Raw genomic sequence first — 72,089 nt, forward strand, 5'->3', positions numbered from 1 at the left:
TGCTAGCTCTTTGAAACTTGACACAATAAAGTAGTTCCAAGTTCTATCTCTATGGTTTGTTTCCTATTGATGTAGCCATAAGCAGAGACCGGCGCAAATCACTTTCATGGAAAGGGGTTGCCAAGCTTCCCAAAATCTACGAGTTTTCTGAAATCTCAGCACACATTTTTTCAACCCAACTTGATGACACTTTCAGGTTGATCAGTACCGCATTCCCACTTGGCTCACCAAATTTTGTTCTTCTAGGTTAAAACGTTCGTTGGCAGTAACAGTTTTAATTTTTAGTTTTCACTCTGTTTTCTCCTATATGGATACATGTAGTTGGAACTCTAAATCAAACACCATTTGTGCTAGCTCTTTGAAACTTGACACAATAAAGTAGTTCCAAGATCTATCTCTATGGTTTGTTTCCTATTGATGTAGCCATAAGCAGAGACTTGCGCAGATCACTTTCATGTAAAGGGGTTGCCAAGCTTCCAAAAAACTACGAGTTTCCTGAAATCTCAGCACACATTTTTTCAATCAATCTTGATGACACTTACTCAGAATGATCAGTACCCCAATCCCACTTGGCTCACCATATTTCGTTCTTCTAGGTTAAACCGTTCGTTCCTAGTAACATTTTTAATTTTTAGGTTTCACTCTGTTTTCTCCTATATGGATACATGTAGTTGGAACTCTAAATCAAACACGGTTTGTGCTAGCTCTTTGAAACTTGACACAATAAAGTAGTTCCAAGTTCTATCTCTATGGTTTGTTTCCTATTGATGTAGCCCTAAGCAGAGACTGGCGCAAATCACTTTCATGGAAAGGGTTTGCCAACCTTCCAAAAAACAATGAGTTTCCTGAAATCTCAGCACACATTTTTTCACCCAATCTTGATGACACTTTCAGGTAATGATCAGTACCCCATTCCCACTTGGCTCACCAAATTTCGTTCTTCTAGGTTAAACCGTTCGTAGGCAGTAACAGTTTTAAATTTTTGGTTTCACTCTGCTTTCTCCTATATAGACACATGTAGTTGGAACTCTAAATCAAACATGGTTTGTACTAGCTCTTTGAAAATTGACACAATAAAGTAGTTCCAAGTTCTATCTCTATGGTTTGTTTCCTATTGATGTAGCCATAAGCAGAGACCGGTGCAAATCACTTTCATGGAAAGGGGTTTTCAAGTTTCCAAAATACTACGAGTTTCCTGAAATCTCAGCACACATTTTTTCACCCAATCTTGATGACACTTTCTGGTAATGATCAGTACCCCAATCCCAATTGGCTCACCAAATTTCATTCTTCTAGGTTAAACCGTTCGTTCGCAGTAACAGTTTTAATTTTTAGGTTTCACTCTGTTTTCTCCTATATGGACACATGTAGTTGGAACTCTAAATCAAACATGGTTTGTGCTAGCTCTTTGAAAATTGACACAATAAAGTAGTTCCAAGTTCTATCTCTATGGTGTGTTTCCTATTGATGTAGCCATAAGCAGAGACCGGTGCAAATCACTTTCATGGAAAGGGGTTTTCAAGCTTCCAAAATACTACGAGTTTCCTGAAATCTCAGCACACATTTTTTCACCCAATCTTGATGACACTTTCTGGTAATGATCAGTACCCCAGTCCCACTTGGCTCACCAAATTTCATTCTTCTAGGTTAAACCGTTCGTTCACAGTAACAGTTTTAATTTTTAGGTTTCACTCTGTTTTCTCCTACATGATTACATGTAGTTGGAACTCTAAATCAAACACGGTTTGTGCTAGCTCTTTGAAACTTGACACAATAAAGTAATTCCAAGATCTGTCTCTATGGTTTGTTACCTATTGATGTAGCCCTAAGCAGAGACCAGGGCAAATCACTTTCATGGAAAGGGGTTGCCAAGCTTCCAAAAAACTACGAGTTTCCTGAAATCTCAGCACACATTTTTTCACCCAATATTGATGACACTTTCAGATAAGTATCAGTACCCCAATCCCACTTGGCTTAACAAATTTCGTTCTTCTAGGTTAAACCGTTCGTTGGCAGTAATAGTTTTAATTTTTAGGTTTCACTCTGTTTTCTCCTATATGGATACATGTAGTTGGAACTCTAAATCAACCACTGTTTCTGCTAGCTCTTTGAAACTTAACAAAATAAAGTAGTTCCAAGTTCTCTCTCTATGGTTTGTTTCCTATTGATGTAGCTCTATGCAGAGACTGGCGCAAATCACTTTCATGGAAAGGGGTTGCCAATCTTCCAAAAAACTACGAGTTCCCTGAAATCTGAGCACACATTTTTTCACGCAAACTTGATGACACTTTCAGGTAATGATCCGTACGGCAATCCCACTTGGCTCACCAAATTTCGTTCTTCTAGGTTAAACAGTTCGTTCGCAGTAACAGTTTTAATTTTTAGGTTTCACTCTGTTTTCTCCTATATGTATACATGTAGTTGGAACTCTAAATCAAACACGATTTGTGCTAGCTCTTTGAAACTTGACACAATAAAGTAGTTCCAAGATCTATCTCTATGGTTTGTTTCCTATTGATGTAGCCCTAAGCAGAGACCAGCGCAAATCACTTTCATGGAAAAGGGTTGCCAAGCTTCCAAAATACTACGAGTTTCCTGAAACATCAGCACACATTTTTTCACCCAATCTTGATGACACTTTCTCGGAATGATCAGTACCCCAATACCACTTGGCTCACCAAATTTCGTTCTTTTCGGTTAAACCGTTCGTTGGCAGTAACAGTTTTAATTTTTAGGTTTCACTCTGTTTTCTCCTATATGGATACATGTAGTTGGAACTCTAAATCAAACACAATTTGTGCTAGCTCTTTGAAACTTGACACAATAAAGTAGTGCCAAGTTCTGTCTCTATGGTTTGTTTCCTATTGATGTAGCTCTAAGCAGAGACCAGTGCAAATCACTTTCATGGAAAGGGGTTGCCAAGCTTCCAAAAAACTACGAGTTTCCTGAAATCTCAGCACACATTTTTTCACCCAAACTTGATGACACTTTCTCGGAATGATCAGTACCCAATCCCACTTGGCACATCAAATTTCGTTCTTCTAGGTTACACCGTTCGTTGGCAGTAGCAGCTTTAATTTTTAGGTTTCACTCTGTTTTCTCCTATATGGATACATGTAGTTGGAACTCTAAATCAAACACGGTTTGTGCTAGCTCTTTGAAACTTGACACAATAAAGTAGTTCCAAGATATATCTCTATGGTTTGTTTCCTATTGATGTAGCCCTAAGCAGAGACCAGTGCAAATCACTTTCATGAAAAGGGTTTGCCAGTCTTCCAAAAAACTACGAGTTTCCCGAAATCTCAGCACACATTTTTTCACCCAATCTTGATGACACTTCCTCGGAATGATCAGTACCCCAATCCAACTTGGCTTACCAAATTTCGTTCTTCTAGGTTAAACCGTTCGTTGGCAGTAACAGTTTTAATTTTTAGGTTTCACTCTGTTTTCTCCTATATGGATACATGTAGTTGGAACTCTAAATGAACCACGGTTTGTGCTAGGTCTTTGAAACTTGACAAAATAAAGTAGTTCCAAGTTCTCTCTCTATGGTTTGTTTCCTATTGATATAGCCCTAAGCAGAGACCAGCGCAAATCACTTTCATGGAAAGGGGTTGACAAGCTTCCAAAAAACTACGACTTTCCTCAAATCTCAGCACACATTTTTTCACCCAATCTTGATGACACTTTCTCGGTATGATAAGTACCCCAATCCCACTTGGATCACCAAATTTCGTTCTTCTAGGTTAAACCGTTCGTTGGTAGTAACAGTTTTAATTTTTAGGTTTCACTCTGTTTTCTCCTATATGGATACTTGTAGTTGGAACTCTAAATCAAACACTGTTTGTGCTAGCTCTTTGAAACTTGACACAATAAAGTGGTTCCAAGTTCTGTCTCTATGGTTTGTTTCCTATTGATGTAGCCCTAAGCAGAGACCGATGCAAATCACTTTCATGGAAAGGGGTTGCCAAGCTTCCAAAAAACTACGAGTTTCCTGAAATCTCAGCACACATTTTTTCACCCAATCTTGATGAGACTTTCAGGTAATGATCAATACCCCATTCCCACTTGGCTCACCAAATTTTGTTCTCCTAGGTTACACCATTCGATGGCAATAACAGTTTAAATTTTTAGGCTTCACTCTGTTTTCTCCTATATGGATACATGTAGTTGGAACTCTAAATCAAACACAGTTTGTGCTAGCTCTTTGAAACTTGACACAATAAAGTAGTTCCAAGATGTATCTCTATGATTTGTTTCCTATTGATGTAGCCCTAAGTAGAGACTGGCGCAAATCACTTTCATGGAAAGGGGTTGCCAAGCTTCCAAAAAACTACGAGTTTCCTGAAATCTCAGCACACATTTTTTCACCCAATCTTGATGACACTTTCTCAGAATGATCAGTACCCCAATCCCTCTTGGCTCACCAAATTTCGTTCTTCTAGGTTAAACCATTCGTTGGCAGTAACAGTTTTAATTTTTAGGTTTCACTCTGTTTTCTCCTATATGGATACATGTAGTTGGAACTCTAAATCAAACACGGTTTGTGCTAGCTCTTTGAAACTTGACCCAATAAAGTAGTTCCAAGTTCTCTCTGTATGGTTTGTTTCCTATTGATGTATCTCCAAGTTGAGACTGGCGCAAATCACTTTCATGGAAAGGGATTGCCAAGCTTCCAGAAAACTACGAGTTTCCTGAAATCTCAGCACACACTTTTTCACCCAATCTTGATGACACTTTCAGGTAATGATCAGTACCGCAATCCCACTTGGCTCACCAAATTTCGATCTTCTAGGTTAAACCGTTTGTTGGCAGTAACAGTTTTAATTTTTAGGTTTCACTTTGTTTTCTCCTATATGGATAAATGTAGTTGGAATTCTAAATCAAACACGGTTTGTTCAAGCTCTTTGAAACTTGACACAATAAAGTAGTTCCAAGTTCTATCAGTATGGTTTGTTTAATATTGATGTAGCCCCAAGCAGAGACTGGCGCAAATCACTTTCATGGAAAGGGGTTGCCAAGCTTCCAAAAAACTACCAGTTTCCTGAAATCTCAGCACATATTTTTTCACCCAATCTTGATGACACTTTCAGGTAATGATCAGTACCCCAATCCCAATTGGCTCACCAAATTTCGTTCTTCTAGGTTAAACCGTTCGTTGGCAGTAACAGTTTTAATTTTTAGGTTTCACTCTATTTTCTCCTATATGGATACATGTAGTTGGAACTCTAAATCAAACACGGTTTGTGCTAGCTCTTTGAAACTTGACACAATAAAGTTGTTCCAAGATGTATCTCTATGGTTTGTTTCCGATTGATGTAGCCCTAAGCACAGACCGGCGCAAATCACTATCATGGAAGGGGGTTGCCAAGCTTCCAAAAAACTACGAGTTTCCTGAAATTTCAGCACACATTATTTCACCCTATCTTGATGACACTTTCAGGTAATGATCAGTACCGCAATCCCACTTGGCTCACCAAATTTCGTTCTTCTAGGTTAAACCATTCGTTGGCAGTAATAGTTTTAATTTTTAGGTTTCACTCTGTTTTCTCCTATATGGATACATGTAGTTGGAACTCTAAATCAAACACGGTTTGTGCTAGCTCTTTGAAACTTGATACAATAAAGTAGTTCCAAGTTCTATCTGTATGGTTTGTTTCCTATTGAAGTAGCCCTAAGCAGAGACTGGCGCAAATCACTTTCATGGAAAGGGGTTGCCACGCTTCCAAAAACTACGAATTTTTTGAAATCTCAGCACACATTTTTTCACACAATCTTGATGACACTTTCAGGTAATGATCAGTACCCCAACCAGTCTTGGCTCACCAAATTTCGTTCTTCTAGGTTAACCGTTCGTTGGCAGTAACAGTTTTAAATTTTAGGTTTCACTCTGTTTTCTCCTATATGGATACATGTAGTTGGAACTCTAAATCAAACACGGTTTGTGCTAGCTCTTTGAAACGTGACACAATAAAGTAGTTCCAAGATCTAACTCTATGGTTTGTTTCCTATTGATGTAGCCCTAAGCAGAGACCAGCGCAAATCACTTTCATGGAAAGGGGTTGCCAAGCTTCCACAAATCTACCAGTTTCCTGAAATCTCAGCACACATTTTTTCACCCTATCTTGATGACACTTTCTCGGAATAATCAGTACCCCATTCCCACTTGGCTCACCAAATTTCGTTCTTCTAGGTTAAACTTTTCGTTGGCAGTAACAGTTTTAATTTTTAGGTTTCACTCTGTTTTCTCTTATATGGATACATGTAGTTGGAACTCTAAATCAAACACGGTTTGTGCTAGCTCTTTGAAACTTGACACAATAAAGTAGTTCCAAGTTCTATCTCTATGGTTTGTTTCCTATTGATGTAGCCCTAAGCAGAGACCAGTGCAAATCACTTTCATGGAAAGGGGTTGCCAAGCTTCCAAAAAACTACGAGTTTCCTGAAATCTCAGCACACATTTTTTCACCCAATCTTGATGACACATTCTAGGAATGATCAGTACCCCATTCCCACTTGGCTCACCAAATTTCGTTCTTCTAGGTTAAACCGTTCGTTGGCAGTAACAATTTTAATTTTTAGGTTTCACTCTGTTTTCTCCTATATGGACATATGTAGTTGGAACTCTAAATCAAACACGGTTTGTGCTACCTCTTTGAAACTTGAAACAATAAAGTAGTTCCAAGTTCTCTCTCTATGGTTTGTTTCCTATTCATGTAGCCCTAAGTAGAGACTGGCGCAAATCACTTTCATGGAAAGGGGTTGCCAAACTTCCAAAAAACTACGAGTTTCCTGAAATCTCAGCACACATTTTTTCACCCAATCTTGATGACACGTTCAGGTAATGATCAGTACCGCAATCCCACTTGGCCTACCAAATCTCGCTCTTCTAGGTTAAACCGTTCGTTGGCAGTAACAGTTTTAATTTTTAGGTTTCACTCTGTTTTCTCCTATATGGATACGTGTAGTTGAAACTCTAAATCAAACACGGTTTGTGCTAGCTCTTTGAAACTTGACACAATAATGTAGTTCCAAGTTCTATCTCTATGGTTTCTTTCCTATTGATGTAGCCATAAGCAGAGACTGGTGCAAATCACTTTCATGGAAAGGGGTTGCCAAACTTCCAAAAAACTACGAGTTTTTTGAAATCTCAGCACACATTTTTTCACCCAATCTTGATGACACTTTCTTGGAATGATCAGTACCGCAATCCCACTTGGCTCACCAAATTTCGTTCTTCTAGGTTAAACCGTTCGTTGGCAGTAATAGTTTTAATTTTTAGGTTTCACTCTGTTTTCTCCTATATGGACACATGTAGTTGGAACTCTAAATCAAACACGGTTTGTGCTAGCTCTTTGAAACTTGACACAATAAAGTAGTTCCAAGTTATCTCTCTATGGTTTTTTTCCTATTGATGTAGAACTAGGCAAAGACTGGCACAAATCACTTTCTTGGAAAGGGGTTGCCAAGCTTCCAAAAAACTACGAGTTTCCTGAAATGTCAGCACACATTTTTTCAACTAATCTTGATGACACTTTCAGGTAATGATCAGTACCGCAATCCCACTTGGCTCACCAAATTTCGTTCTTCTAGGTTAAACCGTTCGTTGGCAGTAACAGTTTTAATTTTTAGGTTTCACTTTGTTTTCTCCTATATGGATAAATGTAGTTGGAATTCTAAATCAAACACGGTTTGTTCAAGCTCTTTGAAACTTGACACAATAAAGTAGTTCCAAGTTCTATCTGTATGGTTTGTTTAATATTGATATAGCCCCAAGCAGAGACTGGCGCAAATCACTTTCATGGAAAGGGGTTGCCAAGCTTCCAAAAAACTACGAGTTTTCCTGAAATCTCAGCACACATTTTTTCACCCAATCTTGATGACACTTTCATGTAATTATCAGTACGCCATTCCTAATTGGCTCACCAAATTTTGTTCTTCTTGGTTAAATCGTTCGTTGACAGTAACAGTTTTCAGTTTTATGTTTCACTCTGTTTTCTCCTATATGGACACATGTAGTTGGAACTCTAAATCAAACACGGTTTGTGCTAGCTCTTTGAAACTTGACACAATAAAGTAGTTCCAAGTTCTCTCTCTATGGTTTGTTTCCTATTGATGTAGCCCTATGCAAAGACTGGCGCAAATCACTTTCATGGAAAGGGGTTGCCAAGCTTCCAAAAAACTACGAGTTTCCTGAAATCTCAGCACACATTTTTTCAAGCAATCTTGATGACACTTTCTCGGAATGATCAGTACCCCAATCCCACTTGGCTAACCAAATTTCGTTCTTCTAGGTTAAACCGTTCGTTGGTAGTAACAGTTTTAATTTTTAGGTTTCACTCTGTTTTCTCCTATATAAACACATGTAGTTGGAACTCTAAATCAAACACCGTTTGTGCAAGCTCTTTGAAACCTGACACAATAAAGTAGTTCCAAGTTCTATCTCTATGGTTTGTTTCCTATTGATGTAGCCCTAAGCAGAGAGTGGGGCAAATCACTTTCATGTAAATGGGTTGCCAAGCTTCCAAAAAACTACGAGTTTCCTGAAATCTCAGCACACATTTTTTCACCCAATAGTGATGACACTTTCACGTAATGATCAGTACCACAATCCCACTTGGCTCACCAAATTTCGTTCTTCTAGGTTAAACCGTTCGTTGGCAGTAACAGTTTTAATTTTTAGATTTCACTCTGTGTTCTCCTATAAGGATACATGTAGTTGGAACTCTAAATCAAACACGGTTTGTGCTAGCTCTTTGAAACTTGACCCAATAAAGTAGTTCCAAGTTCTGTCTCTATGGTTTGTTTCCTATTGATGTAGCCCTAAGCAGAGACTCGCGCAAGTCACTTTCATGGAAAGGGGTTGCCAAGCTTCCAAAAAACTACGAGTTTCCTGATATCTCAGCACACATTTTTTCAGCCAATCTTCAAGTCACTTTCAGATAATGATCAGTACCCCAATCCCACTTGGCTCACCAAATTTCGTTCTTCTAGCTTAAACTGTTCGTTGGCAATAACAGTTTTAATTTTTAGGTTTCACTCTGTTTTCTCCTATATGGATACATGTAGTTGGAACTCTAAATCAAACACGGTTTGTGCTAGCTCTTTGAAACTTGACACAATAAAGTAGTTCCAAGATCTATCTCTATGGTTTGTTTCCTATTGATGTAGCCCTAAGCAGAGACCAGCGCAAATCCCTTTCATGGAAAGGGGTTGCAAAGCTTCCAAAAACTACGAGTTTCCTGAAATCTCAGCACACATTTTTTCAGCCAATCTTCATGTCAGTTTCAGGTAATAATCAGTACCCCAATCCCACTTGGCTCACCAAATTTCATTCTTCTAGGTTAAACCGTTCGTTGGCAGTAACAGTTTTAATTTTTAGTTTTCACTCTGTTTTCTCCTATATGGATACATGTAGTTGGAACTCTAAATCAAACACGATTTGTGCTAGCTCTTTGAAACTTGACACAATAAAGTAGTTCCAAGATCTATCTCTATGGTTTGTTTCCTATTGATGTAGCCATAAGCAGAGACTTGCGCAGATCACTTTCATGTAAAGGGGTTGCCAAGATTCCAAAAAACTACGAGTTTCCTGAAATCTCAGCACACATTTTTTCAACCAATCTTGATGACACTTTATCAGAATGATCAGTACCCCAATCCCACTTGGCTCACCAAATTTCGTTCTTCTAGGTTAAACCGTTCGTTGGCAGTAACAGTTTTAATTTTTTGGTTTCACTCTGTTTTCTCCTATATGGACACATGTAGTTGGAACTCTAAATCAAACACGGTTTGTGCTAGCTCTTTGAAACTTTACACAATAATGTAGTTCCAAGTTCTCTCTCTATGGTTTGTTTCCTATTGATGTAGCCCTAAGAGGAGACTGGCGCAAATCACTTTCATGGAAAGGGGTTGCCAAGGTTCCAAAAAACTACGAGTTTCCTGAAATCTCAGCACACATTTTTTCACCCAATCTTGATGACACTTTCAGGTAATGATCAGTACCCCAATCCCACTTGGCTCACCATATTTCGTTCTTCTAGGTTAAACCGTTCGTTGGCAGTAACAGTTTTAATTTTTTGGTTTCACTCTGCTTTCTCCTATAAGGATACATGTAGTTGGAACTCTAAATCAAACACGGTTTGTGCTAGCTCTTTGAAACTTGACCCAATAAAGTAGTTCCAAGTTCTATCTCTATGGTTTGTTTCCTATTGATGTAGCCCTAAGCAGAGACCAGCGCAAATCACTTTCATGGAAAGGGGTTGCCAAGCTTCCAAAAAACGACGATTTTCCTAAAATCTCAGCACACATTTTTTCAGCCAATCTTCATGTCACTTTCAGGTAATGATCAGTACCCCAATCCCACTTGGCTCACCAAATTTCGTTCTTCTAGCTTAAACTGTTCGTTGGCAGTAACAGTTTTAATTTTTAGGTTTCACTCTGTTTTCTCCTATATGGATACATGTAGTTGGAACTCTAAATCAAACACGGTTTGTGCTAGCTCTTTGAAACTTGACACAATAAAGTAGTTCCAAGTTCTATCTCTATGGTTTGTTTCCTATTGATGTAGCTCTAAGCAGAGTCCGGCGCAAATCACTTTCATGGAAAGGGGTTGCAAAGCTTCCAAAAACTACGAGTTTCCTGAAATCTCAGCACACATTTTTTCAGCCAATCTTCATGTCAGTTTCAGGTAATAATCAGTACCCCAATCCCACTTGGCTCACCAAATTTCATTCTTCTAGGTTAAACCGTTCGTTGGCAGTAACAGTTTTAATTTTTAGTTTTCACTCTGTTTTCTCCTATATGGATACATGTAGTTGGAACTCTAAATCAAACACGATTTGTGCTAGCTCTTTGAAACTTGACAGAATAAAGTAGTTCCAAGATATATCTCTATGGTTTGTTTCCTATTGATGTAGCCATAAGCAGAGACTTGCGCAGATCACTTTCATGTAAAGGGGTTGCCAAGATTCCAAAAAACTACGAGTTTCCTGAAATCTCAGCACACATTTTTTCAACCAATCTTGATGACACTTTATCAGAATGATCAGTACCCCAATCCCACTTGGCTCACCAAATTTCGTTCTTCTAGGTTAAACCGTTCGTTGGCAGTAACAGTTTTAATTTTTTGGTTTCACTCTGTTTTCTCCTATATGGACACATGTAGTTGGAACTCTAAATCAAACACGGTTTGTGCTAGCTCTTTGAAACTTTACACAATAATGTAGTTCCAAGTTCTCTCTCTATGGTTTGTTTCCTATTGATGTAGCCCTAAGAGGAGACTGGCGCAAATCACTTTCATGGAAAGGGGTTGCCAAGCTTCCAAAAAACTACGAGTTTCCTGAAATCTCAGCACACATTTTTTCACCCAATCTTGATGACACTTTCAGGTAATGATCAGTACCCCAATCCCACTTGGCTCACCATATTTCGTTCTTCTAGGTTAAACCGTTCGTTGGCAGTAACAGTTTTAATTTTTTGGTTTCACTCTGCTTTCTCCTATAAGGATACATGTAGTTGGAACTCTAAATCAAACACGGTTTGTGCTAGCTCTTTGAAACTTGACCCAATAAAGTAGTTCCAAGTTCTATCTCTATGGTTTGTTTCCTATTGATGTAGCCCTAAGCAGAGACCAGCGCAAATCACTTTCATGGAAAGGGGTTGCCAAGCTTCCAAAAAACGACGATTTTCCTGAAATCTCAGCACACATTTTTTCAGCCAATCTTCATGTCACTTTCAGGTAATGATCAGTACCCCAATCCCACTTGGCTCACCAAATTTCGTTCTTCTAGCTTAAACTGTTCGGTGGCAGTAACAGTTTTAATTTTTAGGTTTCACTCTGTTTTCTCCTATATGGATACATGTAGTTGGAACTCTAAATCAAACACGGTTTGTGCTAGCTCTTTGAAACTTGACACAATAAAGTAGTTCCGAGATCTATCTCTATGGTTTGTTTCCTATTGATGTAGCCCTAAGCAGAGACCAGCGCAAATCCCTTTCATGGAAAGGGGTTGCAAAGCTTCCAAAAACTACGAGTTTCCTGAAATCTCAGCACACATTTTTTCAGCCAATCTTCGTGTCACTTTCAGGTAATAATCAGTACACCAATCCCACTTGGCTCACCAAATTTCATTCTTCTAGGTTAAACCATTCGTTGGCAGTAACAGTTTTAATTTTTAGTTTTCACTCTGTTTTCTCCTATATGGATACATGTAGTTGGAACTCTAAATCAAACACCATTTGTGCTAGCTCTTTGAAACTTGACACAATAAAGTAGTTCCAAGATCTATCTCTATGGTTTGTTTCCTATTGATGTAGCCATAAGCAGAGACTTGCGCAGATCACTTTCATGTAAAGGGGTTGCCAAGCTTCCAAAAAACTACGAGTTTCCTGAAATCTCAGCACACATTTTTTCAATCAATCTTGATGACACTTACTCAGAATGATCAGTACCCCAATCCCACTTGGCTCACCATATTTCGTTCTTCTAGGTTAAACCGTTCGTTCCTAGTAACATTTTTAATTTTTAGGTTTCACTCTGTTTTCTCCTATATGGATACATGTAGTTGGAACTCTAAATCAAACACGGTTTGTGCTAGCTCTTTGAAACTTGACACAATAAAGTAGTTCCAAGTTCTATCTCTATGGTTTGTTTCCTATTGATGTAGCCCTAAGCAGAGACTGGCGCAAATCACTTTCATGGAAAGGGTTTGCCAACCTTCCAAAAAACAATGAGTTTCCTGAAATCTCAGCACACATTTTTTCACCCAATCTTGATGACACTTTCAGGTAATGATCAGTACCCCATTCCCACTTGGCTCACCAAATTTCGTTCTTCTAGGTTAAACCGTTCGTAGGCAGTAACAGTTTTAAATTTTTGGTTTCACTCTGCTTTCTCCTATATAGACACATGTAGTTGGAACTCTAAATCAAACATGGTTTGTACTAGCTCTTTGAAAATTGACACAATAAAGTAGTTCCAAGTTCTATCTCTATGGTTTGCTTCCTATTGATGTAGCCATAAGCAGAGACCGGTGCAAATCACTTTCATGGAAAGGGGTTTTCAAGTTTCCAAAATACTACGAGTTTCCTGAAATCTCAGCACACATTTTTTCACCCAATCTTGATGACACTTTCTGGTAATGATCAGTACCCCAATCCCAATTGGCTCACCAAATTTCATTCTTCTAGGTTAAACCGTTCGTTCGCAGTAACAGTTTTAATTTTTAGGTTTCACTCTGTTTTCTCCTATATGGACACATGTAGTTGGAACTCTAAATCAAACATGGTTTGTGCTAGCTCTTTGAAAATTGACACAATAAAGTAGTTCCAAGTTCTATCTCTATGGTGTGTTTCCTATTGATGTAGCCATAAGCAGAGACCGGTGCAAATCACTTTCATGGAAAGGGGTTTTCAAGCTTCCAAAATACTACGAGTTTCCTGAAATCTCAGCACACATTTTTTCACCCAATCTTGATGACACTTTCTGGTAATGATCAGTACCCCAGTCCCACTTGGCTCACCAAATTTCATTCTTCTAGGTTAAACCGTTCGTTCACAGTAACAGTTTTAATTTTTAGGTTTCACTCTGTTTTCTCCTACATGATTACATGTAGTTGGAACTCTAAATCAAACACGGTTTGTGCTAGCTCTTTGAAACTTGACACAATAAAGTAATTCCAAGATCTGTCTCTATGGTTTGTTACCTATTGATGTAGCCCTAAGCAGAGACCAGGGCAAATCACTTTCATGGAAAGGGGTTGCCAAGCTTCCAAAAAACTACGAGTTTCCTGAAATCTCAGCACACATTTTTTCACCCAATATTGATGACACTTTCAGATAAGTATCAGTACCCCAATCCCACTTGGCTTAACAAATTTCGTTCTTCTAGGTTAAACCGTTCGTTGGCAGTAATAGTTTTAATTTTTAGGTTTCACTCTGTTTTCTCCTATATGGATACATGTAGTTGGAACTCTAAATCAACCACTGTTTCTGCTAGCTCTTTGAAACTTAACAAAATAAAGTAGTTCCAAGTTCTCTCTCTATGGTTTGTTTCCTATTGATGTAGCTCTATGCAGAGACTGGCGCAAATCACTTTCATGGAAAGGGGTTGCCAATCTTCCAAAAAACTACGAGTTCCCTGAAATCTGAGCACACATTTTTTCACGCAAACTTGATGACACTTTCAGGTAATGATCCGTACGGCAATCCCACTTGGCTCACCAAATTTCGTTCTTCTAGGTTAAACAGTTCGTTCGCAGTAACAGTTTTAATTTTTAGGTTTCACTCTGTTTTCTCCTATATGTATACATGTAGTTGGAACTCTAAATCAAACACGATTTGTGCTAGCTCTTTGAAACTTGACACAATAAAGTAGTTCCAAGATCTATCTCTATGGTTTGTTTCCTATTGATGTAGCCCTAAGCAGAGACCAGCGCAAATCACTTTCATGGAAAAGGGTTGCCAAGCTTCCAAAATACTACGAGTTTCCTGAAACATCAGCACACATTTTTTCACCCAATCTTGATGACACTTTCTCGGAATGATCAGTACCCCAATACCACTTGGCTCACCAAATTTCGTTCTTTTCGGTTAAACCGTTCGTTGGCAGTAACAGTTTTAATTTTTAGGTTTCACTCTGTTTTCTCCTATATGGATACATGTAGTTGGAACTCTAAATCAAACACGATTTGTGCTAGCTCTTTGAAACTTGACACAATAAAGTAGTGCCAAGTTCTGTCTCTATGGTTTGTTTCCTATTGATGTAGCTCTAAGCAGAGACCAGTGCAAATCACTTTCATGGAAAGGGGTTGCCAAGCTTCCAAAAAACTACGAGTTTCCTGAAATCTCAGCACACATTTTTTCACCCAAACTTGATGACACTTTCTCGGAATGATCAGTACCCAATCCCACTTGGCACATCAAATTTCGTTCTTCTAGGTTACACCGTTCGTTGGCAGTAGCAGCTTTAATTTTTAGGTTTCACTCTGTTTTCTCCTATATGGATACATGTAGTTGGAACTCTAAATCAAACACGGTTTGTGCTAGCTCTTTGAAACTTGACACAATAAAGTAGTTCCAAGATATATCTCTATGGTTTGTTTCCTATTGATGTAGCCCTAAGCAGAGACCAGTGCAAATCACTTTCATGAAAAGGGTTTGCCAGTCTTCCAAAAAACTACGAGTTTCCCGAAATCTCAGCACACATTTTTTCACCCAATCTTGATGACACTTCCTCGGAATGATCAGTACCCCAATCCAACTTGGCTTACCAAATTTCGTTCTTCTAGGTTAAACCGTTCGTTGGCAGTAACAGTTTTAATTTTTAGGTTTCACTCTGTTTTCTCCTATATGGATACATGTAGTTGGAACTCTAAATGAACCACGGTTTGTGCTAGGTCTTTGAAACTTGACAAAATAAAGTAGTTCCAAGTTCTCTCTCTATGGTTTGTTTCCTATTGATATAGCCCTAAGCAGAGACCAGCGCAAATCACTTTCATGGAAAGGGGTTGACAAGCTTCCAAAAAACTACGAGTTTCCTCAAATCTCAGCACACATTTTTTCACCCAATCTTGATGACACTTTCTCGGTATGATAAGTACCCCAATCCCACTTGGATCACCAAATTTCGTTCTTCTAGGTTAAACCGTTCGTTGGTAGTAACAGTTTTAATTTTTAGGTTTCACTCTGTTTTCTCCTATATGGATACTTGTAGTTGGAACTCTAAATCAAACACTGTTTGTGCTAGCTCTTTGAAACTTGACACAATAAAGTGGTTCCAAGTTCTGTCTCTATGGTTTGTTTCCTATTGATGTAGCCCTAAGCAGAGACCGATGCAAATCACTTTCATGGAAAGGGGTTGCCAAGCTTCCAAAAAACTACGAGTTTCCTGAAATCTCAGCACACATTTTTTCACCCAATCTTGATGAGACTTTCAGGTAATGATCAATACCCCATTCCCACTTGGCTCACCAAATTTTGTTCTCCTAGGTTACACCATTCGATGGCAATAACAGTTTAAATTTTTAGGCTTCACTCTGTTTTCTCCTATATGGATACATGTAGTTGGAACTCTAAATCAAACACAGTTTGTGCTAGCTCTTTGAAACTTGACACAATAAAGTAGTTCCAAGATGTATCTCTATGATTTGTTTCCTATTGATGTAGCCCTAAGTAGAGACTGGCGCAAATCACTTTCATGGAAAGGGGTTGCCAAGCTTCCAAAAAACTACGAGTTTCCTGAAATCTCAGCACACATTTTTTCACCCAATCTTGATGACACTTTCTCAGAATGATCAGTACCCCAATCCCTCTTGGCTCACCAAATTTCGTTCTTCTAGGTTAAACCATTCGTTGGCAGTAACAGTTTTAATTTTTAGGTTTCACTCTGTTTTCTCCTATATGGATACATGTAGTTGGAACTCTAAATCAAACACGGTTTGTGCTAGCTCTTTGAAACTTGACCCAATAAAGTAGTTCCAAGTTCTCTCTGTATGGTTTGTTTCCTATTGATGTATCTCCAAGTTGAGACTGGCGCAAATCACTTTCATGGAAAGGGATTGCCAAGCTTCCAGAAAACTACGAGTTTCCTGAAATCTCAGCACACACTTTTTCACCCAATCTTGATGACACTTTCAGGTAATGATCAGTACCGCAATCCCACTTGGCTCACCAAATTTCGATCTTCTAGGTTAAACCGTTTGTTGGCAGTAACAGTTTTAATTTTTAGGTTTCACTTTGTTTTCTCCTATATGGATAAATGTAGTTGGAATTCTAAATCAAACACGGTTTGTTCAAGCTCTTTGAAACTTGACACAATAAAGTAGTTCCAAGTTCTATCAGTATGGTTTGTTTAATATTGATGTAGCCCCAAGCAGAGACTGGCGCAAATCACTTTCATGGAAAGGGGTTGCCAAGCTTCCAAAAAACTACCAGTTTCCTGAAATCTCAGCACATATTTTTTCACCCAATCTTGATGACACTTTCAGGTAATGATCAGTACCCCAATCCCAATTGGCTCACCAAATTTCGTTCTTCTAGGTTAAACCGTTCGTTGGCAGTAACAGTTTTAATTTTTAGGTTTCACTCTATTTTCTCCTATATGGATACATGTAGTTGGAACTCTAAATCAAACACGGTTTGTGCTAGCTCTTTGAAACTTGACACAATAAAGTTGTTCCAAGATGTATCTCTATGGTTTGTTTCCGATTGATGTAGCCCTAAGCACAGACCGGCGCAAATCACTATCATGGAAGGGGGTTGCCAAGCTTCCAAAAAACTACGAGTTTCCTGAAATTTCAGCACACATTATTTCACCCTATCTTGATGACACTTTCAGGTAATGATCAGTACCGCAATCCCACTTGGCTCACCAAATTTCGTTCTTCTAGGTTAAACCATTCGTTGGCAGTAATAGTTTTAATTTTTAGGTTTCACTCTGTTTTCTCCTATATGGATACATGTAGTTGGAACTCTAAATCAAACACGGTTTGTGCTAGCTCTTTGAAACTTGATACAATAAAGTAGTTCCAAGTTCTATCTGTATGGTTTGTTTCCTATTGAAGTAGCCCTAAGCAGAGACTGGCGCAAATCACTTTCATGGAAAGGGGTTGCCACGCTTCCAAAAACTACGAGTTTTTTGAAATCTCAGCACACATTTTTTCACACAATCTTGATGACACTTTCAGGTAATGATCAGTACCCCAACCAGTCTTGGCTCACCAAATTTCGTTCTTCTAGGTTAACCGTTCGTTGGCAGTAACAGTTTTAAATTTTAGGTTTCACTCTGTTTTCTCCTATATGGATACATGTAGTTGGAACTCTAAATCAAACACGGTTTGTGCTAGCTCTTTGAAACGTGACACAATAAAGTAGTTCCAAGATCTAACTCTATGGTTTGTTTCCTATTGATGTAGCCCTAAGCAGAGACCAGCGCAAATCACTTTCATGGAAAGGGGTTGCCAAGCTTCCACAAATCTACCAGTTTCCTGAAATCTCAGCACACATTTTTTCACCCTATCTTGATGACACTTTCTCGGAATAATCAGTACCCCATTCCCACTTGGCTCACCAAATTTCGTTCTTCTAGGTTAAACTTTTCGTTGGCAGTAACAGTTTTAATTTTTAGGTTTCACTCTGTTTTCTCTTATATGGATACATGTAGTTGGAACTCTAAATCAAACACGGTTTGTGCTAGCTCTTTGAAACTTGACACAATAAAGTAGTTCCAAGTTCTATCTCTATGGTTTGTTTCCTATTGATGTAGCCATAAGCAGAGACCGGCGCAAATCACTTTCATGGAAAGGTGTTGCCAAGCTTCCCAAAATCTACGAGTTTTCTGAAATCTCAGCACACATTTTTTCACCCCAACTTGATGACACTTTCAGGTTGATCAGTACCGCATTCCCACTTGGCTCACCAAATTTTGTTCTTCTAGGTTAAAACGTTCGTTGGCAGTAACAGTTTTAATTTTTAGGTTTCACTCTGTTTTCTCCTATATGGACACATGTAGTTGGAACTCTAAATCAAACACGGTTTGTGCTAGCTCTTTGAAACTTGACACAATAAAGTAGTTCCAAGTTCTCTCTCTATGGTTTGTTTCCTATTGATGTAGCCCTAAGCAGAGACTGGCGCAAATCACTTTCATGGAAAGGGGTTGCCAAGCTTCCAAAAAACTACGAGTTTCCTGAATACTCAGCACACATTTTTTCACCGAATCTTGATGACACTTTCTCGGAATGATCAGTACCCCAATGCCACTTGGCTTACCAAATTTCGTTCTTCTAGGTTAAACCATTTGTTTGCAGTAACAGTTTTACTTTTTAGGTTTCACTCTGTTTTCTCCTATATGGATACATGTAGTTGGAACTCCAAATCAAACACGGGTTGTGCTAGCTCTTTGAAACTTGATACAATAAATTAGTTCCAAGTTCTATCTCTATGGTTTGTTTCCTGTTGATGTTGCCAGAAGCAGAGACCGGTGCAAATCACTTTCATGGAAAGGGGTTGCCAAGCTTCCAAAAAACTACGAGTTTTCTGAAATCTCAGCACACATTTTTTTACCCCATCTTGATGACACTTTCAGGTAATGATCAGTACCCCATTCCCACTTGGCTCACCAAATTTTGTTCTTCTAGGTTAAATCGTTCGTTGGCAGAAACAGTTTTAATTTTTAGGTTTCACTCTGTTTTCTCCTATATGGACACATGTAGTTGGAACTCTAAATCAAACACGGTTTGTGCTAGCTCTTTGAAACTTGACACAATAAAGTAGTTCCAAGTTCTCTCTCTATGTTTTTTTTTCCTATTGATGTAGCCCTAAGCAGAGACTGCCGCAAATTACTTTCATAGAAAGGGGTTGACAAGCTTCCAAAAATTTCCGAGTTTCCTGAAATCTCAGCACACATTTTTTCACCCAATCTTGATGACACTTTCTCGGAATGATCAGTACCCCAATGCCACTTGGCTCACCAAATTTCGTTCTTCTAGGTTAAACCATTCGTTGGCAGTAACAGTTTTAATTTTTAGGTTTCACTCTGTTTTCTCCTATATGGATACATGTAGTTGGAACTCTAAATCAAACACGGTTTGTGCTAGCTCTTTGAAACTTGACACAATAAAGTATTCCAAGTTCTATCTCTATGGTTTGTTTCCTACTGATGTAGCCCTAAGCAGAGACCGGCGCAAATCACTTTCATGGAAAGGGGTTGCCAAGCTTCCAAAAAACTACGAGTCTCCTGAAATCTCAGCACACATTTTTTCACCCAATCTTGATGACACTTTCAGGTAATGATCAGTACCCCATTCCCACTTGGCTCACCAAATTTCGTTCCTCTAGGTTAAACCGTTCGTTGGCAGTAACAGTTTTAATTTTTAGGTTTCACTCTGTTTTCTCCTATATGGATACATGTAGTTGGAACTCTAAATCAAACATGGTTTTTGCTAGCTCTTTGAAAATTGACACAATAATGTAGTTCCAAGTTGTATCTCTATTGTTTGTTTCCAATTGATGTAGCCCTAAGCAGAGACCGGCGCAAATCACTTTCATTGAAAGGGGTTGCCAAGCTTCCAAAAAACTACGAGTTTCGTGAAATCTCAACACACATTTTTTCACCCAATCTTGATGACACTTTCAGGTAACGATCAGTACGCCAATCCCACTTGGCGCACCAAATTTCGTTCTTCTAGGTTAAACCGTTCGTTGGCAGTAACAGTTTTAATTTTTAGGTTTCACTCTGTTTTCTCCTATATGGATACATGTAGTTGGAACTCTAAATCAAACACGGTTTGTGCTAGCTCTTTGAAACTTGACACAATAAAATATTCAAAGTTCTACCTCTATGGTTTGTTTCCTATTGATGTAGCCCTAAGCAGAGACTGGCGCAAACCACTTTAATGGAAAGGGGTTGCCAACCTTTCAAAAAACTACGAGTTTTCTGAAATCTCAGCACACATTTTTTCACCCCATCTTGATGACACTTTCAGGTAATGATCAGTACCCCAATCCCACTTGGCTCACCAAATTTTGTTCTTCTAGGTTAAATCGTTCGTTGGCCGTAACAGTTTTAATTTTTAGGTTTCTCTCTGTTTTCTCCTATATGGACACATGTAGTTGGAACTCTAAATCAAACACAGTTTGTGCTAGCTCTTTGAAACTTGACACAATAAAGTAGTTCCATGTTCTCTCTCTATGGTTTGTTTCCTATTGATGTAGACCTAAGCAGAGACTGGCGCAAATCACTTTAATAGAAAGGGGTTGACAAGCTTCCAAAAATCTACGAGTTTCCTGAAATCTCAGCACACATTTTTTCACCCAATCTTGATGACACTTTCTCGGAATGATCAGTACCCCAATGCCACTTGGCTCACCAAATTTCGTTCTTCTAAGTTAAACCATTCGTTGGAAGTAACAGTTTTAATTTTTAGGTTTCACTCTGTTTTCTCCTAAATGGATACATGTAGTTGGAACTCTAAATCAAACACGGTTTGTGCTAGCTCTTTGAAACTTGACACAATAAAGTATTCCAAGTTCTATCTCTATGGTTTGTTTCCTATTGATGTAGCCCTAAGCAGAGACCGGCGCAAATCACTTTCATGGAAAGGGGTTGCCAAGCTTCCAAAAAACTACGAGTTTCCTGAAATCTCAGCACACATTTTTTCACCCAATCTTGATGACACTTTCAGGTAATGATCAGTACCCCAATCCCACTTGGCTCACCAAATTTCATTCCTCTAGGTTAAACCGTTCGTTGGCAGTAACAGTTTTAATTTTTAGGTTTCACTCTGTTTTCTCCTATATGAATACATGTAGTTGGAACTCTAAATCAAACATGGTTTTTGCTAGCTCTTTGAAAATTGACACAATAATGTAGTTCCAAGTTGTATCTCTATGGTTTGTTTCCAATTGATGTAGCCATATGCAGAGACCGGCGCAAATCACTTTCATGGAAAGGGGTTGCCAAGCTTCCAAAAAACTACGAGTTTCCTGAAATCTCAGCACACATTTTTTCACCCCAACTTGATGACACTTTCAGGTAATGATAAGTACCCCATTCCCACTGGGCTCACCAAATTTTGTTCTTCTAGGTTAAAACGTTCGTTGGCAGTAACAGTTTTAATTTTTAGGTTTCACTCTGTTTTCTCCTATATGGACACATGTAGTTGGAACTCTAAATCAAACACGGTTTGTGCTAGCTCTTTGAAACTTGACACAATAAAGTAGTTCCAAGTTCTCTCTCTATGGTTTGTTTCCTATTGATGTAGCCCTAAGCAGAGACTGGCGCAAATCACTTTCATGGAAAGGGGTTGCCAAGCTTCCAAAAAACTACGAGTTTCCTGAAATCTCAGCACACATTTTTTCACCGAATCTTGATGACACTTTCTCGGAATGATCAGTACCCCAATCCCACTTGGATCACCAAATTTTGTTCTTCTAGTTTAAACCGTTCATTGGCAGTAACATTTTTAATTTTTAGGTTTCACTCTGTTTTCTCCTATATGGATACATGTAGTTGGAACTCTAAATCAAACACGGTTTGTGCTAGCTCTTTGAAACTTGACACAATAAAGTAGTTCCAAGTTCTATCTCTATGGTTTGTTTCCTGTTGATGTTGCCATAAGCAGAGACCGGTGCAAATCACTTTCATGTAAAGGGGTTGCCAAGCTTCCATAAAACTACGAGTTTTCTGAAATCTCAGCACACATTTTTTTACCCCATCTTGATGACACTTTCAGGTAATGATCAGTACCGCATTCCCACTTGGCTCACCAAAGTTTGTTCTTCTAGGTTAAATCGTTCGTTGGCAGTAACAGTTTTAATTTTTAGGTTTCACTCTGTTTTCTCCTATATGGACACATGTAGTTGGAACTCTAAATCAAACACGGTTTGTGCTAGCTCTTTGAAACTTGACACAATAAAGTAGTTCCAAGTTCTCTCTCTATAGTTTGTTTCCTATTGTTGTAGCCATAAGCAGAGACCGGTGCAAATCACTTTCATGGAAAGGGGTTGCCAAGCATCCAAAAAACTATGAGTTTCCTGAAATCTCAGCACACATTTTTCACCCAATCTTGATGACACTTTCAGGTAATGATCAGTACCCCAATCCCACTTGGCTCACCAAATTTCGTTCTTCTAGGTTAAACCGTTCCTTGGCAGTAACAGTTTTAATTTTTAGGTTTCACTCTGTTTTCTCCTATATGGATACATGTAGTTGGAACTCTAAATCAAACACGGTTTGTGCTAGCTCTTTGAAACTTGACACAATAAAGTATTCCAAGTTCTATCTCTATGTTTTGATTCCTATTGATGTAGCCCTAAGCAGAGACCGACGCAAATCACTTTCATGGAAAGGGGTTGCCAAGCTTCCAAAAAACTACGAGTTTCCTGAAATCTCAGCACACATTTTTTCACCCAATCTTGATGACACTTTCTCGGAATGATGAGTACCCCAATCCCACTTGGCTCACCAAATTTCGTTCTTCTAGGTTAAACCGTTCGTTGGCAGTAACAGTTTTAATTTTTAGGTTTCTCTCTGTTTTCTCCTATATGGACACATGTATTTGGAACTCTAAATCAAACACAGTTTGTGCTAGCTCTTTGAAACTTGACACAATAAAGTACTTCCAAGTTCTCTCTCTATGGTTTGTTTCCTATTGATGTAGACCTAAGCAGAGACTGGCGCAAATCACTTTCATAGAAAGGGGTTGACAAGCTTCCAAAAATCTACGAGTTTCCTGAAATCTCAGCACACATTTTTTCACCCAATCTTGATGACACTTTCTCGGAATGATCAGTACCCCAATGCCACTTGGCTCACCAAATTTCGTTCTTCTAGGTTAAGCCATTCGTTGGAAGTAACAGTTTTAATTTTTAGGTTTCACTCTGTTTTCTCCTAAATGGATACATGTAGTTGGAACTCTAAATCAAACACGGTTTGTGCTAGCTCTTTGAAACTTGACACAATAAAGTATTCCAAGTTCTATCTCTATGGTTTGTTTCCTATTGATGTAGCCCTAAGCAGAGACCAGCGCAAATCACTTTCATGGAAAGGGGTTGCCAAGCTTCCAAAAAACTACGAGTTTCCTGAAATCTCAGCACACATTTTTTCACCCAATCTTGATGACACTTTCAGGTAATGATCAGTACCCCAATCCCACTTGGCTCACCAAATTTCGTTCCTCTAGGTTAAACCGTTCGTTGGCAGTGACAGTTTTAATTTTTAGGTTTCACTCTGTTTTCTCCCATATGAATACATGTAGTTGGAACTCTAAATCAAACATGGTTTTTTCTAGCTCTTTGAAAATTGACACAATAATGTAGTTCCAAGTTGTATCTCTATGGTTTGTTTCCAATTGATGTAGCCCAAAGCAGAGACCGGCGCAAATCACTTTCATGGAAAGGGGTTGCCAAGCTTCCAAAAAACTACGAGTTTCCTGAAATCTCAACACACATTTTTTCACCCAATCTTGATGACACTTTCAGGTAACGATCAGTACGACAATCCCACTTGGCGCACCAAATTTCGTTCTTCTAGGTTAAACCGTTCGTTGGCAGTATCAGTTTTAATTTTTAGGTTTCACTCTGTTTTCTCCTATATGGATACATGTAGTTGGAACTCTAAATCAAACACGGTTTGTGCTAGCTCTATGAAACTTGACACAATAAAGTAGTTCCAAGTTCTATCTCTATGATTTGTTTCCTATTGATGTAGCCCTAAGCAGAGACTGGCGCAAATCACTTTCATGGAAAGGGGTTGCCAAGCTTCCAAAAACTACGAGTTTCCTGAAATCTCAGCACACATTTTTTCACCGAATCTTTATGACACTTTCAGGTAATGATCAGTACCCCAACCAGACTTGGCTCACCAAATTTCGTTCTTCTAGGTTAAACCGTTCGTTGGCAGTAACAGTTTTAATTTTTAGGTTTCACTCTGTTTTCTCCTATATGGATACATGTAGTTGGAACTCTAAATCAAACACGGTTTGTGCTAGCTCTTTGAAACTTGACACAATAAAGTAGTTCCAAGTTCTATCTCTATGGTTCGTTTCCTATTGATGTAGCCATAAGCAGAGACGGGTGCAAATCACTTTCATGGAAAGGGGTTGCCAAGCTTCCCAAAAACTACGAGTTTTCTGACATCTCAGCACACATTTTTTCACCCCATCTTGGTGACACTTTCAGGTAATGATCAGTACCCCATTCCCACTTGGCTCACCAAATTTTGTTCTTCTAGGTTAAAACGTTCGTTGGCAGTAACAGTTTTAATTTTTAGGTTTCACTCTGTTTTCTCCTATATGGACACATGTAGTAGGAACTCTAAATCAAACACGGTTTGTGCTAGCTCTTTGAAACTTGACACAATAAAGTATTCCAAGTTCTATCTCTATGTTTTGATTCCTATTGATGTAGCCCTAAGCAGAGACCGGCGCAAATCACTTTCATGGAAAGGGGTTGCCAAGCTTCCAAAAAACTACGAGTTTCCTGAAATCTCAGCACACATTTTTTCCACCCAATCTTGATGACACTTTCTCAGAATGATGAGTACCCCAATCCCACTTGGCTCACCAAATTTCGTTCTTCTAGGTTAAACCGTTCGTTGGCAGTAACAGTTTTAATTTTTAGGTTTCTCTCTGTTTTCTCCTATATGGACACATGTATTTGGAACTCTAAATCAAACACAGTTTGTGCTAGCTCTTTGAAACTTGACACAATAAAGTAGTTCCAAGTTCTCTCTCTATAGTTTGTTTCCTATTGATGTAGACCTAAGCAGAGACTGGTGCAAATCACTTTCATGGAAAGGGGTTGCCAAGCTTCCAAAAACTACGAGTTTCCTGAAATCTCAGCACACATTTTTTCACCCAATCTTGATGACACTTTCAGGTAATGATCAGTACCCCAACCAGACTTGGCTCACCAAATTTCGTTCTTCTAGGTTAAACCGTTCGTTGGCAGTAACAGTTTTAATTTTTAGGTTTCACTCTGTTTTCTCCTATATGGATACATGTAGTTGGAACTCTAAATCAAACACGGTTTGTGCTAGCTCTTTGAAACTTGACACAATAAAGTAGTTCCAAGTTCTATCTCTATGGTTCGTTTCCTATTGATGTAGCCATAAGCAGAGACCGGTGCAAATCACTTTCATGGAAAGGGGTTGCCAAGCTTCCCAAAAACTACGAGTTTTCTGACATCTCAGCACACATTTTTTCACCCCATCTTGGTGACACTTTCAGGTAATGATCAGTACCCCATTCCCACTTGGCTCACCAAATTTTGTTCTTCTAGGTTAAAACGTTTGTTGGCAGTAACAGTTTTAATTTTTAGGTTTCACTCTGTTTTCTCCTATATGGACACATGTAGTTGGAACTCTAAATCAAACACGGTTTGTGCTAGCTCTTTGAAACTTGACACAATAAAGTAGTTCCAAGTTCTCTCACTATGGTTTGTTTCCTATTGATGTAGCCCTAAGCAGAGACTGGCGCAAATCACTTTCATGGAAAGGGGTTGCCAAGCTTCCAAAAAACTACGAGTTTCCTGAAATCTCAGCACACATTTTTTCACCCAATCTTGATGACACTTTCTCGGAATGATCAGTACCCCAATGCCACTTGGCTCACCAAATTTCGTTCTTCTTGGTTAAACCATTTGTTTGCAGTAACAGTTTTAATTTTTAGGTTTCACTCTGTTTTCTCCTATATGGATACATGTAGTTGGAACTCTAAATCAAACACGGTTTGTGCTAGCTCTTTGAACCTTGACACAATAAAATATTCCAAGTTCTATCTCTATGGTTAGTTTCCTATTGATGTAGCCCTAAGCAGAGACCGGCGCAAATCACTTTCATGGAAAGGGGTTGCCAAGCTTCCAAAAAACTACGAGTTTCCTGAAATCTCAGCACACATTTTTTCAACCAATCTTGATGACACTTTCTCGGAATGATGACTACCCCAATCCCACTTGGCTCACCAAATTTCGTTCTTCTAGGTTAAACCGTTCGTTGGCAGTAACAGTTTTAATTTTTAGGTTTCACTCTGTTTTCTCCTATATGGATACATGTAGTTGGAACTCTAAATCAAACACGGTTTGTGCTAGCTCTTTGAAACTTGACACAATAAAATATTCCAAGTTCTATCTCTATGGTTTGTTTCCTATTGATGTAGCCCTAAGCAGAGACTGGCGCAAATCACTTTCATGGAAACGGTTTGCCAAGCTTCCAAAAACTACGAGTTTTCTGAAATCTCAGCACACATTTTTTCACCCCATCTTGATGACACTTTCAGGTAATGATCAGTACCCCATTCCCACTTGGCTCACCAAATTTTGTTCTTCTAGGTTAAATCGTTCGTTGGCAGTAACAGTTTTAATTTTTAGGTTTCACTCTGTTTTCTCCTATATGGACACATGTAGTTGGAACTCTAAATCAAACACAGTTTGTGCTAGCTCTTTGAAACTTGACACAATAAAGTAGTTCCAAGTTCTCTCTCTATGGTTTGTTTCCTATTAATGTAGACCTAAGCAGAGACTGGCGCAAATCACTTTCATAGAAAGGGGTTGACAAGCTTCCAAAAATCTACGAGTTTCCTGAAATCTCAGCACACATTTTTTCACCCAATCTTGATGACACTTTCTCGGAATGATCAGTACCCCAATGCCACTTGGCTCACCAAATTTCGTTCTTCTACGTTAAACCATTCGTTGGAAGTAACAGTTTTAATTTTTAGGTTTCACTCTGTTTTCTCCTATATGGATACATGTATTTGGAACTCTAAATCAAACACGGTTTGTGCTAGCTCTTTGAAACTTGACACAATAAAGTATTCCAAGTTCTATCTCTATGGTTTGTTTCCTATTGATGTAGCCCTAAGCAGAGACTGGCGCAAATCACTTTCATGGAAAGGGGTTGCCAAGCTTCCAAAAAACTACGAGTTTCCTGAAATCTCAGCACACATTTTTTCACCCAATCTTGATGACACTTTCAGGTAATGATCAGTACCCCAATCCCACTTGGCTCACCAAATTTCGTTCCTCTAGGTTAAACCGTTCGTTGGCAGTAACAGTTTTAATTTTTAGGTTTCACTCTGTTTTCTCCTATATGGATACATGTAGTTGGAACTCTAAATCAAACATGGTTTTTGCTAGCTCTTTGAAAATTGACACAATAATGTAGTTCCAAGTTGTATCTCTATGGTTTGTTTCCAATTGATGTAGCCCTAAGCAGAGACTGGCGCAAATCACTTTCATGGAAAGCGGTTGCCAAGCTTCCAAAAAACTACGAGTTTCCTGAAATCTCAACACACATTTTTTCACCCAATCTTGATGACACTTTCAGGTAACGATCAGTACGCCAATCCCACTTGGCGCACCAAATTTCGTTCTTCTAGGTTAAACCGTTCGTTGGCAGTAACAGTTTTAATTTTTAGGTTTCACTCTGTTTTCTCCTATATGGATACATGTAGTTGGAACTCTAAATCAAACACGGTTTGTGCTAGCTCTTTGAAACTTGACACAATAAAGTAGTTCCAAGTTCTATCTCTATGGTTCGTTTCCTATTGATGTAGCCATAAGCAGAGACCGGTGCAAATCACTTTCATGGAAAGGGGTTGCCAAGCTTCCCAAAAACTACGAGTTTTCTGACATCTCAGCACACATTTTTTCACCCCATCTTGGTGACACTTTGAGGTAATGATCAGTACCCCATTCCCACTTGGCTCACCAAATTTTGTTCCTCTAGGTTAAAACGTTCGTTGGCAGTAACAGTTTTAATTTTTAGGTTTCACTCTGTTTTCTCCTATATGGACACATGTAGTTGGAACTCTAAATCAAACACGGTTTGTGCTAGCTCTTTGAAACTTGACACAATAAAGTAGTTCCAAGTTCTCTCACTATGGTTTGTTTCCTATTGATGTAGCCCTAAGCAGAGACTGGCGCAAATCACTTTCATTGAAAGGGGTTGCCAAGCTTCCAAAAAACTACGAGTTTCCTGAAATCTCAGCACACATTTTTTCACCCAATCTTGATGACACTTTCTCGGAATGATCAGTACCCCAATGCCACTTGGCTCACCAAATTTCGTTCTTCTTGGTTAAACCATTTGTTTGCAGTAACAGTTTTAATTTTTAGGTTTCACTCTGTTTTCTCCTATATGGATACATGTAGTTGGAACTCTAAATCAAACACGGTTTGTGCTAGCTCTTTGAACCTTGACACAATAAAATATTCCAAGTTCTATCTCTATGGTTAGTTTCCTATTGATGTAGCCCTAAGCAGAGACCGGCGCAAATCACTTTCATGGAAAGGGGTTGCCAAGCTTCCAAAAAACTACGAGTTTCCTGAAATCTCAGCACACATTTTTTCAACCAATCTTGATGACACTTTCTCGGAATGATGACTACCCCAATCCCACTTGGCTCACCAAATTTCGTTCTTCTAGGTTAAACCGTTCGTTGGCAGTAACAGTTTTAATTTTTAGGTTTCACTCTGTTTTCTCCTATATGGATACATGTAGTTGGAACTCTAAATCAAACACGGTTTGTGCTAGCTCTTTGAAACATGACACAATAAAATATTCCAAGTTCTATCTCTATGGTTTGTTTCCTATTGATGTAGCCCTAAGCAGAGACTGGCGCAAATCACTTTCATGGAAACGGTTTGCCAAGCTTCCAAAAACTACTAGTTTTCTGAAATCTCAGCACACATTTTTTCACCCCATCTTGATGACACTTTCAGGTAATGATCAGTACCCCATTCCCACTTGGCTCACCAAATTTCGTTCTTCTAGGTTAAATCGTTCGTTGGCAGTAACAGTTTTAATTTTTAGGTTTCACTCTGTTTTCTCCTATATGGACACATGTAGTTGGAACTCTAAATCAAACACAGTTTGTGCTAGCTCTTTGAAACTTGACACAATAAAGTAGTTCCAAGTTCTCTCTCTATGGTTTGTTTCCTATTGATGTAGACCTAAGCAGAGACTGGCGCATATCACTTTCATAGAAAGGGGTTGACAAGCTTCCAAAAATCTACGAGTTTCCTGAAATCTCAGCACACATTTTTTCACCCAATCTTGATGACACTTTCTCGGAATGATCAGTACCCCAATGCCACTTGGCTCACCAAATTTCGTTCTTCTACGTTAAACCATTCGTTGGAAGTAACAGTTTTAATTTTTAGGTTTCACTCTGTTTTCTCCTATATGGATACATGTATTTGGAACTCTAAATCAAACACGGTTTGTGCTAGCTCTTTGAAACTTGACACAATAAAGTATTCCAAGTTCTATCTCTATGGTTTGTTTCCTATTGATGTAGCCCTAAGCAGAGACTGGCGCAAATCACTTTCATGGAAAGGGGTTGCCAAGCTTCCAAAAAACTACGAGTTTCCTGAAATCTCAGCACACATTTTTTCACCCAATCTTGATGACACTTTCAGGTAATGATCAGTACCCCAATCCCACTTGGCTCACCAAATTTCGTTCCTCTAGGTTAAACCGTTCGTTGGCAGTAACAGTTTTAATTTTTAGGTTTCACTCTGTTTTCTCCTATATGGATACATGTAGTTGGAACTCTAAATCAAACATGGTTTTTGCTAGCTCTTTGAAAATTGACACAATAATGTAGTTCCAAGTTGTATCTCTATGGTTTGTTTCCAATTGATGTAGCCCTAAGCAGAGACCGGCGCAAATCACTTTCATGGAAAGCGGTTGCCAAGCTTCCAAAAAACTACGAGTTTCCTGAAATCTCAACACACATTTTTTCACCCAATCTTGATGACACTTTCAGGTAACGATCATTACGCCAATCCCACTTGGCGCACCAAATTTCGTTCTTCTAGGTTAAACCGTTCGTTGGCAGTAACAGTTTTAATTTTTAGGTTTCACTCTGTTTTCTCCTATATGGATACATGTAGTTGGAACTCTAAATCAAACACGGTTTGTGCTAGCTCTATGAAACTTGACACAATAAAGTAGTTCCAAGTTCTATCTCTATGATTTGTTTCCTATTGATGTAGCCCTAAGCAGAGACTGGCGCAAATCACTTTAATGGAAAGGGGTTGCCAAGCTTCCAAAAACTACGAGTTTCCTGAAATCTCAGCACACATTTTTTCACCCAATCTTGATGACACTTTCAGGTAATGATCAGTACCCCAACCAGACTTGGCTCACCAAATTTCGTTCTTCTAGGTTAAACCGTTCGTTGGCAGTAACAGTTTTAATTTTTAGGTTTCACTCTGTTTTCTCCTATATGGATACATGTAGTTGGAACTCTAAATCAAACACGGTTTGTGCTAGCTCTTTGAAACTTGACACAATAAAGTAGTTCCAAGTTCTATCTCTATGGTTCGTTTCCTATTGATGTAGCCATAAGCAGAGACCGGTGCAAATCACTTTCATGGAAAGGGGTTGCCAAGCTTCCCAAAAACTACGAGTTTTCTGACATCTCAGCACACATTTTTTCAACCCATCTTGGTGACACTTTCAGGTAATGATCAGTACCCCATTCCCACTTGGCTCACCAAATTTTGTTCTTCTAGGTTAAAACGTTCGTTGGCAGTAACAGTTTTAATTTTTAGGTTTCACTCTGTTTTCTCCTATATGGACACATGTAGTTGGAACTCTAAATCAAACACGGTTTGTGCTAGCTCTTTGAAACTTGACACAATAAAGTAGTTCCAAGTTCTCTCACTATGGTTTGTTTCCTATTGATGTAGCCCTAAGCAGAGACTGGCGCAAATCACTTTCATGGAAAGGGGTTGCCAAGCTTCCAAAAAACTACGAGTTTCCTGAAATCTCAGCACACATTTTTTCACCCAATCTTGATGACACTTTCTCGGAATGTTGAGTACCCCAATCCCACTTGTCTCAACAAATTTCGTTCTTCTAGGTTAAACCGTTCGTTGGCAGTAACAGTTTTAATTTTTAGGTTTCTCTCTGTTTTCTCCTATATGGACACATGTATTTGGAACTCAAAATCAAACACAGTTTGTGCTAGCTCTTTGAAACTTGACACAATAAAGTAGTTCCAAGTTCTCTCTCTATGGTTTGTTTCCTATTGATGTAGACCTAAGCAGAGACTGGCGCAAATCACTTTCATGGAAAGGGGTTGCCAAGCTTCCAAAAACTACGAGTTTCCTGAAATCTCAGCACACATTTTTTCACCCAATCTTGATGACACTTTCAGGTAATGATCAGTACCCCAACCAGACTTGGCTCACCAAATTTCGTTCTTCTAGGTTAAACCGTTCGTTGGCAGTAACAGTTTTAATTTTTAGGTTTCACTCTGTTTTCTCCTATATGGATACATGTAGTTGGAACTCTAAATCAAACACGGTTTGTGCTAGCTCTTTGAAACTTGACACAATAAAGTAGTTCCAAGTTCTATCTCTATGGTTCGTTTCCTATTGATGTAGCCATAAGCAGAGACGGGTGCAAATCACTTTCATGGAAAGGGGTTGCCAAGCTTCCCAAAAACTACGAGTTTTCTGACATCTCAGCACACATTTTTTCACCCCATCTTGGTGACACTTTCAGGTAATGATCAGTACCCCATTCCCACTTGGCTCACCAAATTTTGTTCTTCTAGGTTAAAACGTTCGTTGGCAGTAACAGTTTTAATTTTTAGGTTTCACTCTGTTTTCTCCTATATGGACACATGTAGTAGGAACTCTAAATCAAACACGGTTTGTGCTAGCTCTTTGAAACTTGACACAATAAAGTATTCCAAGTTCTATCTCTATGTTTTGATTCCTATTGATGTAGCCCTAAGCAGAGACCGGCGCAAATCACTTTCATGGAAAGGGGTTGCCAAGCTTCCAAAAAACTACGAGTTTCCTGAAATCTCAGCACACATTTTTTCCACCCAATCTTGATGACACTTTCTCAGAATGATGAGTACCCCAATCCCACTTGGCTCACCAAATTTCGTTCTTCTAGGTTAAACCGTTCGTTGGCAGTAACAGTTTTAATTTTTTGGTTTCTCTCTGTTTTCTCCTATATGGACACATGTATTTGGAACTCTAAATCAAACACAGTTTGTGCTAGCTCTTTGAAACTTGACACAATAAAGTAGTTCCAAGTTCTCTCTCTATAGTTTGTTTCCTATTGATGTAGACCTAAGCAGAGACTGGTGCAAATCACTTTCATGGAAAGGGGTTGCCAAGCTTCCAAAAACTACGAGTTTCCTGAAATCTCAGCACACATTTTTTCACCCAATCTTGATGACACTTTCAGGTAATGATCAGTACCCCAACCAGACTTGGCTCACCAAATTTCGTTCTTCTAGGTTAAACCGTTCGTTGGCAGTAACAGTTTTAATTTTTAGGTTTCACTCTGTTTTCTCCTATATGGATACATGTAGTTGGAACTCTAAATCAAACACGGTTTGTGCTAGCTCTTTGAAACTTGACACAATAAAGTAGTTCCAAGTTCTATCTCTATGGTTCGTTTCCTATTGATGTAGCCATAAGCAGAGACCGGTGCAAATCACTTTCATGGAAAGGGGTTGCCAAGCTTCCCAAAAACTACGAGTTTTCTGACATCTCAGCACACATTTTTTCACCCCATCTTGGTGACACTTTCAGGTAATGATCAGTACCCCATTCCCACTTGGCTCACCAAATTTTGTTCCTCTAGGTTAAAACGTTCGTTGGCAGTAACAGTTTTAATTTTTAGGTTTCACTCTGTTTTCTCCTATATGGACACATGTAGTTGGAACTCTAAATCAAACACGGTTTGTGCTAGCTCTTTGAAACTTGACACAATAAAGTAGTTCCAAGTTCTCTCACTATGGTTTGTTTCCTATTGATGTAGCCCTAAGCAGAGACTGGCGCAAATCACTTTCATGGAAAGGGGTTGCCAAGCTTCCAAAAAACTACGAGTTTCCTGAAATCTCAGCACACATTTTTTCACCCAATCTTGATGACACTTTCTCGGAATGATCAGTACCCCAATGCCACTTGGCTCACCAAATTTCGTTCTTCTTGGTTAAACCATTTGTTTGCAGTAACAGTTTTAATTTTTAGGTTTCACTCTGTTTTCTCCTATATGGATACATGTAGTTGGAACTCTAAATCAAACACTGTTTGTGCTAGCTCTTTGAACCTTGACACAATAAAATATTCCAAGTTCTATCTCTATGGTTAGTTTCCTATTGATGTAGCCCTAAGCAGAGACCGGCGCAAATCACTTTCATGGAAAGGGGTTGCCAAGCTTCCAAAAAACTACGAGTTTCCTGAAATCTCAGCACACATTTTTTCAACCAATCTTGATGACACTTTCTCGGAATGATGACTACCCCAATCCCACTTGGCTCACCAAATTTCGTTCTTCTAGGTTAAACCGTTCGTTGGCAGTAACAGTTTTAATTTTTAGGTTTCACTCTGTTTTCTTCTATATGGATACATGTAGTTGGAACTCTAAATCAAACACGGTTTGTGCTAGCTCTTTGAAACTTGACACAATAAAATATTCCAAGTTCTATCTCTATGGTTTGTTTCCTATTGATGTAGCCCTAAGCAGAGACTGGCGCAAATCACTTTCATGGAAACGGTTTGCCAAGCTTCCAAAAACTACGAGTTTTCTGAAATCTCAGCACACATTTTTTCACCCCATCTTGATGACACTTTCAGGTAATGATCAGTACCCCATTCCCACTTGGCTCACCAAATTTTGTTCTTCTAGGTTAAATCGTTCGTTGGCAGTAACAGTTTTAATTTTTAGGTTTCACTCTGTTTTCTCCTATATGGACACATGTAGTTGGAACTCTAAATCAAACACAGTTTGTGCTAGCTCTTTGAAACTTGACACAATAAAGTAGTTCCAAGTTCTCTCTCTATGGTTTGTTTCCTATTAATGTAGACCTAAGCAGAGACTGGCGCAAATCACTTTCATAGAAAGGGGTTGACAAGCTTCCAAAAATCTACGAGTTTCCTGAAATCTCAGCACACATTTTTTCACCCAATCTTGATGACACTTTCTCGGAATGATCAGTACCCCAATGCCACTTGGCTCACCAAATTTCGTTCTTCTACGTTAAACCATTCGTTGGAAGTAACAGTTTTAATTTTTAGGTTTCACTCTGTTTTCTCCTATATGGATACATGTATTTGGAACTCTAAATCAAACACGGTTTGTGCTAGCTCTTTGAAACTTGACACAATAAAGTATTCCAAGTTCTATCTCTATGGTTTGTTTCCTATTGATGTAGCCCTAAGCAGAGACTGGCGCAAATCACTTTCATGGAAAGGGGTTGCCAAGCTTCCAAAAAACTACGAGTTTCCTGAAATCTCAGCACACATTTTTTCACCCAATCTTGATGACACTTTCAGGTAATGATCAGTACCCCAATCCCACTTGGCTCACCAAATTTCGTTCCTCTAGGTTAAACCGTTCGTTGGCAGTAACAGTTTTAATTTTTAGGTTTCACTCTGTTTTCTCCTATATGGATACATGTAGTTGGAACACTAAATCAAACATGGTTTTTGCTAGCTCTTTGAAAATTGACACAATAATGTAGTTCCAAGTTGTATCTCTATGGTTTGTTTCCAATTGATGTAGCCCTAAGCAGAGACCGGCGCAAATCACTTTCATGGAAAGCGGTTGCCAAGCTTCCAAAAAACTACGAGTTTCCTGAAATCTCAACACACATTTTTTCACCCAATCTTGATGACACTTTCAGGTAACGATCAGTACGCCAATCCCACTTGGCGCACCAAATTTCGTTCTTCTAGGTTAAACCGTTCGTTGGCAGTAACAGTTTTAATTTTTAGGTTTCACTCTGTTTTCTCCTATATGGATACATGTAGTTGGAACTCTAAATCAAACACGGTTTGTGCTAGCTCTTTGAAACTTGACACAATAAAGTAGTTCCAAGTTCTATCTCTATGGTTCGTTTCCTATTGATGTAGCCATAAGCAGAGACCGGTGCAAATCACTTTCATGGAAAGGGGTTGCCAAGCTTCCCAAAAACTACGAGTTTTCTGACATCTCAGCACACATTTTTTCACCCCATCTTGGTGTCACTTTGAGGTAATGATCAGTACCCCATTCCCACTTGGCTCACCAAATTTTGTTCCTCTAGGTTAAAACGTTCGTTGGCAGTAACAGTTTTAATTTTTAGGTTTCACTCTGTTTTCTCCTATATGGACACATGTAGTTGGAACTCTAAATCAAACACGGTTTGTGCTAGCTCTTTGAAACTTGACACAATAAAGTAGTTCCAAGTTCTCTCACTATGGTTTGTTTCCTATTGATGTAGCCCTAAGCAGAGACTGGCGCAAATCACTTTCATTGAAAGGGGTTGCCAAGCTTCCAAAAAACTACGAGTTTCCTGAAATCTCAGCACACATTTTTTCACCCAATCTTGATGACACTTTCTCGGAATGATCAGTACCCCAATGCCACTTGGCTCACCAAATTTCGTTCTTCTTGGTTAAACCATTTGTTTGCAGTAACAGTTTTAATTTTTAGGTTTCACTCTGTTTTCTCCTATATGGATACATGTAGTTGGAACTCTAAATCAAACACGGTTTGTGCTAGCTCTTTGAACCTTGACACAATAAAATATTCCAAGTTCTATCTCTATGGTTTGTTTCCTATTGATGTAGCCCTAAGCAGAGACTGGCGCAAATCACTTTCATGGAAAGGGGTTGCCAAGCTTCCAAAAAACTACGAGTTTCCTGAAATCTCAGCACACATTTTTTCACCCAATCTTGATGACACTTTCAGGTAATGATCAGTACCCCAATCCCACTTGGCTCACCAAATTTCGTTCCTCTAGGTTAAACCGTTCGTTGGCAGTAACAGTTTTAATTTTTAGGTTTCACTCTGTTTTCTCCTATATGGATACATGTAGTTGGAACACTAAATCAAACATGGTTTTTGCTAGCTCTTTGAAAATTGACACAATAATGTAGTTCCAAGTTGTATCTCTATGGTTTGTTTCCAATTGATGTAGCCCTAAGCAGAGACCGGCGCAAATCACTTTCATGGAAAGCGGTTGCCAAGCTTCCAAAAAACTACGAGTTTCCTGAAATCTCAACACACATTTTTTCACCCAATCTTGATGACACTTTCAGGTAACGATCAGTACGCCAATCCCACTTGGCGCACCAAATTTCGTTCTTCTAGGTTAAACCGTTCGTTGGCAGTAACAGTTTTAATTTTTAGGTTTCACTCTGTTTTCTCCTATATGGATACATGTAGTTGGAACTCTAAATCAAACACGGTTTGTGCTAGCTCTTTGAAACTTGACACAATAAAGTAGTTCCAAGTTCTATCTCTATGGTTCGTTTCCTATTGATGTAGCCATAAGCAGAGACCGGTGCAAATCACTTTCATGGAAAGGGGTTGCCAAGCTTCCCAAAAACTACGAGTTTTCTGACATCTCAGCACACATTTTTTCACCCCATCTTGGTGTCACTTTGAGGTAATGATCAGTACCCCATTCCCACTTGGCTCACCAAATTTTGTTCCTCTAGGTTAAAACGTTCGTTGGCAGTAACAGTTTTAATTTTTAGGTTTCACTCTGTTTTCTCCTATATGGACACATGTAGTTGGAACTCTAAATCAAACACGGTTTGTGCTAGCTCTTTGAAACTTGACACAATAAAGTAGTTCCAAGTTCTCTCACTATGGTTTGTTTCCTATTGATGTAGCCCTAAGCAGAGACTGGCGCAAATCACTTTCATTGAAAGGGGTTGCCAAGCTTCCAAAAAACTACGAGTTTCCTGAAATCTCAGCACACATTTTTTCACCCAATCTTGATGACACTTTCTCGGAATGATCAGTACCCCAATGCCACTTGGCTCACCAAATTTCGTTCTTCTTGGTTAAACCATTTGTTTGCAGTAACAGTTTTAATTTTTAGGTTTCACTCTGTTTTCTCCTATATGGATACATGTAGTTGGAACTCTAAATCAAACACGGTTTGTGCTAGCTCTTTGAACCTTGACACAATAAAATATTCCAAGTTCTATCTCTATGGTTTGTTTCCTATTGATGTAGCCCTAAGCAGAGACTGGCGCAAATCACTTTCATGGAAAGGGGTTGCCAAGCTTCCAAAAAACTACGAGTTTCCTGAAATCTCAGCACACATTTTTTCACCCAATCTTGATGACACTTTCAGGTAATGATCAGTACCCCAATCCCACTTGGCTCACCAAATTTCGTTCCTCTAGGTTAAACCGTTCGTTGGCAGTAACAGTTTTAATTTTTAGGTTTCACTCTGTTTTCTCCTATATGGATACATGTAGTTGGAACACTAAATGAAACATGGTTTTTGCTAGCTCTTTGAAAATTGACACAATAATGTAGTTCCAAGTTGTATCTCTATGGTTTGTTTCCAATTGATGTAGCCCTAAGCAGAGACCGGCGCAAATCACTTTCATGGAAAGCGGTTGCCAAGCTTCCAAAAAACTACGAGTTTCCTGAAATCTCAACACACATTTTTTCACCCAATCTTGATGACACTTTCAGGTAACGATCAGTACGCCAATCCCACTTGGCGCACCAAATTTCGTTCTTCTAGGTTAAACCGTTCGTTGGCAGTAACAGTTTTAATTTTTAGGTTTCACTCTGTTTTCTCCTATATGGATACATGTAGTTGGAACTCTAAATCAAACACGGTTTGTGCTAGCTCTTTGAAACTTGACACAATAAAGTAGTTCCAAGTTCTATCTCTATGGTTCGTTTCCTATTGATGTAGCCATAAGCAGAGACCGGTGCAAATCACTTTCATGGAAAGGGGTTGCCAAGCTTCCCAAAAACTACGAGTTTTCTGACATCTCAGCACACATTTTTTCACCCCATCTTGGTGTCACTTTGAGGTAATGATCAGTACCCCATTCCCACTTGGCTCACCAAATTTTGTTCCTCTAGGTTAAAACGTTCGTTGGCAGTAACAGTTTTAATTTTTAGGTTTCACTCTGTTTTCTCCTATATGGACACATGTAGTTGGAACTCTAAATCAAACACGGTTTGTGCTAGCTCTTTGAAACTTGACACAATAAAGTAGTTCCAAGTTCTCTCACTATGGTTTGTTTCCTATTGATGTAGCCCTAAGCAGAGACTGGCGCAAATCACTTTCATTGAAAGGGGTTGCCAAGCTTCCAAAAAACTACGAGTTTCCTGAAATCTCAGCACACATTTTTTCACCCAATCTTGATGACACTTTCTCGGAATGATCAGTACCCCAATGCCACTTGGCTCACCAAATTTCGTTCTTCTTGGTTAAACCATTTGTTTGCAGTAACAGTTTTAATTTTTAGGTTTCACTCTGTTTTCTCCTATATGGATACATGTAGTTGGAACTCTAAATCAAACACGGTTTGTGCTAGCTCTTTGAACCTTGACACAATAAAATATTCCAAGTTCTATCTCTATGGTTTGTTTCCTATTGATGTAGCCCTAAGCAGAGACTGGCGCAAATCACTTTCATGGAAAGGGGTTGCCAAGCTTCCAAAAAACTACGAGTTTCCTGAAATCTCAGCACACATTTTTTCACCCAATCTTGATGACACTTTCAGGTAATGATCAGTACCCCAATCCCACTTGGCTCACCAAATTTCGTTCCTCTAGGTTAAACCGTTCGTTGGCAGTAACAGTTTTAATTTTTAGGTTTCACTCTGTTTTCTCCTATATGGATACATGTAGTTGGAACACTAAATGAAACATGGTTTTTGCTAGCTCTTTGAAAATTGACACAATAATGTAGTTCCAAGTTGTATCTCTATGGTTTGTTTCCAATTGATGTAGCCCTAAGCAGAGACCGGCGCAAATCACTTTCATGGAAAGCGGTTGCCAAGCTTCCAAAAAACTACGAGTTTCCTGAAATCTCAACACACATTTTTTCACCCAATCTTGATGACACTTTCAGGTAACGATCAGTACGCCAATCCCACTTGGCGCACCAAATTTCGTTCTTCTAGGTTAAACCGTTCGTTGGCAGTAACAGTTTTAATTTTTAGGTTTCACTCTGTTTTCTCCTATATGGATACATGTAGTTGGAACTCTAAATCAAACACGGTTTGTGCTAGCTCTTTGAAACTTGACACAATAAAGTAGTTCCAAGTTCTATCTCTATGGTTCGTTTCCTATTGATGTAGCCATAAGCAGAGACCGGTGCAAATCACTTTCATGGAAAGGGGTTGCCAAGCTTCCCAAAAACTACGAGTTTTCTGACATCTCAGCACACATTTTTTCACCCCATCTTGGTGTCACTTTGAGGTAATGATCAGTACCCCATTCCCACTTGGCTCACCAAATTTTGTTCCTCTAGGTTAAAACGTTCGTTGGCAGTAACAGTTTTAATTTTTAGGTTTCACTCTGTTTTCTCCTATATGGACACATGTAGTTGGAACTCTAAATCAAACACGGTTTGTGCTAGCTCTTTGAAACTTGACACAATAAAGTAGTTCCAAGTTCTCTCACTATGGTTTGTTTCCTATTGATGTAGCCCTAAGCAGAGACTGGCGCAAATCACTTTCATTGAAAGGGGTTGCCAAGCTTCCAAAAAACTACGAGTTTCCTGAAATCTCAGCACACATTTTTTCACCCAATCTTGATGACACTTTCTCGGAATGATCAGTACCCCAATGCCACTTGGCTCACCAAATTTCGTTCTTCTTGGTTAAACCATTTGTTTGCAGTAACAGTTTTAATTTTTAGGTTTCACTCTGTTTTCTCCTATATGGATACATGTAGTTGGAACACTAAATCAAACATGGTTTTTGCTAGCTCTTTGAAAATTGACACAATAATGTAGTTCCAAGTTGTATCTCTATGGTTTGTTTCCAATTGATGTAGCCCTAAGCAGAGACCGGCGCAAATCACTTTCATGGAAAGCGGTTGCCAAGCTTCCAAAAAACTACGAGTTTCCTGAAATCTCAACACACATTTTTTCACCCAATCTTGATGACACTTTCAGGTAACGATCAGTACGCCAATCCCACTTGGCGCACCAAATTTCGTTCTTCTAGGTTAAACCGTTCGTTGGCAGTAACAGTTTTAATTTTTAGGTTTCACTCTGTTTTCTCCTATATGGATACATGTAGTTGGAACTCTAAATCAAACACGGTTTGTGCTAGCTCTTTGAAACTTGACACAATAAAGTAGTTCCAAGTTCTATCTCTATGGTTCGTTTCCTATTGATGTAGCCATAAGCAGAGACCGGTGCAAATCACTTTCATGGAAAGGGGTTGCCAAGCTTCCCAAAAACTACGAGTTTTCTGACATCTCAGCACACATTTTTTCACCCCATCTTGGTGTCACTTTGAGGTAATGATCAGTACCCCATTCCCACTTGGCTCACCAAATTTTGTTCCTCTAGGTTAAAACGTTCGTTGGCAGTAACAGTTTTAATTTTTAGGTTTCACTCTGTTTTCTCCTATATGGACACATGTAGTTGGAACTCTAAATCAAACACGGTTTGTGCTAGCTCTTTGAAACTTGACACAATAAAGTAGTTCCAAGTTCTCTCACTATGGTTTGTTTCCTATTGATGTAGCCCTAAGCAGAGACTGGCGCAAATCACTTTCATTGAAAGGGGTTGCCAAGCTTCCAAAAAACTACGAGTTTCCTGAAATCTCAGCACACATTTTTTCACCCAATCTTGATGACACTTTCTCGGAATGATCAGTACCCCAATGCCACTTGGCTCACCAAATTTCGTTCTTCTTGGTTAAACCATTTGTTTGCAGTAACAGTTTTAATTTTTAGGTTTCACTCTGTTTTCTCCTATATGGATACATGTAGTTGGAACTCTAAATCAAACACGGTTTGTGCTAGCTCTTTGAACCTTGACACAATAAAATATTCCAAGTTCTATCTCTATGGTTTGTTTCCTATTGATGTAGCCCTAAGCAGAGACTGGCGCAAATCACTTTCATGGAAAGGGGTTGCCAAGCTTCCAAAAAACTACGAGTTTCCTGAAATCTCAGCACACATTTTTTCACCCAATCTTGATGACACTTTCAGGTAATGATCAGTACCCCAATCCCACTTGGCTCACCAAATTTCGTTCCTCTAGGTTAAACCGTTCGTTGGCAGTAACAGTTTTAATTTTTAGGTTTCACTCTGTTTTCTCCTATATGGATACATGTAGTTGGAACTCTAAATCAAACATGGTTTTTGCTAGCTCTTTGAAAATTGACACAATAATGTAGTTCCAAGTTGTATCTCTATGGTTTGTTTCCAATTGATGTAGCCCTAAGCAGAGACCGGCGCAAATCACTTTCATGGAAAGCGGTTGCCAAGCTTCCAAAAAACTACGAGTTTCCTGAAATCTCAACACACATTTTTTCACCCAATCTTGATGACACTTTCAGGTAACGATCAGTACGCCAATCCCACTTGGCGCACCAAATTTCGTTCTTCTAGGTTAAACCGTTCGTTGGCAGTAACAGTTTTAATTTTTAGGTTTCACTCTGTTTTCTCCTATATGGATACATGTAGTTGGAACTCTAAATCAAACACGGTTTGTGCTAGCTCTATGAAACTTGACACAATAAAGTAGTTCCAAGTTCTATCTCTATGATTTGTTTCCTATTGATGTAGCCCTAAGCAGAGACTGGCGCAAATCACTTTAATGGAAAGGGGTTGCCAAGCTTCCAAAAACTACGAGTTTCCTGAAATCTCAGCACACATTTTTTCACCCAATCTTGATGACACTTTCAGGTAATGATCAGTACCCCAACCAGACTTGGCTCACCAAATTTCGTTCTTCTAGGTTAAACCGTTCGTTGGCAGTAACAGTTTTAATTTTTAGGTTTCACTCTGTTTTCTCCTATATGGATACATGTAGTTGGAACTCTAAATCAAACACGGTTTGTGCTAGCTCTTTGAAACTTGACACAATAAAGTAGTTCCAAGTTCTATCTCTATGGTTCATTTCCTATTGATGTAGCCATAAGCAGAGACCGGTGCAAATCACTTTCATGGAAAGGGGTTGCCAAGCTTCCCAAAAACTACGAGTTTTCTGACATCTCAGCACACATTTTTTCAACCCATCTTGGTGACACTTTCAGGTAATGATCAGTACCCCATTCCCACTTGGCTCACCAAATTTTGTTCTTCTAGGTTAAAACGTTTGTTGGCAGTAACAGTTTTAATTTTTAGGTTTCACTCTGTTTTCTCCTATATGGACACATGTAGTTGGAACTCTAAATCAAACACGGTTTGTGCTAGCTCTTTGAAACTTGACACAATAAAGTAGTTCCAAGTTCTCTCACTATGGTTTGTTTCCTATTGATGTAGCCCTAAGCAGAGACTGGCGCAAATCACTTTCATGGAAAGGGGTTGCCAAGCTTCCAAAAAACTACGAGTTTCCTGAAATCTCAGCACACATTTTTTCACCCAATCTTGATGACACTTTCTCGGAATGTTGAGTACCCCAATCCCACTTGTCTCAACAAATTTCGTTCTTCTAGGTTAAACCGTTCGTTGGCAGTAACAGTTTTAATTTTTAGGTTTCTCTCTGTTTTCTCCTATATGGACACATGTATTTGGAACTCAAAATCAAACACAGTTTGTGCTAGCTCTTTGAAACTTGACACAATAAAGTAGTTCCAAGTTCTCTCTCTATGGTTTGTTTCCTATTGATGTAGACCTAAGCAGAGACTGGCGCAAATCACTTTCATGGAAAGGGGTTGCCAAGCTTCCAAAAACTACGAGTTTCCTGAAATCTCAGCACACATTTTTTCACCCAATCTTGATGACACTTTCAGGTAATGATCAGTACCCCAACCAGACTTGGCTCACCAAATTTCGTTCTTCTAGGTTAAACCGTTCGTTGGCAGTAACAGTTTTAATTTTTAGGTTTCACTCTGTTTTCTCCTATATGGATACATGTAGTTGGAACTCTAAATCAAACACGGTTTGTGCTAGCTCTTTGAAACTTGACACAATAAAGTAGTTCCAAGTTCTATCTCTATGGTTCGTTTCCTATTGATGTAGCCATAAGCAGAGACGGGTGCAAATCACTTTCATGGAAAGGGGTTGCCAAGCTTCCCAAAAACTACGAGTTTTCTGACATCTCAGCACACATTTTTTCACCCCATCTTGGTGACACTTTCAGGTAATGATCAGTACCCCATTCCCACTTGGCTCACCAAATTTTGTTCTTCTAGGTTAAAACGTTCGTTGGCAGTAACAGTTTTAATTTTTAGGTTTCACTCTGTTTTCTCCTATATGGACACATGTAGTAGGAACTCTAAATCAAACACGGTTTGTGCTAGCTCTTTGAAACTTGACACAATAAAGTATTCCAAGTTCTATCTCTATGTTTTGATTCCTATTGATGTAGCCCTAAGCAGAGACCGGCGCAAATCACTTTCATGGAAAGGGGTTGCCAAGCTTCCAAAAAACTACGAGTTTCCTGAAATCTCAGCACACATTTTTTCCACCCAATCTTGATGACACTTTCTCAGAATGATGAGTACCCCAATCCCACTTGGCTCACCAAATTTCGTTCTTCTAGGTTAAACCGTTCGTTGGCAGTAACAGTTTTAATTTTTTGGTTTCTCTCTGTTTTCTCCTATATGGACACATGTATTTGGAACTCTAAATCAAACACAGTTTGTGCTAGCTCTTTGAAACTTGACACAATAAAGTAGTTCCAAGTTCTCTCTCTATAGTTTGTTTCCTATTGATGTAGACCTAAGCAGAGACTGGTGCAAATCACTTTCATGGAAAGGGGTTGCCAAGCTTCCAAAAACTACGAGTTTCCTGAAATCTCAGCACACATTTTTTCACCCAATCTTGATGACACTTTCAGGTAATGATCAGTACCCCAACCAGACTTGGCTCACCAAATTTCGTTCTTCTAGGTTAAACCGTTCGTTGGCAGTAACAGTTTTAATTTTTAGGTTTCACTCTGTTTTCTCCTATATGGATACATGTAGTTGGAACTCTAAATCAAACACGGTTTGTGCTAGCTCTTTGAAACTTGACACAATAAAGTAGTTCCAAGTTCTATCTCTATGGTTCGTTTCCTATTGATGTAGCCATAAGCAGAGACCGGTGCAAATCACTTTCATGGAAAGGGGTTGCCAAGCTTCCCAAAAACTACGAGTTTTCTGACATCTCAGCACACATTTTTTCACCCCATCTTGGTGACACTTTCAGGTAATGATCAGTACCCCATTCCCACTTGGCTCACCAAATTTTGTTCCTCTAGGTTAAAACGTTCGTTGGCAGTAACAGTTTTAATTTTTAGGTTTCACTCTGTTTTCTCCTATATGGACACATGTAGTTGGAACTCTAAATCAAACATGGTTTGTGCTAGCTCTTTGAAACTTGACACAATAAAGTAGTTCCAAGTTCTCTCACTATGGTTTGTTTCCTATTGATGTAGCCCTAAGCAGAGACTGGCGCAAATCACTTTCATGGAAAGGGGTTGCCAAGCTTCCAAAAAACTACGAGTTTCCTGAAATCTCAGCACACATTTTTTCACCCAATCTTGATGACACTTTCTCGGAATGATCAGTACCCCAATGCCACTTGGCTCACCAAATTTCGTTCTTCTTGGTTAAACCATTTGTTTGCAGTAACAGTTTTAATTTTTAGGTTTCACTCTGTTTTCTCCTATATGGATACATGTAGTTGGAACTCTAAATCAAACACTGTTTGTGCTAGCTCTTTGAACCTTGACACAATAAAATATTCCAAGTTCTATCTCTATGGTTAGTTTCCTATTGATGTAGCCCTAAGCAGAGACCGGCGCAAATCACTTTCATGGAAAGGGGTTGCCAAGCTTCCAAAAAACTACGAGTTTCCTGAAATCTCAGCACACATTTTTTCAACCAATCTTGATGACACTTTCTCGGAATGATGACTACCCCAATCCCACTTGGCTCACCAAATTTCGTTCTTCTAGGTTAAACCGTTCGTTGGCAGTAACAGTTTTAATTTTTAGGTTTCACTCTGTTTTCTTCGATATGGATACATGTAGTTGGAACTCTAAATCAAACACGGTTTGTGCTAGCTCTTTGAAACTTGACACAATAAAATATTCCAAGTTCTATCTCTATGGTTTGTTTCCTATTGATGTAGCCCTAAGCAGAGACTGGCGCAAATCACTTTCATGGAAACGGTTTGCCAAGCTTCCAAAAACTACGAGTTTTCTGAAATCTCAGCACACATTTTTTCACCCCATCTTGATGACACTTTCAGGTAATGATCAGTACCCCATTCCCACTTGGCTCACCAAATTTTGTTCTTCTAGGTTAAATCGTTCGTTGGCAGTAACAGTTTTAATTTTTAGGTTTCACTCTGTTTTCTCCTATATGGACACATGTAGTTGGAACTCTAAATCAAACACAGTTTGTGCTAGCTCTTTGAAACTTGACACAATAAAGTAGTTCCAAGTTCTCTCTCTATGGTTTGTTTCCTATTAATGTAGACCTAAGCAGAGACTGGCGCAAATCACTTTCATAGAAAGGGGTTGACAAGCTTCCAAAAATCTACGAGTTTCCTGAAATCTCAGCACACATTTTTTCACCCAATCTTGATGACACTTTCTCGGAATGATCAGTACCCCAATGCCACTTGGCTCACCAAATTTCGTTCTTCTACGTTAAACCATTCGTTGGAAGTAACAGTTTTAATTTTTAGGTTTCACTCTGTTTTCTCCTATATGGATACATGTATTTGGAACTCTAAATCAAACACGGTTTGTGCTAGCTCTTTGAAACTTGACACAATAAAGTATTCCAAGTTCTATCTCTATGGTTTGTTTCCTATTGATGTAGCCCTAAGCAGAGACTGGCGCAAATCACTTTCATGGAAAGGGGTTGCCAAGCTTCCAAAAAACTACGAGTTTCCTGAAATCTCAGCACACATTTTTTCACCCAATCTTGATGACACTTTCAGGTAATGATCAGTACCCCAATCCCACTTGGCTCACCAAATTTCGTTCCTCTAGGTTAAACCGTTCGTTGGCAGTAACAGTTTTAATTTTTAGGTTTCACTCTGTTTTCTCCTATATGGATACATGTAGTTGGAACACTAAATCAAACATGGTTTTTGCTAGCTCTTTGAAAATTGACACAATAATGTAGTTCCAAGTTGTATCTCTATGGTTTGTTTCCAATTGATGTAGCCCTAAGCAGAGACCGGCGCAAATCACTTTCATGGAAAGCGGTTGCCAAGCTTCCAAAAAACTACGAGTTTCCTGAAATCTCAACACACATTTTTTCACCCAATCTTGATGACACTTTCAGGTAACGATCAGTACGCCAATCCCACTTGGCGCACCAAATTTCGTTCTTCTAGGTTAAACCGTTCGTTGGCAGTAACAGTTTTAATTTTTAGGTTTCACTCTGTTTTCTCCTATATGGATACATGTAGTTGGAACTCTAAATCAAACACGGTTTGTGCTAGCTCTTTGAAACTTGACACAATAAAGTAGTTCCAAGTTCTATCTCTATGGTTCGTTTCCTATTGATGTAGCCATAAGCAGAGACCGGTGCAAATCACTTTCATGGAAAGGGGTTGCCAAGCTTCCCAAAAACTACGAGTTTTCTGACATCTCAGCACACATTTTTTCACCCCATCTTGGTGTCACTTTGAGGTAATGATCAGTACCCCATTCCCACTTGGCTCACCAAATTTTGTTCCTCTAGGTTAAAACGTTCGTTGGCAGTAACAGTTTTAATTTTTAGGTTTCACTCTGTTTTCTCCTATATGGACACATGTAGTTGGAACTCTAAATCAAACACGGTTTGTGCTAGCTCTTTGAAACTTGACACAATAAAGTAGTTCCAAGTTCTCTCACTATGGTTTGTTTCCTATTGATGTAGCCCTAAGCAGAGACTGGCGCAAATCACTTTCATTGAAAGGGGTTGCCAAGCTTCCAAAAAACTACGAGTTTCCTGAAATCTCAGCACACATTTTTTCACCCAATCTTGATGACACTTTCTCGGAATGATCAGTACCCCAATGCCACTTGGCTCACCAAATTTCGTTCTTCTTGGTTAAACCATTTGTTTGCAGTAACAGTTTTAATTTTTAGGTTTCACTCTGTTTTCTCCTATATGGATACATGTAGTTGGAACACTAAATCAAACATGGTTTTTGCTAGCTCTTTGAAAATTGACACAATAATGTAGTTCCAAGTTGTATCTCTATGGTTTGTTTCCAATTGATGTAGCCCTAAGCAGAGACCGGCGCAAATCACTTTCATGGAAAGCGGTTGCCAAGCTTCCAAAAAACTACGAGTTTCCTGAAATCTCAACACACATTTTTTCACCCAATCTTGATGACACTTTCAGGTAACGATCAGTACGCCAATCCCACTTGGCGCACCAAATTTCGTTCTTCTAGGTTAAACCGTTCGTTGGCAGTAACAGTTTTAATTTTTAGGTTTCACTCTGTTTTCTCCTATATGGATACATGTAGTTGGAACTCTAAATCAAACACGGTTTGTGCTAGCTCTTTGAAACTTGACACAATAAAGTAGTTCCAAGTTCTATCTCTATGGTTCGTTTCCTATTGATGTAGCCATAAGCAGAGACCGGTGCAAATCACTTTCATGGAAAGGGGTTGCCAAGCTTCCCAAAAACTACGAGTTTTCTGACATCTCAGCACACATTTTTTCACCCCATCTTGGTGTCACTTTGAGGTAATGATCAGTACCCCATTCCCACTTGGCTCACCAAATTTTGTTCCTCTAGGTTAAAACGTTCGTTGGCAGTAACAGTTTTAATTTTTAGGTTTCACTCTGTTTTCTCCTATATGGACACATGTAGTTGGAACTCTAAATCAAACACGGTTTGTGCTAGCTCTTTGAAACTTGACACAATAAAGTAGTTCCAAGTTCTCTCACTATGGTTTGTTTCCTATTGATGTAGCCCTAAGCAGAGACTGGCGCAAATCACTTTCATTGAAAGGGGTTGCCAAGCTTCCAAAAAACTACGAGTTTCCTGAAATCTCAGCACACATTTTTTCACCCAATCTTGATGACACTTTCTCGGAATGATCAGTACCCCAATGCCACTTGGCTCACCAAATTTCGTTCTTCTTGGTTAAACCATTTGTTTGCAGTAACAGTTTTAATTTTTAGGTTTCACTCTGTTTTCTCCTATATGGATACATGTAGTTGGAACTCTAAATCAAACACGGTTTGTGCTAGCTCTTTGAACCTTGACACAATAAAATATTCCAAGTTCTATCTCTATGGTTTGTTTCCTATTGATGTAGCCCTAAGCAGAGACTGGCGCAAATCACTTTCATGGAAAGGGGTTGCCAAGCTTCCAAAAAACTACGAGTTTCCTGAAATCTCAGCACACATTTTTTCACCCAATCTTGATGACACTTTCAGGTAATGATCAGTACCCCAATCCCACTTGGCTCACCAAATTTCGTTCCTCTAGGTTAAACCGTTCGTTGGCAGTAACAGTTTTAATTTTTAGGTTTCACTCTGTTTTCTCCTATATGGATACATGTAGTTGGAACTCTAAATCAAACATGGTTTTTGCTAGCTCTTTGAAAATTGACACAATAATGTAGTTCCAAGTTGTATCTCTATGGTTTGTTTCCAATTGATGTAGCCCTAAGCAGAGACCGGCGCAAATCACTTTCATGGAAAGCGGTTGCCAAGCTTCCAAAAAACTACGAGTTTCCTGAAATCTCAACACACATTTTTTCACCCAATCTTGATGACACTTTCAGGTAACGATCAGTACGCCAATCCCACTTGGCGCACCAAATTTCGTTCTTCTAGGTTAAACCGTTCGTTGGCAGTAACAGTTTTAATTTTTAGGTTTCACTCTGTTTTCTCCTATATGGATACATGTAGTTGGAACTCTAAATCAAACACGGTTTGTGCTAGCTCTATGAAACTTGACACAATAAAGTAGTTCCAAGTTCTATCTCTATGATTTGTTTCCTATTGATGTAGCCCTAAGCAGAGACTGGCGCAAATCACTTTAATGGAAAGGGGTTGCCAAGCTTCCAAAAACTACGAGTTTCCTGAAATCTCAGCACACATTTTTTCACCCAATCTTGATGACACTTTCAGGTAATGATCAGTACCCCAACCAGACTTGGCTCACCAAATTTCGTTCTTCTAGGTTAAACCGTTCGTTGGCAGTAACAGTTTTAATTTTTAGGTTTCACTCTGTTTTCTCCTATATGGATACATGTAGTTGGAACTCTAAATCAAACACGGTTTGTGCTAGCTCTTTGAAACTTGACACAATAAAGTAGTTCCAAGTTCTATCTCTATGGTTCATTTCCTATTGATGTAGCCATAAGCAGAGACCGGTGCAAATCACTTTCATGGAAAGGGGTTGCCAAGCTTCCCAAAAACTACGAGTTTTCTGACATCTCAGCACACATTTTTTCAACCCATCTTGGTGACACTTTCAGGTAATGATCAGTACCCCATTCCCACTTGGCTCACCAAATTTTGTTCTTCTAGGTTAAAACGTTCGTTGGCAGTAACAGTTTTAATTTTTAGGTTTCACTCTGTTTTCTCCTATATGGACACATGTAGTTGGAACTCTAAATCAAACACGGTTTGTGCTAGCTCTTTGAAACTTGACACAATAAAGTAGTTCCAAGTTCTCTCACTATGGTTTGTTTCCTATTGATGTAGCCCTAAGCAGAGACTGGCGCAAATCACTTTCATGGAAAGGGGTTGCCAAGCTTCCAAAAAACTACGAGTTTCCTGAAATCTCAGCACACATTTTTTCACCCAATCTTGATGACACTTTCTCGGAATGTTGAGTACCCCAATCCCACTTGTCTCAACAAATTTCGTTCTTCTAGGTTAAACCGTTCGTTGGCAGTAACAGTTTTAATTTTTAGGTTTCTCTCTGTTTTCTCCTATATGGACACATGTATTTGGAACTCAAAATCAAACACAGTTTGTGCTAGCTCTTTGAAACTTGACACAATAAAGTAGTTCCAAGTTCTCTCTCTATGGTTTGTTTCCTATTGATGTAGACCTAAGCAGAGACTGGCGCAAATCACTTTCATGGAAAGGGGTTGCCAAGCTTCCAAAAACTACGAGTTTCCTGAAATCTCAGCACACATTTTTTCACCCAATCTTGATGACACTTTCAGGTAATGATCAGTACCCCAACCAGACTTGGCTCACCAAATTTCGTTCTTCTAGGTTAAACCGTTCGTTGGCAGTAACAGTTTTAATTTTTAGGTTTCACTCTGTTTTCTCCTATATGGATACATGTAGTTGGAACTCTAAATCAAACACGGTTTGTGCTAGCTCTTTGAAACTTGACACAATAAAGTAGTTCCAAGTTCTATCTCTATGGTTCGTTTCCTATTGATGTAGCCATAAGCAGAGACGGGTGCAAATCACTTTCATGGAAAGGGGTTGCCAAGCTTCCCAAAAACTACGAGTTTTCTGACATCTCAGCACACATTTTTTCACCCCATCTTGGTGACACTTTCAGGTAATGATCAGTACCCCATTCCCACTTGGCTCACCAAATTTTGTTCTTCTAGGTTAAAACGTTCGTTGGCAGTAACAGTTTTAATTTTTAGGTTTCACTCTGTTTTCTCCTATATGGACACATGTAGTAGGAACTCTAAATCAAACACGGTTTGTGCTAGCTCTTTGAAACTTGACACAATAAAGTATTCCAAGTTCTATCTCTATGTTTTGATTCCTATTGATGTAGCCCTAAGCAGAGACCGGCGCAAATCACTTTCATGGAAAGGGGTTGCCAAGCTTCCAAAAAACTACGAGTTTCCTGAAATCTCAGCACACATTTTTTCCACCCAATCTTGATGACACTTTCTCAGAATGATGAGTACCCCAATCCCACTTGGCTCACCAAATTTCGTTCTTCTAGGTTAAACCGTTCGTTGGCAGTAACAGTTTTAATTTTTTGGTTTCTCTCTGTTTTCTCCTATATGGACACATGTATTTGGAACTCTAAATCAAACACAGTTTGTGCTAGCTCTTTGAAACTTGACACAATAAAGTAGTTCCAAGTTCTCTCTCTATAGTTTGTTTCCTATTGATGTAGACCTAAGCAGAGACTGGTGCAAATCACTTTCATGGAAAGGGGTTGCCAAGCTTCCAAAAACTACGAGTTTCCTGAAATCTCAGCACACATTTTTTCACCCAATCTTGATGACACTTTCAGGTAATGATCAGTACCCCAACCAGACTTGGCTCACCAAATTTCGTTCTTCTAGGTTAAACCGTTCGTTGGCAGTAACAGTTTTAATTTTTAGGTTTCACTCTGTTTTCTCCTATATGGATACATGTAGTTGGAACTCTAAATCAAACACGGTTTGTGCTAGCTCTTTGAAACTTGACACAATAAAGTAGTTCCAAGTTCTATCTCTATGGTTCGTTTCCTATTGATGTAGCCATAAGCAGAGACCGGTGCAAATCACTTTCATGGAAAGGGGTTGCCAAGCTTCCCAAAAACTACGAGTTTTCTGACATCTCAGCACACATTTTTTCACCCCATCTTGGTGACACTTTCAGGTAATGATCAGTACCCCATTCCCACTTGGCTCACCAAATTTTGTTCCTCTAGGTTAAAACGTTCGTTGGCAGTAACAGTTTTAATTTTTAGGTTTCACTCTGTTTTCTCCTATATGGACACATGTAGTTGGAACTCTAAATCAAACACGGTTTGTGCTAGCTCTTTGAAACTTGACACAATAAAGTAGTTCCAAGTTCTCTCACTATGGTTTGTTTCCTATTGATGTAGCCCTAAGCAGAGACTGGCGCAAATCACTTTCATGGAAAGGGGTTGCCAAGCTTCCAAAAAACTACGAGTTTCCTGAAATCTCAGCACACATTTTTTCACCCAATCTTGATGACACTTTCTCGGAATGATCAGTACCCCAATGCCACTTGGCTCACCAAATTTCGTTCTTCTTGGTTAAACCATTTGTTTGCAGTAACAGTTTTAATTTTTAGGTTTCACTCTGTTTTCTCCTATATGGATACATGTAGTTGGAACTCTAAATCAAACACTGTTTGTGCTAGCTCTTTGAACCTTGACACAATAAAATATTCCAAGTTCTATCTCTATGGTTAGTTTCCTATTGATGTAGCCCTAAGCAGAGACCGGCGCAAATCACTTTCATGGAAAGGGGTTGCCAAGCTTCCAAAAAACTACGAGTTTCCTGAAATCTCAGCACACATTTTTTCAACCAATCTTGATGACACTTTCTCGGAATGATGACTACCCCAATCCCACTTGGCTCACCAAATTTCGTTCTTCTAGGTTAAACCGTTCGTTGGCAGTAACAGTTTTAATTTTTAGGTTTCACTCTGTTTTCTTCGATATGGATACATGTAGTTGGAACTCTAAATCAAACACGGTTTGTGCTAGCTCTTTGAAACTTGACACAATAAAATATTCCAAGTTCTATCTCTATGGTTTGTTTCCTATTGATGTAGCCCTAAGCAGAGACTGGCGCAAATCACTTTCATGGAAACGGTTTGCCAAGCTTCCAAAAACTACGAGTTTTCTGAAATCTCAGCACACATTTTTTCACCCCATCTTGATGACACTTTCAGGTAATGATCAGTACCCCATTCCCACTTGGCTCACCAAATTTTGTTCTTCTAGGTTAAATCGTTCGTTGGCAGTAACAGTTTTAATTTTTAGGTTTCACTCTGTTTTCTCCTATATGGACACATGTAGTTGGAACTCTAAATCAAACACAGTTTGTGCTAGCTCTTTGAAACTTGACACAATAAAGTAGTTCCAAGTTCTCTCTCTATGGTTTGTTTCCTATTAATGTAGACCTAAGCAGAGACTGGCGCAAATCACTTTCATAGAAAGGGGTTGACAAGCTTCCAAAAATCTACGAGTTTCCTGAAATCTCAGCACACATTTTTTCACCCAATCTTGATGACACTTTCTCGGAATGATCAGTACCCCAATGCCACTTGGCTCACCAAATTTCGTTCTTCTACGTTAAACCATTCGTTGGAAGTAACAGTTTTAATTTTTAGGTTTCACTCTGTTTTCTCCTATATGGATACATGTATTTGGAACTCTAAATCAAACACGGTTTGTGCTAGCTCTTTGAAACTTGACACAATAAAGTATTCCAAGTTCTATCTCTATGGTTTGTTTCCTATTGATGTAGCCCTAAGCAGAGACTGGCGCAAATCACTTTCATGGAAAGGGGTTGCCAAGCTTCCAAAAAACTACGAGTTTCCTGAAATCTCAGCACACATTTTTTCACCCAATCTTGATGACACTTTCAGGTAATGATCAGTACCCCAATCCCACTTGGCTCACCAAATTTCGTTCCTCTAGGTTAAACCGTTCGTTGGCAGTAACAGTTTTAATTTTTAGGTTTCACTCTGTTTTCTCCTATATGGATACATGTAGTTGGAACACTAAATCAAACATGGTTTTTGCTAGCTCTTTGAAAATTGACACAATAATGTAGTTCCAAGTTGTATCTCTATGGTTTGTTTCCAATTGATGTAGCCCTAAGCAGAGACCGGCGCAAATCACTTTCATGGAAAGCGGTTGCCAAGCTTCCAAAAAACTACGAGTTTCCTGAAATCTCAACACACATTTTTTCACCCAATCTTGATGACACTTTCAGGTAACGATCAGTACGCCAATCCCACTTGGCGCACCAAATTTCGTTCTTCTAGGTTAAACCGTTCGTTGGCAGTAACAGTTTTAATTTTTAGGTTTCACTCTGTTTTCTCCTATATGGATACATGTAGTTGGAACTCTAAATCAAACACGGTTTGTGCTAGCTCTTTGAAACTTGACACAATAAAGTAGTTCCAAGTTCTATCTCTATGGTTCGTTTCCTATTGATGTAGCCATAAGCAGAGACCGGTGCAAATCACTTTCATGGAAAGGGGTTGCCAAGCTTCCCAAAAACTACGAGTTTTCTGACATCTCAGCACACATTTTTTCACCCCATCTTGGTGACACTTTGAGGTAATGATCAGTACCCCATTCCCACTTGGCTCACCAAATTTTGTTCCTCTAGGTTAAAACGTTCGTTGGCAGTAACAGTTTTAATTTTTAGGTTTCACTCTGTTTTCTCCTATATGGACACATGTAGTTGGAACTCTAAATCAAACACGGTTTGTGCTAGCTCTTTGAAACTTGACACAATAAAGTAGTTCCAAGTTCTCTCACTATGGTTTGTTTCCTATTGATGTAGCCCTAAGCAGAGACTGGCGCAAATCACTTTCATTGAAAGGGGTTGCCAAGCTTCCAAAAAACTACGAGTTTCCTGAAATCTCAGCACACATTTTTTCACCCAATCTTGATGACACTTTCTCGGAATGATCAGTACCCCAATGCCACTTGGCTCACCAAATTTCGTTCTTCTTGGTTAAACCATTTGTTTGCAGTAACAGTTTTAATTTTTAGGTTTCACTCTGTTTTCTCCTATATGGATACATGTAGTTGGAACTCTAAATCAAACACGGTTTGTGCTAGCTCTTTGAACCTTGACACAATAAAATATTCCAAGTTCTATCTCTATGGTTTGTTTCCTATTGATGTAGCCCTAAGCAGAGACTGGCGCAAATCACTTTCATGGAAAGGGGTTGCCAAGCTTCCAAAAAACTACGAGTTTCCTGAAATCTCAGCACACATTTTTTCACCCAATCTTGATGACACTTTCAGGTAATGATCAGTACCCCAATCCCACTTGGCTCACCAAATTTCGTTCCTCTAGGTTAAACCGTTCGTTGGCAGTAACAGTTTTAATTTTTAGGTTTCACTCTGTTTTCTCCTATATGGATACATGTAGTTGGAACTCTAAATCAAACATGGTTTTTGCTAGCTCTTTGAAAATTGACACAATAATGTAGTTCCAAGTTGTATCTCTATGGTTTGTTTCCAATTGATGTAGCCCTAAGCAGAGACCGGCGCAAATCACTTTCATGGAAAGCGGTTGCCAAGCTTCCAAAAAACTACGAGTTTCCTGAAATCTCAACACACATTTTTTCACCCAATCTTGATGACACTTTCAGGTAACAATCAGTACGCCAATCCCACTTGGCGCACCAAATTTCGTTCTTCTAGGTTAAACCGTTCGTTGGCAGTAACAGTTTTAATTTTTAGGTTTCACTCTGTTTTCTCCTATATGGATACATGTAGTTGGAACTCTAAATCAAACACGGTTTGTGCTAGCTCTATGAAACTTGACACAATAAAGTAGTTCCAAGTTCTATCTCTATGATTTGTTTCCTATTGATGTAGCCCTAAGCAGAGACTGGCGCAAATCACTTTAATGGAAAGGGGTTGCCAAGCTTCCAAAAACTACGAGTTTCCTGAAATCTCAGCACACATTTTTTCACCCAATCTTGATGACACTTTCAGGTAATGATCAGTACCCCAACCAGACTTGGCTCACCAAATTTCGTTCTTCTAGGTTAAACCGTTCGTTGGCATTAACAGTTTTAATTTTTAGGTTTCACTCTGTTTTCTCCTATATGGATACATGTAGTTGGAACTCTAAATCAAACACGGTTTGTGCTAGCTCTTTGAAACTTGACACAATAAAGTAGTTCCAAGTTCTATCTCTATGGTTCGTTTCCTATTGATGTAGCCATAAGCAGAGACCGGTGCAAATCACTTTCATGGAAAGGGGTTGCCAAGCTTCCCAAAAACTACGAGTTTTCTGACATCTCAGCACACATTTTTTCAACCCATCTTGGTGACACTTTCAGGTAATGATCAGTACCCCATTCCCACTTGGCTCACCAAATTTTGTTCTTCTAGGTTAAAACGTTCGTTGGCAGTAACAGTTTTAATTTTTAGGTTTCACTCTGTTTTCTCCTATATGGACACATGTAGTTGGAACTCTAAATCAAACACGGTTTGTGCTAGCTCTTTGAAACTTGACACAATAAAGTAGTTCCAAGTTCTCTCACTATGGTTTGTTTCCTATTGATGTAGCCCTAAGCAGAGACTGGCGCAAATCACTTTCATGGAAAGGGGTTGCCAAGCTTCCAAAAAACTACGAGTTTCCTGAAATCTCAGCACACATTTTTTCACCCAATCTTGATGACACTTTCTCGGAATGTTGAGTACCCCAATCCCACTTGTCTCAACAAATTTCGTTCTTCTAGGTTAACCCGTTCGTTGGCAGTAACAGTTTTAATTTTTAGGTTTCTCTCTGTTTTCTCCTATATGGACACATGTATTTGGAACTCAAAATCAAACACAGTTTGTGCTAGCTCTTTGAAACTTGACACAATAAAGTAGTTCCAAGTTCTCTCTCTATGGTTTGTTTCCTATTGATGTAGACCTAAGCAGAGACTGGCGCAAATCACTTTCATGGAAAGGGGTTGCCAAGCTTCCAAAAACTACGAGTTTCCTGAAATCTCAGCACACATTTTTTCACCCAATCTTGATGACACTTTCAGGTAATGATCAGTACCCCAACCAGACTTGGCTCACCAAATTTCGTTCTTCTAGGTTAAACCGTTCGTTGGCAGTAACAGTTTTAATTTTTAGGTTTCACTCTGTTTTCTCCTATATGGATACATGTAGTTGGAACTCTAAATCAAACACGGTTTGTGCTAGCTCTTTGAAACTTGACACAATAAAGTAGTTCCAAGTTCTATCTCTATGGTTCGTTTCCTATTGATGTAGCCATAAGCAGAGACCGGTGCAAATCACTTTCATGGAAAGGGGTTGCCAAGCTTCCCAAAAACTACGAGTTTTCTGACATCTCAGCACACATTTTTTCACCCCATCTTGATGACACTTTCAGGTAATGATCAGTACCCCATTCCCACTTGGCTCACCAAATTTTGTTCCTCTAGGTTAAAACGTTCGTTGGCAGTAACAGTTTTAATTTTTAGGTTTCACTCTGTTTTCTCCTATATGGACACATGTAGTTGGAACTCTAAATCAAACACGGTTTGTGCTAGCTCTTTGAAACTTGACACAATAAAGTAGTTCCAAGTTCTCTCACTATGGTTTGTTTCCTATTGATGTAGCCCTAAGCAGAGACTGGCGCAAATCACTTTCATGGAAAGGGGTTGCCAAGCTTCCAAAAAACTACGAGTTTCCTGAAATCTCAGCACACATTTTTTCACCCAATCTTGATGACACTTTCTCGGAATGATCAGTACCCCAATGCCACTTGGCTCACCAAATTTCGTTCTTCTTGGTTAAACCATTTGTTTGCAGTAACAGTTTTAATTTTTAGGTTTCACTCTGTTTTCTCCTATATGGATACATGTAGTTGGAACTCTAAATCAAACACGGTTTGTGCTAGCTCTTTGAACCTTGACACAATAAAATATTCCAAGTTCTATCTCTATGGTTAGTTTCCTATTGATGTAGCCCTAAGCAGAGACCGGCGCAAATCACTTTCATGGAAAGGGGTTGCCAAGCTTCCAAAAAACTACGAGTTTCCTGAAATCTCAGCACACATTTTTTCAACCAATCTTGATGACACTTTCTCGGAATGATGACTACCCCAATCCCACTTGGCTCACCAAATTTCGTTCTTCTAGGTTAAACCGTTCGTTGGCAGTAACAGTTTTAATTTTTAGGTTTCACTCTGTTTTCTCCTATATGGATACATGTAGTTGGAACTCTAAATCAAACACGGTTTGTGCTAGCTCTTTGAAACTTGACACAATAAAATATTCCAAGTTCTATCTCTATGGTTTGTTTCCTATTGATGTAGCCCTAAGCAGAGACTGGCGCAAATCACTTTCATGGAAACGGTTTGCCAAGCTTCCAAAAACTACGAGTTTTCTGAAATCTCAGCACACATTTTTTCACCCCATCTTGATGACACTTTCAGGTAATGATCAGTACCCCATTCCCACTTGGCTCACCAAATTTTGTTCTTCTAGGTTAAATCGTTCGTTGGCAGTAACAGTTTTAATTTTTAGGTTTCACTCTGTTTTCTCCTATATGGACACATGTAGTTGGAACTCTAAATCAAACACAGTTTGTGCTAGCTCTTTGAAACTTGACACAATAAAGTAGTTCCAAGTTCTCTCTCTATGGTTTGTTTCCTATTGATGTAGACCTAAGCAGAGACTGGCGCAAATCACTTTCATAGAAAGGGGTTGACAAGCTTCCAAAAATCTACGAGTTTCCTGAAATCTCAGCACACATTTTTTCACCCAATCTTGATGACACTTTCTCGGAATGATCAGTACCCCAATGCCACTTGGCTCACCAAATTTCGTTCTTCTAGTTTAAACCATTCGTTGGAAGTAACAGTTTTAATTTTTAGGTTTCACTCTGTTTTCTCCTATATGGATACATGTAGTTGGAACTCTAAATCAAACACGGTTTGTGCTAGCTCTTTGAAACTTGACACAATAAAGTATTCCAAGTTCTATCTCTATGGTTTGTTTCCTATTGATGTAGCCCTAAGCAGAGACCGGCGCAAATCACTTTCATGGAAAGGGGTTGCCATGCTTCCAAAAAACTACGAGTTTCCTGAAATCTCAGCACACATTTTTTCACCCAATCTTGATGACACTTTCTCGGAATGTTGAGTACCCCAATCCCACTTGTCTCAACAAATTTCGTTCTTCTAGGTTAACCCGTTCGTTGGCAGTAACAGTTTTAATTTTTAGGTTTCTCTCTGTTTTCTCCTATATGGACACATGTATTTGGAACTCAAAATCAAACACAGTTTGTGCTAGCTCTTTGAAACTTGACACAATAAAGTAGTTCCAAGTTCTCTCTCTATGGTTTGTTTCCTATTGATGTAGACCTAAGCAGAGACTGGCGCAAATCACTTTCATGGAAAGGGGTTGCCAAGCTTCCAAAAACTACGAGTTTCCTGAAATCTCAGCACACATTTTTTCACCCAATCTTGATGACACTTTCAGGTAATGATCAGTACCCCAACCAGACTTGGCTCACCAAATTTCGTTCTTCTAGGTTAAACCGTTCGTTGGCAGTAACAGTTTTAATTTTTAGGTTTCACTCTGTTTTCTCCTATATGGATACATGTAGTTGGAACTCTAAATCAAACACGGTTTGTGCTAGCTCTTTGAAACTTGACACAATAAAGTAGTTCCAAGTTCTATCTCTATGGTTCGTTTCCTATTGATGTAGCCATAAGCAGAGACCGGTGCAAATCACTTTCATGGAAAGGGGTTGCCAAGCTTCCCAAAAACTACGAGTTTTCTGACATCTCAGCACACATTTTTTCACCCCATCTTGATGACACTTTCAGGTAATGATCAGTACCCCATTCCCACTTGGCTCACCAAATTTTGTTCCTCTAGGTTAAAACGTTCGTTGGCAGTAACAGTTTTAATTTTTAGGTTTCACTCTGTTTTCTCCTATATGGACACATGTAGTTGGAACTCTAAATCAAACACGCTTTGTGCTAGCTCTTTGAAACTTGACACAATAAAGTAGTTCCAAGTTCTCTCACTATGGTTTGTTTCCTATTGATGTAGCCCTAAGCAGAGACTGGCGCAAATCACTTTCATGGAAAGGGGTTGCCAAGCTTCCAAAAAACTACGAGTTTCCTGAAATCTCAGCACACATTTTTTCACCCAATCTTGATGACACTTTCTCGGAATGATCAGTACCCCAATGCCACTTGGCTCACCAAATTTCGTTCTTCTTGGTTAAACCATTTGTTTGCAGTAACAGTTTTAATTTTTAGGTTTCACTCTGTTTTCTCCTATATGGATACATGTAGTTGGAACTCTAAATCAAACACGGTTTGTGCTAGCTCTTTGAACCTTGACACAATAAAATATTCCAAGTTCTATCTCTATGGTTAGTTTCCTATTGATGTAGCCCTAAGCAGAGACCGGCGCAAATCACTTTCATGGAAAGGGGTTGCCAAGCTTCCAAAAAACTACGAGTTTCCTGAAATCTCAGCACACATTTTTTCAACCAATCTTGATGACACTTTCTCGGAATGATGACTACCCCAATCCCACTTGGCTCACCAAATTTCGTTCTTCTAGGTTAAACCGTTCGTTGGCAGTAACAGTTTTAATTTTTAGGTTTCACTCTGTTTTCTCCTATATGGATACATGTAGTTGGAACTCTAAATCAAACACGGTTTGTGCTAGCTCTTTGAAACTTGACACAATAAAATATTCCAAGTTCTATCTCTATGGTTTGTTTCCTATTGATGTAGCCCTAAGCAGAGACTGGCGCAAATCACTTTCATGGAAACGGTTTGCCAAGCTTCCAAAAACTACGAGTTTTCTGAAATCTCAGCACACATTTTTTCACCCCATCTTGATGACACTTTCAGGTAATGATCAGTACCCCATTCCCACTTGGCTCACCAAATTTTGTTCTTCTAGGTTAAATCGTTCGTTGGCAGTAACAGTTTTAATTTTTAGGTTTCACTCTGTTTTCTCCTATATGGACACATGTAGTTGGAACTCTAAATCAAACACAGTTTGTGCTAGCTCTTTGAAACTTGACACAATAAAGTAGTTCCAAGTTCTCTCTCTATGGTTTGTTTCCTATTGATGTAGACCTAAGCAGAGACTGGCGCAAATCACTTTCATAGAAAGGGGTTGACAAGCTTCCAAAAATCTACGAGTTTCCTGAAATCTCAGCACACATTTTTTCACCCAATCTTGATGACACTTTCTCGGAATGATCAGTACCCCAATGCCACTTGGCTCACCAAATTTCGTTCTTCTAGTTTAAACCATTCGTTGGAAGTAACAGTTTTAATTTTTAGGTTTCACTCTGTTTTCTCCTATATGGATACATGTAGTTGGAACTCTAAATCAAACACGGTTTGTGCTAGCTCTTTGAAACTTGACACAATAAAGTATTCCAAGTTCTATCTCTATGGTTTGTTTCCTATTGATGTAGCCCTAAGCAGAGACCGGCGCAAATCACTTTCATGGAAAGGGGTTGCCATGCTTCCAAAAAACTACGAGTTTCCTGAAATCTCAGCACACATTTTTTCACCCAATCTTGATGACACTTTCTCGGAATGTTGAGTACCCCAATCCCACTTGTCTCAACAAATTTCGTTCTTCTAGGTTAAACCGTTCGTTGGCAGTAACAGTTTTAATTTTTAGGTTTCTCTCTGTTTTCTCCTATATGGACACATGTATTTGGAACTCAAAATCAAACACAGTTTGTGCTAGCTCTTTGAAACTTGACACAATAAAGTAGTTCCAAGTTCTCTCTCTATGGTTTGTTTCCTATTGATGTAGACCTAAGCAGAGACTGGCGCAAATCACTTTCATGGAAAGGGGTTGCCAAGCTTCCAAAAACTACGAGTTTCCTGAAATCTCAGCACACATTTTTTCACCCAATCTTGATGACACTTTCAGGTAATGATCAGTACCCCAACCAGACTTGGCTCACCAAATTTCGTTCTTCTAGGTTAAACCGTTCGTTGGCAGTAACAGTTTTAATTTTTAGGTTTCACTCTGTTTTCTCCTATATGGATACATGTAGTTGGAACTCTAAATCAAACACGGTTTGTGCTAGCTCTTTGAAACTTGACACAATAAAGTAGTTCCAAGTTCTATCTCTATGGTTCGTTTCCTATTGATGTAGCCATAAGCAGAGACCGGTGCAAATCACTTTCATGGAAAGGGGTTGCCAAGCTTCCCAAAAACTACGAGTTTTCTGACATCTCAGCACACATTTTTTCACCCCATCTTGATGACACTTTCAGGTAATGATCAGTACCCCATTCCCACTTGGCTCACCAAATTTTGTTCCTCTAGGTTAAAACGTTCGTTGGCAGTAACAGTTTTAATTTTTAGGTTTCACTCTGTTTTCTCCTATATGGACACATGTAGTTGGAACTCTAAATCAAACACGGTTTGTGCTAGCTCTTTGAAACTTGACACAATAAAGTAGTTCCAAGTTCTCTCACTATGGTTTGTTTCCTATTGATGTAGCCCTAAGCAGAGACTGGCGCAAATCACTTTCATGGAAAGGGGTTGCCAAGCTTCCAAAAAACTACGAGTTTCCTGAAATCTCAGCACACATTTTTTCACCCAATCTTGATGACACTTTCTCGGAATGATCAGTACCCCAATGCCACTTGGCTCACCAAATTTCGTTCTTCTTGGTTAAACCATTTGTTTGCAGTAACAGTTTTAATTTTTAGGTTTCACTCTGTTTTCTCCTATATGGATACATGTAGTTGGAACTCTAAATCAAACACGGTTTGTGCTAGCTCTTTGAACCTTGACACAATAAAATATTCCAAGTTCTATCTCTATGGTTAGTTTCCTATTGATGTAGCCCTAAGCAGAGACCGGCGCAAATCACTTTCATGGAAAGGGGTTGCCAAGCTTCCAAAAAACTACGAGTTTCCTGAAATCTCAGCACACATTTTTTCAACCAATCTTGATGACACTTTCTCGGAATGATGACTACCCCAATCCCACTTGGCTCACCAAATTTCGTTCTTCTAGGTTAAACCGTTCGTTGGCAGTAACAGTTTTAATTTTTAGGTTTCACTCTGTTTTCTCCTATATGGATACATGTAGTTGGAACTCTAAATCAAACACGGTTTGTGCTAGCTCTTTGAAACTTGACACAATAAAATATTCCAAGTTCTATCTCTATGGTTTGTTTCCTATTGATGTAGCCCTAAGCAGAGACTGGCGCAAATCACTTTCATGGAAACGGTTTGCCAAGCTTCCAAAAACTACGAGTTTTCTGAAATCTCAGCACACATTTTTTCACCCCATCTTGATGACACTTTCAGGTAATGATCAGTACCCCATTCCCACTTGGCTCACCAAATTTTGTTCTTCTAGGTTAAATCGTTCGTTGGCAGTAACAGTTTTAATTTTTAGGTTTCACTCTGTTTTCTCCTATATGGACACATGTAGTTGGAACTCTAAATCAAACACAGTTTGTGCTAGCTCTTTGAAACTTGACACAATAAAGTAGTTCCAAGTTCTCTCTCTATGGTTTGTTTCCTATTGATGTAGACCTAAGCAGAGACTGGCGCAAATCACTTTCATAGAAAGGGGTTGACAAGCTTCCAAAAATCTACGAGTTTCCTGAAATCTCAGCACACATTTTTTCACCCAATCTTGATGACACTTTCTCGGAATGATCAGTACCCCAATGCCACTTGGCTCACCAAATTTCGTTCTTCTAGTTTAAACCATTCGTTGGAAGTAACAGTTTTAATTTTTAGGTTTCACTCTGTTTTCTCCTATATGGATACATGTAGTTGGAACTCTAAATCAAACACGGTTTGTGCTAGCTCTTTGAAACTTGACACAATAAAGTATTCCAAGTTCTATCTCTATGGTTTGTTTCCTATTGATGTAGCCCTAAGCAGAGACCGGCGCAAATCACTTTCATGGAAAGGGGTTGCCAAGCTTCCAAAAAACTACGAGTTTCCTGAAATCTCAGCACACATTTTTTCACCCAATCTTGATGACACTTTCAGGTAATGATCAGTACCCCAATCCCACTTGGCTCACCAAATTTCGTTCCTCTAGGTTAAACCGTTCGTTGGCAGTAACAGTTTTAATTTTTAGGTTTCACTCTGTTTTCTCCTATATGGATACATGTAGTTGGAACTCTAAATCAAACACGGTTTTTGCTAGCTCTTTGAAAATTGACACAATAATGTAGTTCAAAGTTGTATCTCTATGGTTTGTTTCCAATTGATGTAGCCCTAAGCAGAGACCGGCGCAAATCACTTTCATGGAAAGGGGTTGCCAAGCTTCCAAAAAACTACGAGTTTCCTGAAATCTCAACACACATTTTTTCACCCAATCTTGATGACACTTTCAGGTAACGATCAGTACGCCAATCCCACTTGGCGCACCAAATTTCGTTCTTCTAGGTTAAACCGTTCGTTGGCAGTAACAGTTTTAATTTTTAGGTTTCACTCTGTTTTCTCCTATATGGATACATGTAGTTGGAACTCTAAATCAAACACGGTTTGTGCTAGCTCTATGAAACTTGACACAATAAAGTAGTTCCAAGTTCTATCTCTATGATTTGTTTCCTATTGATGTAGCCCTAAGCAGAGACTGGCGCAAATCACTTTAATGGAAAGGGGTTGCCAAGCTTCCAAAAACTACGAGTTTCCTGAAATCTCAGCACACATTTTTTCACCCAATCGTGATGACACTTTCAGGTAATGATCAGTACCCCAACCAGACTTGGCTCACTAAATTTCGTTCTTCTAGGTTAAACCGTTCGTTGGCAGTAACAGTTTTAATTTTTAGGTTTCACTCTGTTTTCTCCTATATGGATACATGTAGTTGGAACTCTAAATCAAACACGGTTTGTGCTAGCTCTTTGAAACTTGACACAATAAAGTAGTTCCAAGTTCTATCTCTATGGTTCGTTTCCTATTGATGTAGCCATAAGCAGAGACCGGTGCAAATCACTTTCATGGAAAGGGGTTGCCAAGCTTCCCAAATACTACGAGTTTTCTGAAATCTCAGCACACATTTTTTCACCCCATTTTGGTGACACTTTCAGGTAATGATCAGTACCCCATTCCCACTTGGCTCAACAAATTTTCTTCTTCTAGGTTAAAACGTTCGTTGGCAGTAACAGTTTTAATTTTTAGGTTTCACTCTGTTTTCTCCTATATGGACACATGTAGTTGGAACTCTAAATCAAACACGGTTTGTGCTAGCTCTTTGAAACTTGACACAATAAATTAGTTGCAAGTTCTCTCACTATGGTTTGTTTCCTATTGATGTAGCCCTAAGCAGAGACTGGCGCAAATCACTTTCATGGAAAGGGGTTGCCAAGCTTCCAAAAAACTACGAGTTTCCTGAAATCTCAGCACACATTTTTTCACCCAATCTTGATGACACTTTCAGGTAATGATCAGTACCCCAACCAGACTTGGCTCACCAAATTTCGTTCTTCTAGGTTAAACCGTTCGTTGGCAGTAACAGTTTTAATTTTTAGGTTTCACTCTGTTTTCTCCTATATGGATACATGTAGTTGGAACTCTAAATCAAACACGGTTTGTGCTAGCTCTTTGAAACTTGACACAATAAAGTAGTTCCAAGTTCTATCTCTATGGTTCGTTTCCTATTGATGTAGCCATAAGCAGAGACCGGTGCAAATCACTTTCATGGAAAGGGGTTGCCAAGCTTCCCAAAAACTACGAGTTTTCTGACATCTCAGCACACATTTTTTCACCCCATCTTGATGACACTTTCAGGTAATGATCAGTACCCCATTCCCACTTGGCTCACCAAATTTTGTTCCTCTAGGTTAAAACGTTCGTTGGCAGTAACAGTTTTAATTTTTAGGTTTCACTCTGTTTTCTCCTATATGGACACATGTAGTTGGAACTCTAAATCAAACACGGTTTGTGCTAGCTCTTTGAAACTTGACACAATAAAGTAGTTCCAAGTTCTCTCACTATGGTTTGTTTCCTATTGATGTAGCCCTAAGCAGAGACTGGCGCAAATCACTTTCATGGAAAGGGGTTGCCAAGCTTCCAAAAAACTACGAGTTTCCTGAAATCTCAGCACACATTTTTTCACCCAATCTTGATGACACTTTCTCGGAATGATCAGTACCCCAATGCCACTTGGCTCACCAAATTTCGTTCTTCTTGGTTAAACCATTTGTTTGCAGTAACAGTTTTAATTTTTAGGTTTCACTCTGTTTTCTCCTATATGGATACATGTAGTTGGAACTCTAAATCAAACACGGTTTGTGCTAGCTCTTTGAACCTTGACACAATAAAATATTCCAAGTTCTATCTCTATGGTTAGTTTCCTATTGATGTAGCCCTAAGCAGAGACCGGCGCAAATCACTTTCATGGAAAGGGGTTGCCAAGCTTCCAAAAAACTACGAGTTTCCTGAAATCTCAGCACACATTTTTTCAACCAATCTTGATGACACTTTCTCGGAATGATGACTACCCCAATCCCACTTGGCTCACCAAATTTCGTTCTTCTAGGTTAAACCGTTCGTTGGCAGTAACAGTTTTAATTTTTAGGTTTCACTCTGTTTTCTCCTATATGGATACATGTAGTTGGAACTCTAAATCAAACACGGTTTGTGCTAGCTCTTTGAAACTTGACACAATAAAATATTCCAAGTTCTATCTCTATGGTTTGTTTCCTATTGATGTAGCCCTAAGCAGAGACTGGCGCAAATCACTTTCATGGAAACGGTTTGCCAAGCTTCCAAAAACTACGAGTTTTCTGAAATCTCAGCACACATTTTTTCACCCCATCTTGATGACACTTTCAGGTAATGATCAGTACCCCATTCCCACTTGGCTCACCAAATTTTGTTCTTCTAGGTTAAATCGTTCGTTGGCAGTAACAGTTTTAATTTTTAGGTTTCACTCTGTTTTCTCCTATATGGACACATGTAGTTGGAACTCTAAATCAAACACAGTTTGTGCTAGCTCTTTGAAACTTGACACAATAAAGTAGTTCCAAGTTCTCTCTCTATGGTTTGTTTCCTATTGATGTAGACCTAAGCAGAGACTGGCGCAAATCACTTTCATAGAAAGGGGTTGACAAGCTTCCAAAAATCTACGAGTTTCCTGAAATCTCAGCACACATTTTTTCACCCAATCTTGATGACACTTTCTCGGAATGATCAGTACCCCAATGCCACTTGGCTCACCAAATTTCGTTCTTCTAGTTTAAACCATTCGTTGGAAGTAACAGTTTTAATTTTTAGGTTTCACTCTGTTTTCTCCTATATGGATACATGTAGTTGGAACTCTAAATCAAACACGGTTTGTGCTAGCTCTTTGAAACTTGACACAATAAAGTATTCCAAGTTCTATCTCTATGGTTTGTTTCCTATTGATGTAGCCCTAAGCAGAGACCGGCGCAAATCACTTTCATGGAAAGGGGTTGCCATGCTTCCAAAAAACTACGAGTTTCCTGAAATCTCAGCACACATTTTTTCACCCAATCTTGATGACACTTTCAGGTAATGATCAGTACCCCAATCCCACTTGGCTCACCAAATTTCGTTCCTCTAGGTTAAACCGTTCGTTGGCAGTAACAGTTTTAATTTTTAGGTTTCACTCTGTTTTCTCCTATATGGATACATGTAGTTGGAACTCTAAATCAAACTTGGTTTTTGCTAGCTCTTTGAAAATTGACACAATAATGTAGTTCAAAGTTGTATCTCTATGGTTTGTTTCCAATTGATGTAGCCCTAAGCAGAGACCGGCGCAAATCACTTTCATGGAAAGGGGTTGCCAAGCTTCCAAAAAACTACGAGTTTCCTGAAATCTCAACACACATTTTTTCACCCAATCTTGATGACACTTTCAGGTAACGATCAGTACGCCAATCCCACTTGGCGCACCAAATTTCGTTCTTCTAGGTTAAACCGTTCGTTGGCAGTAACAGTTTTAATTTTTAGGTTTCACTCTGTTTTCTCCTATATGGATACATGTAGTTGGAACTCTAAATCAAACACGGTTTGTGCTAGCTCTATGAAACTTGACACAATAAAGTAGTTCCAAGTTCTATCTCTATGATTTGTTTCCTATTGATGTAGCCCTAAGCAGAGACTGGCGCAAATCACTTTAATGGAAAGGGGTTGCCAAGCTTCCAAAAACTACGAGTTTCCTGAAATCTCAGCACACATTTTTTCACCCAATCGTGATGACACTTTCAGGTAATGATCAGTACCCCAACCAGACTTGGCTCACTAAATTTCGTTCTTCTAGGTTAAACCGTTCGTTGGCAGTAACAGTTTTAATTTTTAGGTTTCACTCTGTTTTCTCCTATATGGATACATGTAGTTGGAACTCTAAATCAAACACGGTTTGTGCTAGCTCTTTGAAACTTGACACAATAAAGTAGTTCCAAGTTCTATCTCTATGGTTCGTTTCCTATTGATGTAGCCATAAGCAGAGACCGGTGCAAATCACTTTCATGGAAAGGGGTTGCCAAGCTTCCCAAAAACTACGAGTTTTCTGAAATCTCAGCACACATTTTTTCACCCCATTTTGGTGACACTTTCAGGTAATGATCAGTACCCCATTCCCACTTGGCTCAACAAATTTTCTTCTTCTAGGTTAAAACGTTCGTTGGCAGTAACAGTTTTAATTTTTAGGTTTCACTCTGTTTTCTCCTATATGGACACATGTAGTTGGAACTCTAAATCAAACACGGTTTGTGCTAGCTCTTTGAAACTTGACACAATAAATTAGTTGCAAGTTCTCTCACTATGGTTTGTTTCCTATTGATGTAGCCCTAAGCAGAGACTGGCGCAAATCACTTTCATGGAAAGGGGTTGCCAAGCTTCCAAAAAACTACGAGTTTCCTGAAATCTCAGCACACATTTTTTCACCCAATCTTGATGACACTTTCAGGTAATGATCAGTACCCCAATCCCACTTGGCTCACCAAATTTCGTTCTTCTTGGTTAAACCATTTGTTTGCAGTAACAGTTTTGATTTTTAGGTTTCACTCTGTTTTCTCCTATATGGATACATGTAGTTGAAAGTCTAAATCAAACACGGTTTGTGCTAGCTCTTTGAAACTTGACACAATAAAGTATTCAAAGTTCTATCTCTATGGTTTGTTTCCTATTGATGTAGCCCTAAGCAGAGACCGGCGCAAATCACTTTCATGGAAAGGGGTTGCCAAGCTTCCAAAAAACTACGAGTTTCCTGAAATCTCAGCACACATTTTTTCACCCAATCTTGATGACACTTTCAGGTAATGATCAGTACCCCAATCCCACTTGGCTCACCAAATTTCGTTCCTCTAGGTTAAACCGTTCGTTGGCAGTAACAGTTTTAATTTTTAGGTTTCACTCTGTTTTCTCCTATATGGGTACATGTAGTTGGAACTCTAAATCAAACATGGTTTTTGCTAGCTCTTTGAAAATTGACACAATAATGTAGTTCAAAGTTGTATCTCTATGGTTTGTTTCCAATTGATGTAGCCCTAAGCAGAGACCGGCGCAAATCACTTTCATGGAAAGGGGTTGCCAAGCTTCCAAAAAACTACGAGTTTCCTGAAATCTCAACACACATTTTTTCACCCAATCTTGATGACACTTTCAGGTAACGATCAGTACGCCAATCCCACTTGGCCCACCAAATTTCGTTCTTCTAGGTTAAACCGTTCGTTGGCAGTAACAGTTTTAATTTTTAGGTTTCACTCTGTTTTCTCCTATATGGATACATGTAGTTGGAACTCTAAATCAAACACGGTTTGTGCTAGCTCTATGAAACTTGACACAATAAAGTAGTTCCAAGTTCTATCTCTATGATTTGTTTCCTATTGATGTAGCCCTAAGCAGAGACTGGCGCAAATCACTTTCATGGAAAGGGGTTGCCAAGCTTCCAAAAACTACGAGTTTCCTGAAATCTCAGCACACATTTTTTCACCCAATCTTGATGACACTTTCAGGTAATGATCAGTACCCCAACCAGACTTGGCTCACCAAATTTCGTTCTTCTAGGTTAAACAGTTCGTTGGCAGTAACAGTTTTAATTTTTAGGTTTCACTCTGTTTTCTCCTATATGGATACATGTAGTTGGAACTCTAAATCAAACACGGTTTGTGCTAGCTCTTTGAAACTTGACACAATAAAGTAGTTCCAAGTTCTATCTCTATGGTTCATTTCCTATTGATGTAGCCATAAGCAGAGACCGGTGCAAATCACTTTCATGGAAAGGGGTTGCCAAGCTTCCCAAAAACTACGAGTTTTCTGACATCTCAGCACACATTTTTTCACCCCATCTTGGTGACACTTTCAGGTAATGATCAGTACCCCATTCCCACTTGGCTCACCAAATTTGTTCCTCTAGGTTAAAACGTTCGTTGGCAGTAACAGTTTTAATTTTTAGGTTTCACTCTGTTTTCTCCTATATGGACACATGTAGTTGGAACTCTAAATCAAACACGGTTTGTGCTAGCTCTTTGAAACTTGACACAATAAAGTATTCCAAGTTCTATCTCTATGTTTTGATTCCTATTGATGTAGCCCTAAGCAGAGACCGGCGCAAATCACTTTCATGGAAAGGGGTTGCCAAGCTTCCAAAAAACTACGAGTTTCCTGAAATCTCAGCACACATTTTTTCACCCAATCTTGATGACACTTTCTCGGAATGATGAGTAACCCAATCCCACTTGGCTCACCAAATTTCGTTCTTCTAGGTTAAACCGTTCGTTGGCAGTAACAGTTTTAATTTTTAGGTTTCTCTCTGTTTTCTCCTATATGGACACATGTATTTGGAACTCTAAATCAAACACAGTTTGTGCTAGCTCTTTGAAACTTGACACAATAAAGTAGTTCCAAGTTCTCTCTCTATGGTTTGTTTCCTATTGATGTAGACCTAAGCAGAGACTGGCGCAAATCACTTTCATAGAAAGGGGTTGACAAGCTTCCAAAAATCTACGAGTTTCCTGAAATCTCAGCACACATTTTTTCACCCAATCTTGATGACACTTTCTCGGAATGATCAGTACCCCAATGCCACTTGGCTCACCAAATTTCGTTCTTCTAGGTTAAACCATTCGTTGGAAGTAACAGTTTTAATTTTTAGGTTTCACTCTGTTTTCTCCTAAATGGATACATGTAGTTGGAACTCTAAATCAAACACGGTTTGTGCTAGCTCTTTGAAAATTGACACAATAATGTAGTTCCAAGTTGTATCTCTATGGTTTGTTTCCAATTGATGTAGCCCTAAGCAGAGACCGGCGCAAATCACTTTCATGGAAAGGGGTTGCCAATCTTCCAAAAAACTACGAGTTTCCTGAAATCTCAACACACATTTTTTCACCCAATCTTGATGACACTTTCAGGTAACGATCAGTACGCCAATCCCACTTGGCGCACAAAATTTCGTTCTTCTAGGTTAAACTGTTCGTTGGCAGTAACAGTTTTAATTTTTAGGTTTCACTCTGTTTTCTCCTATATGGATACATGTAGTTGGAACTCTAAATCAAACACGGTTTGTGCTAGCTCTATGAAATTTGACACAATAAAGTAGTTCCAAGTTCTATCTCTATGATTTGTTTCCTATTGATGTAGCCCTAAGCAGAGACTGGCGCAAATCACTTTCATGGAAAGGGGTTGCCAAGCTTCCTAAAAACTACGAGTTTCCTGAAATCTCAGCACACATTTTTTCACCCAATCTTGATGACACTTTCAGGTAATGATCAGTACCCCAACCAGACTTGGGTCACCAAATTTCGTTCTTCTAGGTTAAACCGTTCGTTGGCAGTAACAGTTTTAATTTTTAGGTTTCACTCTGTTTTCTCCTATATGGATACATGTAGTTGGAACTCTAAATCAAACACGGTTTGTGCTAGCTCTTTGAAACTTGACACAATAAAGTAGTTACAAGTTCTATCTCTATGGTTCGTTTCCTATTGATGTAGCCATAAGCAGAGACCGGTGCAAATCACTTTCATGGAAAGGGGTTGCCAAGCTTCCCAAAAACTACGAGTTTTCTGACATCTCAGCACACATTTTTTCACCCCATCTTGGTGACACTTTCAGGTAATGATCAGTACCCCATTCCCACTTGGCTCACCAAATTTTGTTCCTCTAGGTTAAAACGTTCGTTGGCAGTAACAGTTTTAATTTTTAGGTTTCACTCTGTTTTCTCCTATATGGACACATGTAGTTGGAACTCTAAATCAAACACGGTTTGTGCTAGCTCTTTGAAACTTGACACAATAAAGTAGTTCCGATTCTCTCACTATGGTTTGTTTCCTATTGA

This window comes from Spermophilus citellus (genome assembly GCF_964194105.1).
Source record: "Spermophilus citellus genome assembly, chromosome: 5".
Classification (NCBI taxonomy): Eukaryota; Metazoa; Chordata; class Mammalia; order Rodentia; family Sciuridae; genus Spermophilus; species Spermophilus citellus.